Source organism: Alligator mississippiensis, chromosome 1 (genome assembly GCF_030867095.1).
Source record: "Alligator mississippiensis isolate rAllMis1 chromosome 1, rAllMis1, whole genome shotgun sequence".
In the NCBI taxonomy this organism is placed as follows: domain Eukaryota; kingdom Metazoa; phylum Chordata; order Crocodylia; family Alligatoridae; genus Alligator; species Alligator mississippiensis.
In genome coordinates, this window is record NC_081824.1 from 23,305,236 (window position 1) to 23,377,324 (window position 72,089).

At 44.8% G+C, this 72,089-nt stretch overlaps 1 long non-coding RNA gene across 1 annotated transcript; it reads right to left on the reverse strand.

Moving 5' to 3' along the window:
* Positions 1-34,714: 34,714 nt before the first annotated feature.
* Positions 34,715-53,802, reverse strand: LOC109281732 (uncharacterized). The gene is made up of 2 exons (XR_009462910.1): positions 53,678-53,802; positions 34,715-40,811 (listed from the first exon to the last, which is right to left on the reverse strand). It is a non-coding gene; the product is annotated as an uncharacterized LOC109281732 (long non-coding RNA).
* Between the last annotated feature and the right edge of the window lie 18,287 nt (positions 53,803-72,089).

Below are 72,089 nucleotides of genomic sequence, written 5' to 3' on the forward strand. Positions count from 1 at the left end.
TTACATGAAGGCTTCTGCTAAAGTAGTGACCTAGGCAGGCCTCACTGGAGCTGTGACTGATACCCAAACTGCTTATACAAGCTTAAGATAGAATATGTACCTTCAGGCTGATATTGTCTGCATCAGGACGACAAGATAACAGGAAATGTACAGGATATGCAATATTGGCAGGAAAAGAAATGATGAGAGCAGGCATAGCAAGCACTGGGTGGTGTAGTATCCATAGGATTAAGAAAGAACGGTATCAACATAGATAAGGATGTATGGCAGGTACAGGATGACCCAAGACAGCAATGGAATGTAATACACAGATTCTTCAAAACGTGTTTGCTGAAAGCAAGCATTTTTGTAATTAACATGTTTTGCTTAGTAATGTGGGTTGATCTCTATAAAAGGGGAGCTGGGAAACTTGGGACCTTGTATTGTTCTAGGCAATGCAGAATGCACTAGAATTTGAAGTCTATGTGTGCCAAGTCTTTGCCCTGCTGACAATAAACTTACCCAACTTTTGCTACTGAACCAAGCCTCTGGTCATCTTTTGGAGAGATGGGTTGTCTTGGGTAAGTCTGGAACAACTGCAACACTACTTGACCATAAATACCAAAATTCCTATTGACTTCAGTAGCAACGAGAAGAGGCCCAGTGGCTGTTGTTAAGTTCCATTAAAAAATCTCTTAAAAGGTCAGCTGGTACAATAAACAGGTCATTATTCTGATAAGGTTTCAGTCTTAAAGAAGCAGGAGGTCACTTCCCCATAGGAATAATTCTTATAATTTCTCTTTTGATGAGGAGCTGTTAGAGATGCATCAGGGTTCTTCAGACACTTGATATAAAGGCATCATTTCATGAAAAAAATACTTTCTCATGGGGTTCTGTATGGCAAGGTCATTGTAAACTGAAAATGTGGACATAAAAATTAAGTAAAATATGGCACCCTTCATGATAATTTAAATTAAAATTTATCTTTGATCTCTTTGCCTATGCCTTTGATAGTTTCCCCACAGAACAGATCATCGTATCACATACAGAGCATTCCTAATTAATAAATTAGTGTGAAAGATGAGCCGGCAGCATCAAACATATCTATGTCTTTGATGCTGGATTTGTGTTTGAGACCCTTGTCAGAGTTTTGTGAATTTCTTTTATTTTTAGCTTATTTTATCTTGTCCATTGCAAAGTGAGATGGCCATCACTCAAAACCATATGTCTTTGTGCAAGATGCTTTGTGGAAGCTCAAATTCTGAAATGAGGTCTAGGACTGCTGCAGATAGTAAATGAATATGTAGGAGTTACCAAACTAGCTCATACCAGTGCTTTATCTACCTCAGAATCCTGCCTCTATACAAGACAGGGATACAAGCCAATTTAGATTTGAAGGCACCTAAGTAGGATTTATGTGGGGCTGGGCACCTAAGTCAGCAAAAGAAATTCAGTTTTGCCATGGATGAATGTAGGATTTTGAAAAGTGGAAAGTGCACAGGGTGAGGTGCATCATCACGTATAACACAACACACATTTTTCACCAGGTAAAAAGAAACTAGAAACTTTACTAGCATGGTAGGGGCTTAGGACTATGTTATTCAGTATAAGATTGATGCAAAAATAAATCGAGCTTTCTTAGAATCCGTTAAAACAGTCTTAAAGTCTGTTAAATGGGAGCTACAATGCCAAAAGCAGCTAACAGACAGCAGAATTGCTGCCACTGCCAGGCAGTTGGTTTTAAACTTGAGGTGGAGCAGGAAAAATAGAGGGGTACAACTGCACCAGTGCACCCCCGCCACCCTCCCCCAGATCTGCCCATGAGTTTCACCCTCTTCCACCAGCCAAAAACCACAGTAGGTGCCTCTATTCGCTTAGAACATGTAATTGTGTTCTCTAAGATCACTAGGCTTTGAAACATGCCTCTTCACACCCTAAGTTCTCAGGCTTTGCCTAAGGTTCACTATCATCTGGCTGGAGGCCGGAGAGGTGGCTAACGTCCTAGAGGAGCCAGATCCGATAAGCTGGCCATATAGGGTAACTGCCCATCCCTAACTGGGTGGGACAGTCCCAGAATGGGAACATCAGGTTGTGGTCCCAGGCTGCATGGCTCCAGGAAATCATTTGTCCAATCATTCATGGTATCCTGCAGGGATCTGGGTTTTCTGTTCACTGCAGGAAACTACAGGAAACAGCATGTTTCCCTTTGCAGGCTGGCAGCATTCCCAGCAGCTGGGGGACAGCTCCCTGCTGTTACCAGTACCCCAAATGGGTATGGGGGGCACATTCCCCCCAAGATTTGTGAATGGGGACGGGGCAGATGTAGGCTGCTCAGTACAGGCTTGGAGATCCCCACCCTGCTGCCCTCACTCCAGGAAACCTGTGCAGGCCATGCTGCTTTGGAGAGTCACCCCCTGCCCACCCAGCAACAGTGAGGGTGGCAGTGATGGTGTGGAGTTGTGCCCCTTGCTGCTGCTGGGTGGGCAGGGGTACACAGATGACGCAGGGCTCCTGGGGGAAGGGCATCAGGGCAGGGAGCTCCAAGCCCACAGTAGGGAGCCCACATCCACTCCTGCTCTGTTTGGCTCTGCTCCACTCCAACCATGCTATGCGGAGGTGGGGGGGTGGAGGAGAGGCATGCATGTGTCCCACCTTTCCATTTTGAAAAGTTGGTCACCCTACTGCCATGCCTTACTCCTGTCGATAGTACTGAATCCAGTTCCAATTAGATGGTTCCTGCCACACACCTTTAGCTCAAGAACAAATCATTATAACATTAACCCAAGAAGTAGGATGCCTGTGACTGAGGCCCAGAGGAGGGAAGAATACTTGGTTCTGGTCCCTGCTACCAGGGCTTTTTTCTTTGTCTTTGTTTTAAAGTAATAACTGTCTAATGTGAATTGTATAAACCGTACTGGAAGCTGGGGCTAGAGCCATTGACTCTGATCTCCTGGGATGTGCCTTTCTCTCTCTGTATGATCTCCTGGTCCATGACTCCTGCATTTGTGGATGCCTAGCTTCAAGTGGAGCCCTGTAGAGCGCAAAAAAGCAGCAGCAGCAAGGTGTTTTCCTCAGACATAAAGGTAGGCGTATTGGATTGTGAGTAAAAGGCACATAAGCTCTGGAGCCAGGCATTTAGAAACACTCCTGGGCTTAACACTTGACATTGTCCACCTTTAGATTTTACAAATCACCCTTTAAATGTTCCTGTTTCATTCCATTCTGAGTATAGAGACCTAAATACCTCACGTCTGTCAAACTGGGTCATTCTTTCACAGAAACATAAGTACCCCTTTAAAAATATAGGGTACTAGGGACCCAAAATTAGTCAAACTGGGTCACTGTCCTGGGCACGGTATAGATTTTAAGCACGGAGGTACCTTAAAGTATCTCAGTACCTCTGGGTACATTTACACATGCACTTTACTGCAGAGTTGACTAATTCACTCTGCAGTAAAGCATCATCACTGTCTATACAAGTTCCAATATTAGGGCACAATAGATTAACTATGCTGTAAGTTAGTACAGTTGGGGACAGTATGATCTTACAGTGCAATAATTAACTTTGCCAAAACACTCACACAGACGGCAACCAAGGCTGCCTGGGGCATGAGGGTGCTGCCTCATGCTCCCGACAGCCTCTCCGCCACCTGATGACACCACCTAGTGCCCAGGTTTGAGCCCCCTGCCAGGCTAGGGCTGGTCTACCCCAGCTGTAGCTGCTGCAGTCCCAGATATACATGAAGCCACTGCACCCAGGAGAAGCTGACTCCAGTGCAAACTGCGTGAAAGTTTACTGTGTCTCACTATTTGCACCTGTAGATGCTACCTCTGAGACCAAAATGGATATAGCCTAAATCTTAGATGCAACATGCATCATAAGCATTAGCAAGAAATTGCAGGCAACATCAAAGGCTACTGCCCTTAAATACAAAGTTTTATATCCTTTACAATTGTTTTTTATTTTATCTGATTTAATTGTGAATATTCTCACTATTGTATTAAACTCCTTTCCAATGCTATCTAGTGGCAAAGTTACAAAGCTTCGTATGTGTTAGACAAACATTTTTCCCTTTTCATTAGTTGTAAAACACATTGCTTTTACTTTTATTCTCTGAAACATTATAAAAAGAAGCTCTTGGTTTACTTTCTCTATAGCATTGCTTCTTATTCATAGAATTATCATATTTCCTTTCATTAATTTAAACCCCTCTTTAAAGTGATCAACCCCAATCTTTTCCATGTTTCTCAACAGGGAAGCCTCTGTGTCTCCAGTAAATGTCTCTGCCTCTGTCCCTGAGCTATTTTTTATTATTACAAATTTGATTGGAGTTGAAATTTCTGTTTTTCTGGCAAACATCTATATTTACTGTCAGATATGCTGAAAATGTGCTGCGAATCAATTCACAAGTGCTAGAGGGTGGTCACAAAATATCTATTTTCAAGTGTGAATACTTCTAAAGTAAAATTTGGCAGTTTCACAGAGGGCCAATCTAACCTGAACAGCAGCTTCCAAGGAAAGTTGACCTTTCTGAGCATCCTGATAAAAAAGGCTACTAGTGAAAAAATATATTCAATAGGTTAGCCTCTGGGATCTGCAACTGCCAGGTCTAACTGCTGCAGCTGCTGTCAAAGACAAAAATGAAGAAGGTGAGAGCAATAAGGTAAGCTGTGCCAAATTAAGGATAGAAGAAGGCAGCAGGACTAATGGGAAGAAAAATATATTTGAGCTCTGGTTAAAGCCCAAGCATGAATTCAGTTTTTCACTCTACAACAATAAACCAAGTGCAAATGTTAATGGAATTGTGTGATGAGACATTTAATAAAGATGTGTACCTAAGCTTTCTAAAAGAAATCCTCTGCTCCTTGCTTATTTACACTTTCTCTTTTCCTTCAGTGCCTGCAGGCTCTTGCTTGCTTGCTAAACTAAAACAAACCAGAAGAAATCTAGAAATCAGCAGAAAGACTCCCATTAACTTCAGTGAGTTTTAGGTTACATTTCAGTTACTCTGGGTATGCGTACAAGGCACAGGGCTGTAGCAGAGGCATAACTAAATAATTATGTACCATGGACAAAACTCCTCTGTGTGGGAGGAGGGGATGCTGGGCACTGGAAAGTAGAGAGCAGTGAGGGGGAGGAGGATGATCAATCTTACCTGCCCCTGGGACTCCAAACCCCCAGACGCTACTGCTGCGTTCCTACACCTGACGCTTATGGCTGTAATGCTTCTGTCAAGTCAAAGTGCCTGGAGAGGAGGGCTATTCTGGCACCCGCTCTCTGGTGCCTGGGGCTGGTGCTTCCCTCACCCTCTCCTAGTTATGCTACTTTTGTGTAAAGATACTATGTCTGAAGGGTCAGATTCTGTGCCATCTATTAGACATCTAAGTGCAAAGCCTATCCTATTCCAGCTTGCCTGAGTCTCTGGAAACACTTAATGCACAAGGTAGATGAATCATTTTCCTCATTGCATTTCTGTGACTGTCTTAAACCTAAGGTGATGACACGTTTCAAAGGTAGGTATATTAATATTTCATTCCGTCCTTCCTTCTTGGGAGTCAGCCTTTTTTTTTCTCACCGAAATCTATACATTCACAAAAATGCATTATTATTCTACGATAAGTTGGCTAACTGTTTACACAATTCAATATTTTGATCACTTTTCTTTGGCTTAATTTTATATAAATCATCAGTTCAGGACAGCAGCAATTTGGACCAGGACAGAGCAGGCTGAGGCTGGCAGGGGGCATGGGTGGTGGTGTCGGGTGATGGAGGGGCTGCCTGGGCCATGAAGTGCAGAGCTGTGTGGCTAAGCAGCAGGCAGGAATCTGGCTTCCAGCTGGCTGGGCTGACCAGGCACAATTTATACCCACAGTCAGTATCCATACATGTGTTTAATCACAGTAAATTACCCCAGTGTAAGACAGTACTGTCCCAAACAGTGCTATCTTACTACAGTGTTAATTAGTTTACTACAGCTTAATATCATCACATGTGTAGATAGTGATACTTTGCTCTGCAGCTACTTATTATTAGTCTACTTCACAGTTAAGTGCACATGTAGATATGGCCAATCTGTACCATTTTAACCCCATTTTGATGTTTATATTGAATGAATGTGTAGATATTAAATCTGAAGAGATAAACGTGAGACTGCCATCTTGTTGCCCATATTCTGCTGACTGTATCTACTTCATGACCATTAACGACAGAAAAGAAATTGAACAGATATAAGTGGAGGCAGAATTTATAGACCAAATGGAAAAAAAAATTGCAATGACTTTTAAAAGGCCTGGTGTTAACCAGACTCAATGTCATTGAAGTATGTTTGTGTAGATGGGCAAGAACAGCACTGGGATACTGTGAGGCTGTGGTCTGCAAAGTCTTCCAGCTATAACATGTACAGGATTTTGATGATAGAATTTATGTATTCGTAGGGATCAGAACCGGTGTATCCAGGGGCAGATCTAAGGGGGGTGCGCTGGTACACTGGCACCCCATTGTGATTGCTGCTTTACTGAAAGTTTAAAAGTAACTGCCTGGCAGAGACAGCAGCATTTCTAGCTGGCAGTGCTGAGGGAGACAACTGACTACATGGTTCATTATAATCTACCTGACCCCTTCTTTTCATTCCCCAAGTGTTAACGACCCTCTCTTCTTTTTAATGATCTTGATGTTCCACCAATCAAGCTATCTCCTGTTCTGCAATTCTGCTGTCTGTTCACTGCTCCTGGTAGTGCAGCACTTATTTCATTGTCCTGCACAGTGTTTCTAACTCATTCCAATGAAGTTATATTTGTTTTTGCTTCAATCTTAAATAGAATCATCCAGTCTTAATAAAGATTCTAGTTTACTTTTAAATATGTGTTGTTTTAGATTGGATGGAGCATCTCACCATCTGCACTCCCCTTTTCTAAATTCTATATCCACCAATCCTTGTATCCAAGTCTAAATGGATACACTAGCTAAAAAAAAGCAGAGCAAAACAAAACAAAACAAAACAAAACAAAACCAGAGGGGAGAAGCTACTTCTATGCTTGGCAAGGGAGGATTTTGTGCCCTAGAGGACTTTTCCTGCATTTAATCAGGCATTTTATGCCTAATGGTTTTTCCACTCCAGTCCTAATGTAGCAAAACCTTCAAGAACATCAGCAATCCCACTGAACATGTATAAACTAAGTCCTTTAATTGAATAAGTACATTTATAAATCAATTTTTCAATCTCTTTTAACTTCCCCTATCCTTTTCCATTATTACCTTGGTTTAAAGTTTTAAATCTCTGCCTATTCATATTCTTGAAATGTTACTGTCTCCTTTTTTTTCTGATGCTACTCTTCTCTTCCTTTCTCTCTTTTCCCATTTCTGTCATATAGTTAGAAAACTGAACACCCTAAATTTTCCCTGCCATTTATTCTATGCTTTTTTTTCTGTATGGTAACCTGCTTATATTCCTTTTTTTTTAAAGCCATATTATGAATTTAAAAAGATATATATTCCTCCAGCCTGCTCATTTTGAATAGTCTACTTAATTTTACTACAGCTTAATGTTGCCTAGCAACCCATTTCAGCACTCCTTGTTCGCGCTGACTTGTCAAAGGATATATATTTCCCATGGAGGAAATGAAGCCCTCACTTGTGCTGTTCCAGTTTTTTTTTCTCCAAGAATAACACTCAGTCTCTATTCTCAGTTCATGACATTAAGTTAAAATTGTCTAGTTACCCGTTCACAGTATCTGTCAGAATCTGGACTGTCCACAGAGACATGGCTGATACGTGACTACATAATATGTCAAACTGAGATTAGTTAAGTGCTTGTTATTTCAAAGTCAAAGGGTTTAAGAACAGATATTGTAATACAATCAAGATTGATCTTGATTGCCTAACCCCAGGTGTGCCTTCTAGAAAATTCCTGCCCATGCCCAAAGGATGTGTAATTGTCCTGAAATTATTTCATAGATTTCATAAACATTAGGGCTGGAAGGGACCTCTGAATATCATCGAGTCCAGCCCCCTGCCCAAGGGGCAGGAAGTCAGCTGGGGTCATAGGATCCCAGCAAGATAACCATCCAAATTTCTCTTAAAGGCATTCAATGTGGGTGCTTGAACCACCTCTGATGGCAGGCTATTCCAGACCTTGGGGGTTCAGACAGTATAGAAATTCTTCCTTATGTCCAGCCTGAAATGGTCTTGCTGGAGTTTATAACTGTTCAACCTTGTCATCCCTTTGGGCGCTTCAGTGAACAATTGTTCCCCCAGATCTTGGTGAACACCCCTGGAAAAACATAGGTGGCCCCATAGCTCTCAGCCTGTCATCATAAGGTCTGTTTTCCTGACCTCTGATCATGCACATGGCTCTTCTCTGGACTATCTCAAGCTTCTCCACATCCTTTTTGAATTGTGGAGCCCAAAACTGGATTCAGTACTCCAGCTGCAGCCTCACCAAGCCCGAGTACAAGGGGAGAATGACGTCCCGGGATTTGCTTGAGAAGCAGCTATGGATACAAGTCAATGTTTTGCTCCCTTTACTAGCCACAACATCACATTGAAGACTTATGTTCATCTTGTGGTCAATCATGACCCGTAAGTCCTTTTCATCCATAGTGCTAGTCAGCATAGCACTGTTGAGCCTATAAGGATGCTGCAGGTTTTTCCTCCCAAGGTGGAGAACCTTGTGTTTTTCGGTGTTAAATACCATCAGGTTCTCATCCACCCATTTGCTGAGCCTGTCAAGGTCTGCCGGGATCGCCCTCTTGTCCTCAGTGTGGATGCTTTACCCCAGAGTTTGGTATCGTCGGCAAACTTGGCCAGTCCGCTTCTGACTCCAATGTCCACATCATTAATGAAGATGTTGAACAATATGGGTCCAAGGACAGAGCCTTGGGGGACCCCACTGGTCACAGGGCACCATGACAATTGACTTCCATCATCCACCATCCTCTGGGTCTGGTCATGGAGCCAATTCCCCAGCCAGTGGATCATGGTGGACCCGAGGCTGCAGTTGGCCAGTTTTGCCAAGAGGTGATCATGGGATACCAGATCAAAGGCTTTTTGGAAGACAAAATATATGACATCAATCTCCTCTCCCTTGCCTAAGTGGTAGGTCACCTGGTCGTAGAAAGAAATGAGATTGGTCAAGCAAGATCTACCTGCAATAAACCCATGCTGGGTATCCCTCAGGATATTGTCATCAGCTCATCTGTTAAGGATGACCTCCTTGATAATCTTTTCCAAGACCTTGCCCAGGATAGAGGTCAGGCTGATGGGCCTATAGTTTGATGAATCCACTTTCCTCCCTTTCTTGAAGATAGGCCCGACATTGGCCTTCTTCCAATCTTCAGGAACTTCACCAGAGCACCAGGAGTTCTTGAAGATCCATGCCAGGGGCTGGGTTATGATGCTAGCCAGCTCCCTGTGTACCCTGGGGTGTAGATAGTCAGGGCCGGCTGACTTGAAGGTGTACAGCCTCTCAAGGTATTCCTTCACAAGGTTAGCATTGATGGAGGGCAGGGAATCTCCCTCACCCAGGCCTCCCTGTCCCGTAATGGGCATGGGTATCCGGTGGGACTGATGAAAGACCGATGCAAAGTACCCATTTAATAGGCTGGCTTTTTCTTGGGCATCAGTTGTCAGTTGTCCCATCTGGTTTAGCAGGTGTCCAATGTTGCCCTTGCTTTTCCTCCGGCTCCCCACATATCTGAAAAAGGACTTTTCATTATCCTTAATACTTGTAGCTAGCTGGAGTTCCATTACAGCCTTGGCTTTCCTGGTTCCCTCCTTGCAGGACTGGACCAGTGCGGAATATTCCTCCGTGGAGGTGGATCCCATCCCCCATTCTTTGTAGGTCTTTCTTTTTAGCTGCAGCAGGTCTGCTAGTTCCCTGGAGAGCCAAGGGGGATGCTGTGCCCTCTTGCTGCCTTTCCCCTGAAACAGAATAGCCTTAGATTGCGCATCGAGGATTGCTCCCTTGAGGAGCAACCACTTTTCCTGATTTCCCCTCCCCTTAGGGTCATGGTCCTTTAGGGCCTCACCGACAAGCCTCCTGAGCTTGTCAAAGTCAGCTTTCCTAAAGTCAAGGACTTCTGTATTGCTGACTGACTTGCCAGCTTTACAGCGGATGGTGAAGGTGATCAGCTCGTGGTCGCTGTCACCCAGCTTCCCATCGATCGTTAGGTCACTGATTAGGTTGTCTCTGGTTGCCAGTACCAGGTCAAGCAGCATTTTACCTCTTGTTGGCCTGTAGACTTCTTGAGTCACATAGAGGTCATCCATGCATGAGAGGAAGCTTTGCGACTACTCAGATTTAGCTGAGCGCTCTTCCCACGAGATGTCTGGGTAGTTGAAGTCTCCCATGACAACCATGGACCGGGAGCATGCAACCTCAGCCAATTCCCTGATGAACTCCTGGTCAAGCTCTTGACTGGGTGGGAGGTCTGTAGTAGACTCCCACATTGTGTCCCCTGTGCTGTGTTCCCCATGGATTTTAACCCAGAAGGTCTCCAGCCATCCTCCCTGGTTGCCAATATTGGCTTTCAGGGACATGTAGCTCTCCTTGACATAGAGAGCTACACCCCCACACCTTTTGTTTATTCCATCTCTCCTGTACAGTGCATAGCCATCTATACCTGTGGTCTAGTCATGGGTGGAGTCCCACCAGGTCTCTATTATCCCTATGACATTGTAATTATTTGTATTAAGCAGGAGGACAAGTTCTCAAGGAGGACAGACCCCGAGGGGACCCCCAGGGTGCAGCGCATGCCCATCCATGGCATGCCACTAGTGGGCTGGCTATGGCCGGGACTGGATTCCCTAGGGCAGGGGTGCACAGGCAGGGCCTCAGACCCTCCCACTCACCTTCATGCACAAACTCCACACTAACTCATGCACCAGGCAGACAAGTGTGCCTGTTTGTGCAGCCTGTTCATGAGGCTCTGGTCACATGGCTCCCTGGGGGGCTGGGCAAAGTAGGGGCCAGGGTGGGGCGAGACCCTCCCCGGTTCCTAATCAGCTGCCTCCCTGCAGCTGAGCTGGGCTAGTCCCCTCCCACCATTGCCCCACTTACCTCCGGCTGCTGCTGGGAGTTGGCTGGGGGGGGGGCTCCATGGCAGTTGGGGGTCGCTGTGGGACTTTGGGGTCTGGGAGTACAACTGGCTTTCACCTGTGCATCTCGCATCACTCCCTAAGCCTCTCTGAAGCTTTTTTCCTTTGACAGGGCCCTTTAAACTACACGCATGCGTAGTGGGCCCACCTCCAGCACCTGTAGTACTCCCAGGCAAAGGGGGGCCCTTCCAAGGATTTGGGGGACCCTGCCTGCCTGGAGAGGGGTCAGTGAGTACCCCCTCCCCTCCTCTACTGTCCTCCTGGGGACCTGGGCCAAGTAGGGGCTGGGGCAAGACCCTCCCTGGTTCCTAATCAGCCGCCTCCTTGCAGCTGAGCTGGGCTAGTCCCCTCCCACCACAGCCCCACTTACCTCTGGCTGCTTTATGATAAAGCATTTCATACAATTCAGGGGGCATGTCTACATGAGATGCTATGTTGCTGTAGCGATGAGCTATGGTGATGTAGCTGCTCACTATGGTGACATAGCATTGATGGGCACAAACTGTGATGTCAACACTGTTGCACAGTAGCAACAAACTACTGCGCAATAGCTCATTGCTACTATACAGTAGGGTTGGAAACTACCTGTGTGCCTCAGGGACTGTGCAGTACCAGTGGTAACTGAGCAGTCATTTACTACGTGCTAACAACTGTGCAGTCAGACGCATGTGTAGATATGCCTGGGCAGTACTTTTTATCAGAAATGCTATTTGGTAATCAAATGAATGTGTGTTGCAGAACACACAGAACACACTTATTATGCATCTTTTATCTCAATATTTTTAGAGAATGTCAAATATTGTTTTAATTAAATTCTCTATAATTAAGTCACAATCCTCCATAATGAACACAAGCAAAAAAACAGGGCACACACATTAAACTCAGCTAACATTTCACTTTAATGCCTACTGGAGATAAGATGGATGATGTTTCTAGAAGTAAATGAAGAAAAATGCCTACTATTAAACATTTCTTTACAAATATATTTGGAGAAATGGTATATTTTTCAGCCAAATAAAAAGCTAGTGCTTCAGCTTCTTCCTTTAGCTCAAGTAGTAAAATCCTGTGTTTAGCCTTTGTTTGTTTAACTCTTTTCTTTCCTTGCTTCTTTTGCTCATTTTGTGTGTCTTCTTTTTATATAGCTAATTCATCAGAGTAGATATTGGTTAGTTTGTGCACCCTTACTTATATCAGTGAGAACGTATAGTCTCACAAGTCGTTCTGTTGACTGAAATTTAGCTCTAAGAGCAAGACCCAGTTACTTCATATTTCACTGGATGCATTTAAACATGCTATTAGCATGGAACAATACACTCTGGTGCATATCACACTGGAGTTTACGGCTACTGGGAGCGCCATTTTCACGTGTCGAGGACCTCAGCATGTTGAGCCAGGTTGGAGAAGCACCAGCTGGCAGGGGGCCCAGGGGTTCAGTCTGCCAGCCTGGGGCTTCTCCGACCTGGCTCATCATGCTGCGGAGGGGCTGGCTGGGGCACGAGCATGCAGAATCACTGTTGTGCCCCAACCAGCCTTGTCAGCATCTATATGTGTGTTGCTATGCAGTAAATGATGCCACCACAGGATAACCTACAACAGTGTTTATTAGCTTACTGCAGCCTAATAGCACCAAATGTGTAGACGCAGAGTCTTTACATGTAGATGCAGTCTCATCTGACCCCTGCAGTCTTTCCTGCCCAAGTGCAGGGAGGCTGGATCTGATGATATCAAGAGGTCCCTTCCAGCTCCAACCATCTATGAATCTACTGTGGAGTTAATTAGTCAGCTCCACAGTAAACATCTCGTGTAGACATGCCCACTGAGTGGTATCTTAATCCATGAGTGATCCATTAACTTCAGTGAAACTACTTGTGGAATAAGGTATTCCTAGACAATGATAAGGATCTGACCCTGAATGTTGATACAATATTTACTAGAGAAGCCTAATCCTGTAGTAAGCAACAATAAACAAAGCAGGCCTATATTTGTTTATAGCATTTCAATTGTGTTAACTTTTTGTCTGTTTTATTTTTAAATCAAAATTTCTCAGACCCGTATTGCTATTACAGGGTTATAAACCAGGGAATGTTTAGAGGGTATGAGATGCTACCCTCAAACAACTCTCACATCCATTAATGTGAGTCTTTCAGCTGGACTCTTTAAAGGTGTCCAAAGGAGCTATTTATCCAGCTTTCACCTGAATTTCAAGTAGTTGTCTGCCTGTCTCAACTGCCTTAGAAAATTACAGCCTTGGTATTCAGAGTGTCATGCTGTTCACTTCATTCACCAATATGTTTTTCACTGCATTGCAGCTCAGCATCAGATTATGATGATTAACTAGTATGGTAAAATTACTCTAGTACATTTAAAATTAAAGGCATGGTATCAAATACAGTATCCCTTTAAGCTTGGGTTTCAGCAAGCATCTTTTCTACCTCAACTTCCTTTCCCTAAGGTTGAAAGTCTTGTAAGTTTTTAAAACAAACCAAATTCAAGAAAATGTAATGAAAACGTATCCTTCATTTTTAGCATGAACTGAATGATCTCATCTGTTAGGGGCATAGCTGGGCAGCTGTACCCTGAGCAGCTATGCAACACCCAAGTCAGCACTGGCTGCCATGATGCCAGTCAAAGCAAGCATGCAGTTACATGAAGTCTTGGGTATTTTTGAACCTCCTCCCCTTCACCCTACCACAGACAGCACCTGGGGCTGCTGCCCTAGTCACTGCCCATTAGTTACTCAACTGGCAGTTTTGCATACAGATGCTGAGTTTGATTTAAAAATGGACACTCTGTTGGATCTACTGATCTGTTAGATTCACATCTTCCATGGCACTCTGCAGAGAAGCATATCCTGATCACCCAGTCACACTTCGTCCATACCAAATCTATAAGTGGGACAGTTGGAGTGTGAGTGAGTAGGCAGGCCATGCTTCTTGACAACATTTTCTGAGGACAAGTCATCATTGGAATTGGTTCTCTAGGGTAGCTGTGGGATTGCCATCACTGGCAAGTACTTGGCTCTGATGATTTGGATGGGGATAATCCTGCCTTGAACAGGGGGTCAGAGTAGGAGCAACTGTCTCAGAAGCACCACAGAAGCAGTACAGCAATATCCAACTCTAATGGATTCCCAATATTTCAGATTTACCCTTGATAATCCAAACAATATTATGGTGAAAAACATCACAGTGCATTTTGCATGGCATATATTTTACAGGGAGGAAAACATTTCAAAAAGCTTTTAACAATTTAATTAGGTCTCAAAGGGGGCAAAAAATGACAAGGATAAAATTTATCGGGGCTTTAGGCCAAGGGTTTCTTTGGTGGATGACAAGGATTATTTTTCAGGACCACAAACTAGCTTCTTAATCACATTGGAAGCTAGGTTGGATTGCATAAGAGACACTTCAAGCTATCAGCAAGAAGTTGAGGTTGGCTGAGTTACCTGCTGGTTTGATGAAGGAGGTCTGCTTCTCCTTGCAATAACACTGTTAGTTTTAGGGTATGCCTATTATAATTTAAATGTGGTCTTTGTTATGAGCCTCTTTTGATAAATAGTAAGTTTAAATGCTTTCATTTCCCCCCCTGTTCCAAAGCGAAGGATTATATCTGATTCAGCTCATTTAAAAATTTGTCTTCACTCTGTCCCAAAGAGCAAGAGACAAGTATAGTACAGACACATAAAGCCAGATCTTAATTTGCTTCTAAGACAAGCTGCTCACATGACCAGGGTTGGTAGGCTGGTTCTGTTTAGCCAATGGAGGCACATAGCTCATCTGTTCTTTCAATAGGGAGACTAGAGCACTACTGGAGATACATCCCTCTACTTCACCCTGCATAATCACAGGGCTCTCCCATGCTTTTCAATAGTCAGCATGTAAATTACAGAATTTATACTGGAGCAAGGAGGCCTGAGTGATGAGTCACTAAGCCAATTTTTGAAAAAGAAGGCTTGACAACATTACCTGCAATATCTTCTGTGATCCTGACAGATGAGTGGTCTGTGACTTTTGTCATTGTTGCCCCTTAAGCCTAGCACATTTTTCTCATAGATCAGTACTATATCAAGCTCAAAGGGGTCAGTGCCCTCTTTGAGAATCACAGGACAAGTGCAAAGCCCTGCGCTTAGGAAGAAACAATCCCATGTACTGATACAGGCTGGGGGCTGACTGGCTGGGCAGTAGCTCTGAACAAAAAGGACCTGGGGGTTAAAGTGGATAATAAGCTGGATATGAGCCAACAGTGTGCCATTGGTGCCAAGAAGCCTAATGGCATACTGGGCTGCATTGGTGGGATTGTTGCTAGCAGGTCAAGGTAAATGATTCTTCCTCTCTATTTCAGACTGGTGAGGCCACGTCTATAGTACTGTGTTCAGTGTTGGGCCCCCCACTACAGAAAGGATGTGTATACATTGGCAAGAGTCCAGTGGAGGGCAACAAAAACCGGTTCGGGAGCTGGGGCACATGACTTTTGAGAAGAGGCTGAGGGAACTGGGTTTATTTAATTTAGAGAAGAGAAAAGTGACATGGGATTTAATATCAGTCTTCACCTACCTGAAGAATGGTTTGAAAGATGAAGAAGCTAGGCTGTTCTCAGTGGTGGCAGATGACAGCACAAGGAGCAATGGTCTCAAGTTGCAGCAAGGGAAATTTAGGTTAGCTATTAAGAAACATTTTCTCATTAGGAGGGTAGTAAAACACTGGAACAGGTTACTCAGAGAGGTTGTGGACTCTCTATCCCTGGAGGTTTTTTAGACCTGGCTCGACAAAACCTTGGCTGGGATGATATACTTGGGGATGGTCCTGCTTGGAGTAGGGGGTTGGACTAGATGACCTCCTGATGTTCCTTCCAACGCTAATTTTCTATGATTCCATAATTTTATGCCATTGCTGGTGTGTCTACATGAGATGTGTTAATGTGCTTTAGTTTAAGTTACTGTGCAGTACGGATGCATGTCTACACATATGTGCCCTTATTGTGCAGTAACTTAGGCTAATTGCAGGTATCAAATTTAGTTGCAATTAGTTTATACACAATAATGCACATATAGGCATGACCAAGAGCTAACTTTAGTGCTGGGTCTGCCCAACCACTAGGGAGCTGGTCTGAGCCCAGCCCAGGGCTTCAGATTGGCTGCCTCTCCTACTCCAGAGCTATCTCTTGCTTCTGCAAGGAGAACATCTAGATGTGGGGTAGAGGCCACCAGCCCAAGCAGGGATGTGAGTCTGGGTTGTCACCACCCACCACTGGAGCCTTCTGGATGTGTGTGCTGTGCCAGCCGCACACGAGGGATTGAACTGTCCTGCTGTGGTAACTGGTGATGGTGGCAGAGGAATAAGAGGTGTAGGAGCAGGCCTGGTGAGTGGAGGATGTCACCCTGGTGGAAGCATAGGACTGGGTGCAGCTGGACCACTGGGTCCAAATGGAAGCCCTGGAGTGGGGATGCCTGCTCCAGCAGCAGGAGGATGCTGACCACCAGGCAATGGACACCCTCCTTGCCCTGGCAGCCACATTCATATCCCCCACTACACAGCCCCCACTCATGACCCCTGGGAAGAGGTTCCTGGATGCCTCCTTCCCACCAGACCCCCTGGCCTGTCCCCCGCCCTGGACCTGCTGCTACTTGCCTGGGCCCACACCTGCCACTCTTCCCTGCACCATGAAGCCAGAGACCTGGCCATGTGTGAGACCACCACCCACTGGGGTCACTTAAACCCTGGACCAAAAGGGAGGATTCAGGGGCTGGGGTGCTGGTCACTTGTGCCAGAGTTCTGCCCAATAGACCCCCCACTCTGGGCTTAAAGATCCAAAATATTGCAATTGTTTTCCCCATGTGTATAGTTTCATAATTTCATAGATGTTAGGGTCGGAAGGGACCTATTAGATCATCAAGTCCGACCCCCTGCCCTAAGCAGGAATGAGTACTGGGGTCAGATGACCCCAGACAGGTGCCTGTCTAATCTCCTTTTAAATACCTCCAAGGAAGGGGACAGCACCACTTCCCTTGGAAGTGTATTCCATATTTTGGCAAACCTCACTAAAGCATTTTCTCATGATGTCCAATCTGTATTTGCTCTCTTCTAGTTTGTGGCCATTATTTCTAGTTACACTGACAGGCACCCTCGTAAACATTGTATCCCCTATTTCTTGATGCCCCCCCTCCAATGAGTTTGTAGGTGACCCCAAAATCACCTCCTCTAAGAGAGGCTGAAGAGGTTAAGGTCTCCCAATTGGGCCACATAGGGTTTTTTCTATAGGCCTTTAACCAGATGAGTGGCCCTCCTCTGAACCTTCTCCAGGCCATCTACATCCCTCTTAAAGAGTAGTGTCCAAAACTGGATGCAGTACTCCAGCTGTGGCCTGACCAATGCTGCACAGAGGGGAAGTATCACCTCCCTAGACCTGTTTGTGATGTACCTACTTATGCAAGAACGGGTGTGTTTAGCTTTACTTATTACCTCATCACACTGGTGACTCGTGTTCATTTTGGAGTCAACTACAACTCTGAGATCCCTTTCCACAGTTGTGCTACTTAGAGTGGTACCTCTCAGGCTATAGTAGTGCTGATGATTCTTCCTCCCCAGGTGCAACACATGACACTTATCTTTGTTAAACTGCATCCTATTCTGTTCCACCCATTTCCCCAGCCTGTCAAAATCAGCCTGGATTTGCTCCCTGACCTATAGCATGTTTACCTCCCCGCATAGTTTTGTGTCATCTGCAAACTTGGACAGGGAGCTTACTACTCCCTCATCCAAGTCACTAATAAAGATATTGAACAGTACCAGTCTCCGGACAGAGCCTTGGGGGACTCCACTGCGTACAATTCTCCAGGTAGAAACTGACCCATCCACCACCACTCTCTGGGTGCATCCCAGAAGCACCGGACTGTGTAATGATCTACATTGCAACTGTTTAGTTTATTTATAAGAATTGGTTATGACACTGTGTCAAAGGCCTTTTAAAAATCTAAGTAAATAGCATCTACCTCTATTCCTTCATCCAAGCATTTTGTGACCCAGTTGTAAAATGAAACCAGGTTAGTCAGGCAGGATCTGCCTGTTATGAACCCCTGCTGATTGCCCCTTAGCATTATTTTACCTGCTGGTCCCCCACAAATGTGATCCTTAACAATTTTCTCAAAGGTCTTGCCAAGGATAGAGGTGAGATTAACCAACCTGTAGTTACCCGGTTCCTCCTTCCTCCCCTTCTTGAAAATACGGCATATAGTTCCCCACTTGTATATAGTTTCCTACTTGTATATAGTTTTCCACTTGTAATTGGGATTTATGTTGTTGGTGGGTGTGGAGGATGGTGGGTGGGGAAGCACTGTTTGTTGAGTGGGGAGGGATGGAGATGGATGTTGTGAGGGTAATAAAGTTGGAGGGGGGGGGGTTGTTTCATGTGTATGTCCTGAGAGAGGTGCTGGGGGTGGGCAGGGAGTAGGAGGTAGGTGGATGGCAGGGCAGGCAGGCTGGAGCAGGGAGTGAAAGAGGAGGGCCTCCTGGATGAGGCCTCCTGCAGCCAATGTCCTGGCTCCCGCTGGTGGGTGCATGGCTCTCCTGGGTGGGCAGGGGGCCTGCTGGGGCCACAAGGGCCAGCAACATGGTCAGCAGGAGCATGGGGCACTGGTCATTGCTCACAGCACCCAGGCTGGAGTAGCAGGGGCAGAGGCAGGGGCAGGACCTGGATTGGGCCTGATGTGGGGAGGCACAGTAGGCAAGGAGGGAGTTGCTGCATGCTGCCCCTGTGCTGGATATGTGGCTTCTGGGCAGGGAAGGGGCTGGCCAGGAATCACAGTTTCCAAGATGGCTGCCAAGTGCTGGAAGCCATGTGGCTGGAGGCTGGAGCTTCTAAAGTTATAAAACTTGTTTTTTGTAGAGACTTTGAATCTTTATTGCCTCTAGCACCACTTGGTCAAAATAATTTATTCCAGGTTCTATTTCTCAAATGAGACTAAAATCATTGACAATCTCACAATATGAAACAATAATGAACTATTTTAGGGGCTTAGTAAAATAACTACAATAATACTGAATTGTCAAAGATCTCACACTGTGCAAGGCTTTTCTATAAAGCGAATAACTTTTTTTTTTCCCCATGGGAAAAGTTAAAGGAAAATGATTTAGAAATGAGATTTAGATTGGCTTGTTTTCAAAAAAAGGTCATAAAAAATTTTAATCCAAAATTTAATCAAATTCAAGTTGAAATTTCTGTTGTCAGGTACTACTGAAAATAAGCACATTTAGAGAAAAGCAGACATATTCTGTGAAAAATGTATTTTTTTCTTAAAAATTGAATATTCTATCAAAAATGTTTCAACAGAAAATTTTCAACCAGTCCTACTTCTGTGGGTCATGCACAAGGAAGCAGGTGATCATTGCCTCCTCAGTAGGTACAATGGTTGCCCTATAATGATTTATATGGTGTCATGACTTCGCTGTACCATTGGAACACAACTGAGTTTGGCTTGGAGAACTAGAGCACAATTCATTTACACAGACCTAGATATTTGTCCAACCTTTCTCCTAGGGTTATCCTAGGGAAATCAGAAAATAATTATGACTATTACATTTCTTACTCAATTATTTTAAATTTCAGATATGAGACCAAATTCAGAAATAGAGCTGCAGATATGTCTAAATTAATTGTGTCCTCAAAATTCTCCTTTCAGAGGTGCTGATGCAGTAGGAGATACCACTATGACAGCAAAAGGTGAATCCGTGTGTGTGTGTGTGTGTGTGTGTGAATTAGCCATGATCATGGGAATAACTGCCTGTGGGAATTTGACAGTGCAAGAATGTTCAGGTAGGATGGATTTAAATCCCTAAGCAGGCCAGAACAATGGGTTTGACAAATTAGGACTGTTATATAACCTAATCTGCAAAAGCCAGTAGAAACATGGTGATATACAGCACTTGTGACAGCTTAAGCAGCAAGACCCAAAAGAGCTATAGGAGAATGAGTCGGGGGGGGGGGGGGAGGAGGGGGAATTTTGCTGTTTTCCATATCATTCTTCCATGGAATCCTTATACAGATAGTCCAAGGCCATTCAAGCCTCCCTATATAACAGGAATGTACATTTTCAATGCATATTATGGTTCTGATTTTCAAGGTGGGACTGTGTGCAGCTAAGCAGCAACATGCAGATCTTATTAACTTTCATATTCAGAAAATGAGATGAGTGAGATGAGCACCCAGTGTCTTGCAGATGCCCAGAGACATGCATGTAGGGTACTCTGCATTTCTAGAAATTGGGCCAGATTGAAATGCCTAAATAGAAACTATGGATAAGTTTTTCAAAGGAGATTGAATCAAGCCCCCAAATACAACTGAAATTCAACCACATTGAAGGGAAAATTCCAAATTAAATTGAAAATCCCAAATTGTGTATCTAGCTTTAGCTACCTATTTTGGAAAAAGTTGGCCTATACTTTTGTTTAATGTAATATTAAAAGCTGGCAGTTGTATAATATTTCATAGATAGTCCAATGCTAAAACATAGTTCAGTCTAAACGGTTGCCTTGGGCACTGGGGAACTATGTCAGGACTATGTAAAGGCTCATGCAAGTGCCATATGTACTTCATAGTTCATAGGTCCAAATTATATAAAAGGCTCAATAACTTGCCAAAGAAACAAAACATTACTATTCAGGGTGGAATGAACTATTTTGGTTGGACACAAAATGTTTGTTGTTGTCTTCCCTCTCACCCTCACACCTCCAATTCTTTCAGTTCAACTCCAATTTAAAATTTCCCCCCATTGTATTGGTTTGGCCACTGACCCAACAATAAATTAACTCAGCTCTAACATGAATGTCATGAAGACAGAAATGATCCTTAAAGTTGCTGTTCATCCAGTGCACTTCAGTATTAACACCTAGGGGAAGGAAATTTAGAATCACCCGAATCCCCAGCTTGTAGAATAGGTTGGGTTGAGGGTAGGTTGAGTTGAAGGGGTTTCCACTCCTTTTAAATCTGGGTCACTGAGCAGCAAGGGTGTAAGGTTCATAAAGTCTGGAGGATAACCAGCAGCTGAAGGTGGTCCAGGGATGAGGGCACTTATTTGAGACAGAGTAGACCTGGTGTCACCCTGTTTCTTTGTTTTTTTTTAAAACCAGTTATTGTCTAATGTAAATTGTAGAACGAATCCTAGCAGAAGGACTTCCCCAGATTTTTTTCAGTTCCAACAGAGTGCTTATATCTGTGAAATAATGAAATAATGCTCAACCCTGAGCTAAGTCTGAAAGCTTAGACCAGTGTTTCTTAACCAGGGTGCTAGGTGCCTTGAGCTCCTTTCAAGAGTGCCATGGGAAACCCTGAAGTGTTAGCACTGTTAGGTGTACAACCACACTTCACATGATAAACCCAGAGGTTTCAAAGAGCAATCCATAGTGTTAAAACACTGTGACCAGTTGTGGGCTTGCTGAGTTTTTTGCAACAGGAGAATTGCTCTATTGTTTTTCTATAGTAAAAAAAACCAAAACAAAACAAGTGAAAATAAGACCTAGCATTTTCAAAAGGATCCCTCAAGACTATCAAGGAATGCCTCAAGTCTAAAAAGAGTGAGAATTGTTGGCTTATACCAAAACCCTTATTAATATTTCTTTCTCCCTGATCAGCATCTCTGTGGTCTGAATTGCTCTTTAGAGGTGTCTAACTTGCTCCATGGACTTTATAAGTACTCTAGGCACCTACCTGTCCATTTTGGATTGTCCTGCAAGGGCAAAGCAACTATTTTTCCAATGGTGTCATGTCTAAGTAGAAGTGCCTACAATGCCAACCTAGATCTGACTCTTTGAGACTGATACATTTTCATGACACCTTGTCTAGGAATTTCAAAGGACTGCAAATATCAATTCATTTCTGCTGGGTTGATATCTAAATCCCTTTAGGTTCTTTGTAAAATATCCACTTTAATTACATTGTAAATATAATGCGAACTCTTGGGTAATCATAACGACAGGAACCTTAAACACCACAGAGGCCACTATCACTTCATGTAAAGGATGTTTTCTAGTTCAAAGTAAGCACTTGTTTAGATAGCACTGAAACCACACCACATTATATGCTCTGATCACATGATAAAATATGGTGAATTTTTCCTTACAGCACTCTGGTGACATAGAAGTGTTATGACATTTTACATGTAGGAATTTAAGTTTCTTATACAAGATCACACAGGAAATCGGTGAACCTAGCTGTCCTGGGTGAGTCCCAGTCAGTGAGTCTAATCACCTGACCATCCTTCCTCTTTATCAGGCTACATAGTTACTGGAGCCTGCCACTAGAGACAGTCATGATCACATGTGCTAGGTAGAGCTCACAGCTCTTCTGGAAAGGAATCTTGTGGCCTTGTTGCAGGCTAATTTTAGGCAGCTTCAGGAGTTCTTAACCCCTGATCTGGATGCACCTTAACACCTTTTAAGTGGCTTAAAGCACTTGTTATTTTGCTTAAAGTTACGCCACTCCAGAGCAGGATTGTCTCTAATCTGCCTAATTTTTCTCCTGTTCCATTAAGGTGTTGCCACTTCTCACATCTATTTCACCCAAATTGAAGTTCTCCAGTATCGCAGGATGCAGTAGCGCCTCCTGAGTCAGGTTGACAGGGGATTCCGAGGCATGGAGTGGCAACTTGCTCAGATCGAGATGCCAGGCATTAGGGCTGTGCGAAATTTCACTGGCTGTTTTGTTTTGATGCTGTTTTGGCTCATTTCAAGCTCAAAACAGTGAAATCAAAATGAAACAAAAGACTTTGAAATGGCCTCAAAATGAAATGAGGGCAATCAAAATGTTTCAAAAGTTTTGAACCATGTTGAGTTTCAAACCTCAAGCTGGGCTTGCTTGCAGGGAAATAGAAAGTAAGGAGAGGGAGGGGGAAGAGGAGGGAAATTGGGGGAAGGACTGCTCTGATATGGACTGTGTAGCTGGCCAGTGACAGTGATCCTTCCCTGAGGTCCCTTCCAATCCCAGTGCTCTGGGGGAGAGATGGAAAAACTGCATAAAAGGCAGCATTGTTTGAACTGCCCTGCTTTCTGCCTTGGGATCTGACAGTTACTGAGCTATCTTGATTTGAATGATTTCCTACTTGCTAGCCTAGCAGGTGGGATTCCACAATACCTTTTGCTTTCTTCTAGACCCTTTTATTTTATTATTATATTAATTGATTTATTCCTTTCAATGTTATAATTATATTGGATATTACACTATAGAATTGATATAGAAACACAGATACAGTTATACTTTGCAGCATATACATACATTATAGAATTTATATAGGAACACAGATACGTTTATACATTTTTATAAAAACAAAACACTATGAAACACACTATGAATCATGGTAGAAAGGCAGCTGGCAAGCCTTCAGAGAGGGGCAGAAGAGGGGGTAGAGGGAGAGGTGTAAGTTCTGCCCCCTCCCCCCCCAAAATGAGACACAGCTTCCTCCCTACAACCAGCAGGGATGAGGCTTCCATAATCAGCAAGGAGAGGGGAGCAGTGCCAGTGCCACTGCCTGTGCATGAGATGGCAACCCCTCCAAGAACAGCAGTCATAACCCCCACCCCCACTCATGACAGCAAGCAGCAGCACCAGCGCCGGCATGACAGTCTCCTCCACTCCCATTTCACTTCCTATGCTGAGCCTTCCAGTGCCAGAGGAAGAGCTGGATCTGGATCTGAGTGCCATAGCAAGGAAAATTTTGGGGAAGGATGGGAAATCAGGTCAGTTTGTCTTCCACACCCATCAAGTTTCCCCTAGAGCCAGGTCTCCTTCCCCAGAATGGACTCAGAGGAGGCTGAGGTAGAGGTTGTGAAGGCAAGTGGCTCAGCTGAGTCTGCTTCTCCTGTTGCTGTACCTCTGCCTGCTGAGGAGGGGAAAATTGCAGCATCCACACATGCACCTGCAACCCAGAAGCAAGCAGGTAGCATGGTCTGGAATCATTTTGAGCTGGCAGATGATCCCACACACACTATCTGCCTGCACCACTGAGCAAAAACCAGCTGGAGCAAGGGAACAAAACACATGAGCACCACGGGGATGCTGATGCATCTCTGCAGGCACCACCCCCTTGGCCTTGCTCATTCTCAGCCTTGCACCATCAGGAGCCCAAAAGGAAATTCCCATCTCATTCCAAAGCCTCTGCCCCCCCAAAGCAGAGGCAGGCCACCCTGGAACAGTAGGGGAAAGGAGGACAGAAAGTGGGGCATGTTGCAAGGGTGAGCAAGATCACCCAGAGCACTGGGGAGAGACTTTCTGTGGATGGCCAGCCTTTCTCCTTAGTTGAATGGCCAGGGTTCAGGCAGCTCATGGAGCTCATGGCCCCATCCTACCAAATGTCTGCATATACCATCTTCAGCAGAATGGTCCTGCCCTCCCTTTATGAGGCATGCAGGGAGTACTTGAGGGAGAAGCTGCGCAAGGCAGGTCCGCAGGTGGCTCTACACTTTACCTTAGACATCTGGAGCAGCCAGGGTGGAGATCACACCTACCTCTCCCTCACAGATCACTGGTGCAACCAGTCAGGCTGTCAGCAGGCTCTCCTTCAAGCTGAGGTGATAGATAAGCCCTACACAGCAACAGATATCATGGGGGCCATGAACTGCTTGATGCAGGGGTGGCTCATTGGGTAGGGCGAGCTCACCCATGGGTTTATGGTCACTGACAATGGGACCGATATGGTCAAGGCAGTTCATGATGCCAACTTCATTGGCACCTGCTGTGTGGTGCACAAGTTCCACCTCGTAGTCAGGGATGCCTTGGAGGGGGACAGGGCTGCTGGTGATGGCACCAGCACCACCAGCAAGCTCATTTCCAAATGCAGGAAGGTGGAAGGCTACTTCCACCAGAGCATCAAAGGAGGCTAGATGCTGCGGGACAAACAGGCAGAGCTGAACTTCTTGCAGCACAAAATCATGCAGGATGTGGAGACTCGGTGGAACTCCATATACCTGATGGTCAAAAGACTGGTGGAGCAACAGAAGGCCATCCATGAGATGGTCTTGCTTGGGGAGATCAGCAGCCCCCTTAAGAGAGCTGAGTGGGATACCATCTCCCAGAACTTGGTGGTCCTCAAGCCCTTCCTCGAGGCCACCGAGATCAAGCACTGACAATGTCCTCCTTAGCCAGGTGATCCCTAGAATGAGGGCACTTCAGAGCCAAATGGAGAGCTTCTGGGGGACCAATGTTCCTGGCTAGGGCAAGCCACTGTCACCAGATGTGCAGGCACTGGTGAGGTAGCTGAAGGAGGGCATCAGGAAATGGCTTGATCCCTTGCGGTCCAGTACAGTGCAATTCATAGGCTCATCTGTAAGAAGTGGCTTATAAATTCCCACTGAGGATCAGGCTTGAGAGATTGGGGACAGGTGGCATTCTGTTGTTGTTTTTGATAGACTTTTGGTGTGCACTCATTGTAGTGTGCACTTGGTGCTTGGTGTCTCCATGTATTTTCCACCAGGGCACTTGGTGCCCTGATGGAGATATGTATTGTATTGTGAATATATCTCCATACTAGAGATATTGTTGGCAGATTTTGCATGTCTTGTCATGGCATGGCCAGTATTTATTCAGTGTGTTTTGGGCTGTAGGAAGTTGGCTTCTGGTGATGAGTTTAGCAAGGTTCAGTGCTTGTTTGAATTTATAAAGCACTCTTCATGGATGAGCCTATGAATTACACTTCATCAGGCTCCTAAGTACAGAAAGTCATGGACTCAATATAGACATTGGATTTATGACACGCTACAACCTGCCACACATCTGACTCCCCAGGTACCTCTCCACTTTTACCTGCACTGCTACATTCCCCTTCCCTGCCTCAACCCCAGTCTGTCCCTGACCCCTTAAGCCTCCATTTCAATTTTCACTGACTGGCTTTCATACCTGCATTGCATGCCAGCCTCTGGATTCTTTACTATTCCTTCCATCCAAGAACAGCACACACAAACACATCAACTTCAGGTGCTTCCTCAGCCTGACAAAGGGTTTTCAACCGCAAAGCTTGCTAAGATATATTTCTGTAACTATTCAGTTGGTCTGCTAAAAGATACCAGATTAGATTGACCCAAAGGAAAGGACCTTGTCTGCCAGCACCATGTCCTTAGACCAGCACCCCTAGCATGTGACCGGAAGGATGCAGGGCCCTGGGCACATCTCAGCCCCAGGGCTGGGGCTGCCAAGGAGAGTTCTCTGGAAGCAGCTGGAAAAGAAGCTCCTGCAGGAGAAGAAAGAAAGGCTCTGTCACAATTTGGCTGCCTGAGATGCTGCTGTTGCTACTGTGCTGCTGTTCTCACTAAGTTATTATTTTACCTGTTGTTATTTAAAATTGTGGAATGAGATGAAGCTGTAGAGGAGGAGGAGGAGGCCTCATTGGGGCACACTACCATGTCATGTAGAAGCCCCAGCTCCACTGAGGGCATGCCTTAGCACACACACAGTGTCATCCGTGCCACGAGTTTTGCTTGTCAGCAGTCTGAGGTGCAGTTTCCCAGAAACCCCTGCACCTATCTCCTTGAAGCCTGGCAGACTTCATGGCCTCAGCAGGGTCTATCATCCCTGTAGTTTTCACTCTGCTGTGCCTTAACACACACATATAACATGAGTTTTGGTCTCAGGAGCTTGAGGTGCAGTTTCCCAGAAACCCCTGCACTTGTCTCCTTGAAACATTGCAGGCTTCCTGGCCTCAGAAGAGGCCACCAGTTCTGTAAGTTTTGTCCAAATCAGGAAAGAAATGACAAAATTATAGGCAGTTTTCCCCATTATAGCCTATGGGCAAAACATCAAAACAGTGTTGAAACAGTTTCAATGAAATGGAACAGTGGTTTCAAAATGAAATTAAACTTGAAAGGAAACACTTTCCCATTGAAACACTGAAACAGAAGTAGAAATGAAATGGTGCTGTTTTGCACAGCCCTACCAGGCATGGCATCTCTCCCCCCTGGACACATTGGGTGGAGTGCTCACCCCTGCCCTGGAGCACCCAGCAGCCACAGTGCCTCCTGCTGCTACCTGGTCCTGCTTTCTCCAGTTGGCACAAGACGAGTAAGTCCAAGTGGTGGCAGAAGGCACCACACCACACCTGCTGGGCATTCCAGGGTTGCAGGGCTTGCTCTGCCTGGTGGGAGCACTGACAGTCCTGCCCCTACGTCCTAGTCCTACCTCTGATCACTAAGTCTCTAATGTCACATCTGTATGGGTGATGGACAGTGACAAAATGGTTTTTTGCCTTAAGGTGTGACTGCTGCACTAAGCTGAACAACACTAAGCTGATTAACATTTGTTTGGCTTACTGCATAAATTGTAACAAGGTCCTTGGTAATGCTGTAATACTCATACCAATAATAGACTTACACATTTGAATCACAACTAGATTGCTACCGAATACTCTATGCAAAGAGGGAAATTTTCATTTTCTATGATTGTATTGACCTCTTCCCTAGTTTCTACATTAGAAACAGAAAATAATGATATATATTTGTACACTTGCTGGTTAAAATCCTAGCTAGAACTTCAAACCTCAAGTTTATGAAAGATATTTCATCTTTTAACAATAAAAGCCTCCCTTAAGGACTCTAATTCACTCGAGGCAGCCAGTGATTGCCATCATAAAAATCAGCCAATCAGTACTAGGCATCAGCATTGACAAATGTTAACTTTTTAAATGTTGACATTGAATAAATACATTTGAAAGGACACAATATATTGCCATATAAAACTATAAGCTTTAAACATGTGATGCCTGGCTGCTCTGCTATTTACTACGGGCATCCCTATGAAAAAAAAAATGTATTTCTCTGCTTTCATATTATTTTTATATAATACACTCAGAAAACCTTTCAGGTTGTTCTATTTAAATAATGACATACATAGGGCAGCTAAGCAAAAATTTCACACCTACAGCAAAACTGACAACTTCTCTTTCCTGCTTTTCTTGTTACTGTGAAGGGAACTTTCATTTTGTATACCTGGGGTGAATTTTGCCATTTGTTTAAAAACAAAAAATGCTGTGAAGCAAGAATTCCATTGTTTGCCACACAGATAAGTAAAGGCCACAGAAGGATAGCTGTAATAAAGTCCAATAGTTGCATTTTTTAGGAATTTAGAACTTTGAAGGAAACTGTGCTATAAGGACCCAATTCTTTTCTCAGTTAGTCAACTGTACCAGTGTTTTACAAGTAAACACTGAATTAATACTAAAGTTAAATGTCAGTGGAAGCAATACTAGGCCTGAAAGGAAATCGAAATGGCACCCACATCAAGGTCCATGTCATAGAAGGGCAACTATGTTATTTCAGCCAACAATAAAGATAGCTGATTAATCCATTAAATTTGACTGAAACTCGTGTTTCTATGGCACATTCTACATCAGTATTGGTTGGGAAATGGTGTTAATTTTTCAGTTTACCCTACATAAAATGTGACAAGGGATCCTTACATGTCTCATGAATGCAAAGGAGGAACAAACTAAGGTAAAAAGTGCTTTGATGCAGGACTAAGGGTGTGGAACAAGTTGCGGGGCTAACATAGAGGACATATATAATGAATGCCCACAGATTGTTGTTGCATAATCAAAGAGAAAGAATTGGTGGGCTACCATATATTTCCTTTTCATTTAATCAATTAAAATGGTAAATGTTCATACAAATGCATGGTTAAACATAGTAGAAATAGAGGCAAATTGCTCGGGTTGACATATTTCTGGATGCTATTTGGACTCTAAGATGACAGATATCAAGAGCAAACTATGCATTCGAAGGAACTGAAAGCATTTAAAGCCACTTTGTTCATAATACAAAAACAAACTATGCAGCCACCCATTCATTTTAATTTGCATATTAATTTGCCATGACCCTGCTGACAACTTGTCCATAATCATTCCCTCCAACTACTAAGGCACTTAAATTCTACTGGCATGAATGTAAATGGAATAGGACTTTCAAGCTCACACAGCTGAACATTGTGTTTGTACCCAAGGTTTCAGCATCAAGACCTTCTATGGCCATGTCTACATCATGCATTTAACAGTCCTGACAACAGTATCTTTAAATATGCTGCTCCCCTCTCCTCACCCGCAATTGGAAGCGCTGTAGCAGTATCCCTGCAGTGCCAAAGATGGGGTGGTTTGCAGAGCTGAGTGATAGTGACAAGTATCCCACACACTTGTGTTTCGTAGTTGTGCATGCATTGTCTTTGGCTGGGGATGAAGGAAGTGCAATTGAAGTAGCATGGCTTATTAAAGGTGCCACTTACAGGCACAGTAAATTTGAAGTCTATGTATGGTGCACATGGGATTAAATGGAACATAACTGTTAGGGCTGTGTGAAGCTTCGGTCCCTGATTTGATTTGGTGGAGATTTGGCCCAATTCAGCAGTCAAATCTCTGAATCTGAATCGAATCAGGAGACCCTTTAATCTCTCTGAATCAAATTGGATCCCTCTGAATTGATACATAGAAATTTGTAAAGGTTTGGAGATTCAGACATAGACACAGTTCTAAATGCTTTTTCTACATTCCTCAAGGCAGCAGGTGGCTCATGAATGCTGCGATGCTGGGGCAGATGGAGCATCCCACAGGAGCATGGGGGACACCCCAGAGTGCTTGGCAGCAGACCCAGAAGTAGACCAGAAGACCTTCTGGTCCACTTCTGGGTCCACTGGGGAGTACGCTGCCCCCCCCCCCCCCCCGCACTTCCCTGGCTTGGTGACTGGTGCCTCTGGGTCTGGGGAGGCACCTGGGGTCCCCCCATGGCTGATCACTGAGCTAGGAGAGCACAGGGGGTCCCCCAGAAGTAATTCTGGTCTGCTTCCAGGTTCACTGCCGAGCACCCGGGGGGCTTCCCACGCTCCTGTGAGATGCTTCATCCACCCCAGCATCACAGCATTCACAAGCCATGCCTGGTACGTCAAGGTATGTAGGACAAATATTTAAAGCTGTGTCTATGGCTGAATCACTGATTCTCCAAATGAGCATAAAATCTTCAGATTTGGATTTGGCTGAATTGATTTGGGGACAGTGATCTGACTCAATTAATCAAATCACTGTCCCTGATTTGGGCTGAATCCGGATTGAATACAACCCATTTCGCACACCCCTAATACCTGTTGCTGAAAGGTCTCACAGATTTCTTTGGAATCACCCTACAGGTAGTTGAAGGCTGCTATTAAATCCCCGCTTCTCTTTTTCAGACTAAATAAACCCAGTTCCTTCAGTCTGTCCTCAGAAGTCATGCGCCTCAGCTCTCTAACCATTTTCACTGCCCTCCACTGGACTCTCTCCAAATTTATCCACATCCTTTCTGTGTCCAAAACTGGACACAGGACTCCAGATGTGGCCTCACCAGTACTGAATAGAGGGGAAGAATCACTTCCCTTGATCTGCTGGCAACATTCCTACTAATGCAGCCCAGTATGTCATTAGCCTTCTTTGCAACAAGGGCACACTGTTGGCTTATATTCAGTTTATTATCCACTGTAACCACTCGGTCCTTTTCTGCAGAATTGCTGCTTGGTCAGTCAGTCCCTAGCCTGTAGCGGTGCATGGGATTGTTCCTTTTAAGCGTAGGACTTTGCACTTAACCTTTTTGAACCTCATGAGATTTCTTTTGGCACAATTTGTTGAAGTCTCTTTGAATCCTAGCCATACCCTTCAGTGTAATTACTATTCGCCCCACCTTTATGTCATCTGCAAACTTGCTGAGGGTGTACTTGCTGAGGGTGTACTTCCAGGTTGGTGATAAAGATACTGAACAAAACTAATCCCAAGACAAAATCCTGGGGCATTCCACTTGATACCAGCTGCTAACTAGACGTTGAACAGTTGATTACTTCCCTCTGAGCCCAATGATCCAGTCAGTTTTCTATTCACCTTACAGTCCAAACATCCAACCCTTAGCTTGCTTGTGAGAATGTCATGGGAGACCATATCAAAAGCTTCACTAAAGTCAAGGTATATTATGTCCACTGCTCTCCCCACATCCACAGAGCCAGTCATTTCATCATAGAAGGCAATCAGTTTGGTCAGGCATGAATTTCTCTTGCTGAATTCATGCTGACTGCTCCTGATCACCTTCTTCTTTTCCAAGAACTTAGAAATGGACTCCTTCAGGAAATAGTCCATGATTTCTCCAGGGACTGAGGTGTGGCTGACCAGTTATGTAGGTTCCAGTTCACCTCCAGCCTGCATACTGCTCCTTTACCTAGCTCAGTGCTTTCTGCTCTCTCCTGTGGGGTTCTAATAGCTAGTGGGATACTCCCTTATAGCTTAAACGCCCATAGCTGGGCTTCTATAGCTGGGCTGTCTGCTCCCTCTTAAAAGTGCCAGACCACCCTGTTACAGTCAGAAATGACTTTTTCATTTATTTTAAAATTTTGATTTTGGTTAATAATTTTAAAAGAAAGGTAGAATGGCCCTCTCCATTAGACCTGCTGGCTTTTGATGTTCTTTGCCTATGGTAAATATATTTTATTTTTCTATCATGTATTTTCTTCTGAGCTCCTGCTTGGACTGAGAATCTGCCTTATCCTCCGTGACAGCCTTCAAAGGATAAATGGATGCAACAGATCATTTTGTTTGAAAATAAGGTTTATGATACTTGAAGAAATCTATTGAAAAATAAGGGCAACCTTAAAGACAACATAAACCCAATCTTGCAAACATCATTAATCAAAGATTACCTATTAGAATAATCAAATTGAAAGTAAGAACTTTGTGCATGAACATAGACATTGGAATTTCTTAGTGTATTGTTTATTAATGCTAATATTTTCCCACATAGCAGTTGTTTATTTTACTATACAATACTGTGTCGAAATCAAGTAGCATCTTTTTATATATAGAAAATTTTATATCAATCCATTAAACAGAATGGAATATGCCCTCAAACTCAGAAAAATAGTGAGCAAAAACCCCTTTTATAAATGTGTCATTTCAAAATTTTCCATGCACTTAAATATAATGGTAATAGTTGCCTTAGGAATACCTATGAGAGATTGAGAGATTACATGGAAAAAGATGGACATTCATATACAATGAAATAGAATGCTTTGAAAATGCATTTCTCCACATGAACTGGAAAAATGTTTCAAGTGAATTCTTATTTCTTTTGAAGTTATATGTTTCTTTTAGCAACTTAACCAAAATAGGGTATGACAATAGCTATAACTTCATGAGATCATGAATTGCAAAATTGGTCTTCATTAGACATGAACAAATAGTTAACCATTTCACCTCAAATTGTGGCAAAACAGAACCAATTCTGCCTTCAGATGGAATGCTACCTTAGGAGTGGGTGGAATTGCTTTGCTAATTTTGAATTAATTCTAAATTGTGGATTCTGCTTAAGAACAACATGTAGTGTAAGAGTATAATTTACATTTTCTCCTTCCTCCTGAGGAAGGAGGGAAAGACAAATACAAGAACTGGGATCTAGAAAAGTACATACCGAAGAAAGTTGCAGTACATAGAAAACAAAATCTAGACAATTCCATAGCTGCATAAATCTAATTCTCCACTACTTTTAGGTGCCTGGCTCTTCTACATAGCCTCTCCTGAAGTAATGGCTCTCTTCCTCACATAGACTATACTCATAGCCTGTGTAATGGGCAAGGTGCCACACTTTGTCCTCTGTGTGGACAGTCCCAAGGACCTCCTGTATCTTAGACCTTGAAATAAACAAGAACTACAGTAGCTGTTACAGCATGTTTCATGGGCCTCCCCCCAAAAGGGAGTCAAGATCATACTCACTGGGCTCATTGTACCCATTTTATAGACCACTTGAGTGACCACGCAAAATGACAGCTTCTTTCTGATGTGCTCCATATGTGTATTCAGATTACTTCAAAGACCCTTGTTTAGGCACATGGGTAAACAGGCATGTCCAGTTGATTTTGTTTTCTGTGACTGCTGGGACTGTGTTCAAGGTGGCTATTGTAAATGGAGCTAGAGGATGTGCTTCCTCTACCTACCTTAAGCTGAACTACAAAGTCATTCAGACTGAAAGCATAAGCTTTGCTTTTTATATATGGAAGACTTGCAAAGCAAAAAAAAGTAATAAAAATGATAAATGCTCTAAGAAACTGAAGAAGTAGTGAAGAAATTTCTCTGTTAAAAATAATGAAAGTAGAAAACAATGAGATGGTCCCATGGCAGACTGCAAACAGTTTCACAGTTAAAGAAAAAGGAAAAAATGATTGTAATGTAAAATTATTTTCATATCCATGTTCAAGATCATGGCAAGGAAATTTGCAGTTTTGCTTCTTGAAAGCTCCCTTTTTATTGCTTAAAGGCTAAGTTAAACATTTTCCATTGACATCACTAGTCCAGGTGCAAACTTTTGGGTCCTGATTTTCAAAGGATTTGAACACCTCTTTCTCCACCTGTATATTCTAGAGCTTGAGCATAGCTGCTTCAGGAATGAAAGTACTCCCAATTAGTATCTCTTTTAACATTTTGGCCTTACATTTCCCTCTAGAATCAGGTGAGATGCAGTGCATTGATTCATAAAGGCATCTAAAAAATAGCTGGTTAAATATTGCTGTGGTGAAATTCACAGGAGAAAATAAGATATATATATTCAGATCTTATTTTCTCCTGTGAATTTCACCACAGCAATAGTTAACCAGCTATTTATATATACATAAACCAAAAACAACTGCTGAAGCTACATACTTCAGCATTCAGAAATACAGTAGTGTATTTCACTGAAGAAAACAAGCATATAAAGAGTAAATATGTAAGTTCTTTTAGCTATTTTTTCTGTTCCATGCTGTTTTGTTGCTGGATGCTCTTAGACTATTTGAGAAATGGGAGGATGGGGGGGAGCAAGGTAGACAGAAGAGGGACCAGATAAAGTGATTGCATAGTGCTGTGCATAGAAAGGAAAATGGAGCAGTGATAGACTTCGTAGAAGTGAAAGAAAAGATAATGAAAAACCATGTATTGACTAACATTATAAGAAAGATATTATTAAAAGTCTTTGGTATAGAAACTGAAGACAGCGCAAGCATGGGAAAAGAAAATTGACTATGCTTTTTCTATTGTCCCGAAGAAGTAAATAGAAATGTTACTGAAGGGGGAAAAGGGGGTGATTGTTACAATACAGCTGAGGTCTGGAATAAAGAGTCAGAGCATAATACTTTGGGTGACAAATACTTTCATTCATAGTGCAAACACAGAAAAATTAATGGATTTATTCCAACACTTTCAAAGTTTCCAAAGCTTGTAGGCCTAGTTTGAGATGCCTTATACAAGATGCTGACTGCACAGTAGCCTGGTACTACTGCACAGTAGTCTTGCATGACAAAAACAATGATGCGATGCTACTGCGCAGTAGTGTTGCTAAAAAGGATTTCACTAATACTACTGCTCAATAACTCAGGTTACTGAGCATTTATTTCATATTTGTTTATACCAGTACTAAATAAATGAGCAGTAACAACTGCTCAGTAGCATCTCATATAGATGCAGCCCTTGAGACTTAAGTGTGGTAAGCTTTTGTCTTGTGTTACCAGTGTCGTTGTTGCTATTGTCCTCATCAGGTATTATTGATGTGTTCTCAGTGCTGAAGTCTCAGGAACTGTGGTGTTGATAAAGTCTCAGTCAGGTGATTCCAACACCAATCTCATCTTAGAGAATGACCACAGGCTCAGTTCAGTTGCAAAGATTTAGCCAGGTTTATTGTCTACAAGAACAGCCCTAACATATTTTGGACTAACAAGTACATCAGACCAGGAATTACAGCATTTGTGCCTGTGACAAGGTAGTCACAACTACACCACACAGGATCCCCTAGGCCACTTCAAATTTCCCATACTTTCTATCCCTTTTTTATACGCTGATCAAATCAAATTAAGTATTTGCATTCCACCTGCATCTTGAATTTCTCAAACCATCCTGCACCATGGGTTTCTTCACATCCTGACCTAAGTGTTCCTGTTCTAGTCTTATCATACAGGCACTGGGATATCCTACACTTTGTGCAGCCATCTCCCCCTTCCACCTTCTGGCAAGAGTGCCCATCTGGCGCACATGCCAAGTTTTGCTTATGTAAAGAGCTCATGCATTGATCAGGTTTTCTGGCCAGGCCTACTTTGACCAAAGCTTTAGCAAAGTCTTTGTGATCACATTACCGGAAGGGTGAGTACATCTACCTCTATAAATTGGGAGAGATAATGATTCTGTGTAGCTCATCTTTAAATATAAGGCATGCTATAGGTGTGCAGAAGGGGCCTCTCAGCCATCAAGTCCAGTTTCCTGCACTTTCAGGCAAACATTTTTTCACAAGATCATCTACTCGAGGGTGTTAAACTAATTTAGCCCCGTGGGCTAGATGAGTGGTGCAGTGCCATCCCTGCAGGAAAAACCAGGCCCATAATCCAGTTGGCCTCCCCCCTACTGGATCCAGTGTACACAGTGTCCTCTCTGGCCAGTCACACTAGAGCAGCTGGTGGGGGGAAGAGGTGTTGTCATATGGAGCACAAGTCCTGGAACATCTAGAAAGGCTGGCGTCTACATGTCGAGCCATTACAGTGCAGTAACACTGTGTGTGGACTGACTTGGGACTAAAGTCAGTCCACACACATTGATCAGGTATTAGTCCTGGAAAGTCCTGGAACTTCCAGATGCATACCACATGCAGTGCATGTGGTACACATCCTGGACAGGCCGGGGCAGACATAGTGTACAGCGTGGGTCCCAGGCCAGCTCTAGCATGCTCTGCATGTGGCACATACCCCAGGACCTGCACATGGGCCTATCTGGCACATGGCACATGCTGCATGCTGTATGTGCGTCAACTCCAGACCCAGGGGCAGCACGGGGGGCCAGATAATGGGCCAAATCCATAGGCCATATCTCTGACACCTCTGATCTACTTTGTTCAGCCACAGAGAACCAGTTAAAAACCCTGTAACATACCAGGGTAGGGGAGCCAAGGATGTCACTAATTGCCATCCTACCGGCTGGGGGAAGCAATAAAGTTATAGATAATATATTAAATAGGGTGGCCAGCAGTGGTGTTAAACATTACACATTGTGGCTGCATACAAACATTCTGGGAGTTAGACTGTACAGATGTTCCTCCAGCCCCATAGCTGGAAAGCTTCATAGGCAATTTCTCTAGCCAAGGGGCACCAGATGGCTGCTCCCTGGGCCATGTCTGCCCTTAGGAGAGCTCATTAATCAACTGCCTGCCCTCTCTTCTGCCTGGGAAGGGGGTAGTTTATTAAGTGATATTTGGCAGTGACTGAAAAGCAGCAGCTGTCATAGACAGCCCTGGGATGACTCCAACCCTGGGAGAATGCACCCCCATCCCATCAATCAGGTGACTGACAGGAAGAAGCCATTCTCCCAGGGTGGGACCTCTCCCAGCTCTGCTCCTTGCACTTTTCTGAGATCCCCTGGAGGACTGCAGATAGGGAGGACCAATTAGCTACTGTTGCAAGGCTCTGGGAGCCTTGCTGAAGGGGCATAGCAGCCTATTTCACCCTGCCCTGCTCTGCTCCAGGCTAACAGCACAGTGAGGTGTGAGGCAAGGGCATTTTGCTGTGGCAGGAAGGCTCCTGAGCTTGCCATGTGGCACAGCAGCCTGCCTTGATCAAGTCTGCCCTGGGTCAGCTGGGCAGTAAGGGGAAGTCAGTGGGGATGGGAGCACATTTCAGGAAAGCCTCTGCAAGGTGGGCTTCTAGTCCCTCTAACCCTGCCCTCACCAATCATCTGAGTGGAATGGGGAATACAAGGGAAGCCAGTGCAGGTGAGAGCAAGGCTTGCAAGACCAATGTCTGGCTTTTCAATTACCACCCCTGCCACTCAGGTGAGGGAAGGCAAGAGGAAGCTGACAGGCCTGAGAGAAGGTGCCCAGAAGCCCCTACCTGCTTCTTACACCAAGACTCCTGAAGAAGAATTCCTAGTGTGAGAAGCAAGCAGGGAACAGCTTGAGGCCGCTTCCCATCCTGCCCCTCCTCCCCTTCTGTCTACAGCAGGGCAGAGCAGCAGTTTTCAGAAGGGATGGGGGCCTCCAGAAGGCCCTAGCCTCCAGAAAGCACGGGGGCCTTTCTCTGGGTTCCATTCCTCCTGGTTCTCAGGGGGTGCATCTACATGTGCATTTACTGCGCACTAACCGTTTTTTGGGCCAGTGTCTACACATGCAGCCATTAAAGTGCAGTAATACTGTATGTGGACTGACATAGGGCTAAAATTATTCCCAAGTTAGTCCATACAAACAGAGTTGCTGCACAGTAAGTCATCTACATGTGCATTATTGCACACTAATTAATCAGGCTCACATTTGATACCTGCATCCAAGTCGGTGTAAGTCACCATAGTTAATGCACAGTATGGGTGTGCATATGTAGACATACAGCTGTACTGTGTAGGTTATTGAGCAGTAAACTAAATTACTGCACATTAAATGTGCACGTGTAGGTGTGCTCAGGGGGAGTTAAGCTGGGAGAAGTGTGCAGACATTCTGTCTCCTGGGGGGAAACTATCCTGGGAACAATATAACCCTGGTTGTTCCTACTATACTAAACCCCACAACCCCAGAAACTGGTACAGGAAGCAAAAAAGGGAAACTCCCATTTTTATATAGAAAATGCTAGGGGTCAGGGTCACAAGCCAATGGGCTAAAGAGAAAGGAACAGGTAAATAAACATTAACATTAACATTAAGGTACAATTAGGGACTAGGTAACAGGCAATAAGTAGCAACACTGGTGAATTCACTCAAGTACAGGTAGCACTACCACTGGTATGTACACTCAAGAAACAAACCCTCCCATACTTCTGGAAGTGCTTCAAACCAGCCTCTAGTCTGGAGTCCTCAACTGCAGTCTTCACGTGCTTCCATGTCCAAGTCCCGCTGCTCCGGTCCGCGGTCCCAGATCTGCCGCTCCTCTAGGATCTCCAGCTATGCATTCCCTTCTGCCGCTGTGTCCTGCACTCTGCCACTGCTTTCTGCACCCTCTCCCTTTGTCTCCAGGGGGTTGTAGTCTACATGCACTCAGCACAGCTCTGCAGGACTGTTCCTCTTGGGGACTTTTGGAACTTCCAGTCCAAATCTAGTCATCTGGGCTGCTTTCCTGCTGTTGCACATGCACATTGCAGTGAATTATATTCAGTTCACACAGTATATTACACTAGGTTATTTCTCTCCTGGAATGGACATTTTTGCTCTCACAGAAAAAGCTTGAACATTTGCACACTTTTACTTTGACTTGGAGAACAGAGATTCCTCCAGTAGAAACTGAACGTTGGTACGTGGCCTATTAGTTTACAAAACACATAAAAGACATTCAAGAATTCTTCCATTTGATCTCAAACCAGATTGTTTCATCCAACAAACTATTCTTCTAGCATGACTCATGCATGCAGCACTAAAGTAGTACAAGCCCATGAATAAGGCTACATTCTTCCATTGCTCCCTTACCGTTTTCTCTTTGAGTAAACAAAAAGTAAGATTTTGATATCCAGCTATAAGGCTTTTAGTACTGGTAGACCGCAACTTAGTTTGATTACATTCCTGTCATGATATAGTTTTACTTTGGTAATAGATTTACAGAGTGTATTTATATGCTGATTCTGGTTCTAATTACTAGGACTGCATGAAATTTCACCAGCTGTTTCATTTTGATGCTGTTTTGACTTGTTTTGAACTCAAAACAGTGGAATTGAAATGAATTAAGGGCTTCAAAACAGCCTCAAAATGAAATGAGGGCATTCAAAACATTTTGAAAGTTTTAAAAAGTTTTGAATTCTGAAGCTGAGCTTGCCTGCAGGGAAACAGAAAGTAAGGAGAGGGAGGGGCAAGTGGGGGAAAAAGGAGGGAAGGACTGCTCTGATATGGACTGTGTAGCTGGCCAGTGACTGTCATCCTTCCTCGTTGTCCCTTCCAAATCAAGTGCTCTGGAGGAGGGATGGAAAACACACGCAGCCACACATGTCATGAGTTTTGCTTGTCAGCAGTCTGAGGTTCAGTTTCCCAGAAACTCCTGCACCTATCTCCTTGAAACTTGGCAGGTTTCGTGGCCTTAGAAGAGGCTACCATCCCTTCAAGAAAAGACAAAATTGTAGGCAGTTTTGTGCTTCCCCATTATAGTCCATGGGCAAAACATCAAAACAGTGAAACAGTTTTGATGAAACAAAACAGAACAGTGGTTTCAAAACAAAATGAAACTCAAAATGAAATGCTGTCCCATTGAAATGTCAAACGGAAGTAGAAATGAAATGGTGCTGTTTCACACAGCCCTAGTAATTACTGTTTCCCTTAGTATTCCTCATTTTATTCAAAATAGTTTTTTAATATTTAGGAATACTTGATATCTCAAAGCAGAAGGGCCTTTTTAACTGGTGCAATATAAATACTGTCAATAGTTAAAATGTTGCAGTTTCCATCTTCAGTATGACCTGACAGTGTATCTAAGAGGATATGTAAGCCATGAGGTTTTATGAAGCTTGGCTGTGCTGTCCTTGAAATATATGCAGCATTGCCTTTTCTTTTTCCTAACGGAAATAATCTTTGAGCAAGCATTTAGCAGTGAAATTTTTCTGAAAACAAACATTTGAGTTAGTTGTGAGCCAAAGCCTTCTGGGGCCTTATTTAGCAAGGTAATGAGTGCCTTTAGTTTCTATTTTACCTTGCATAGGAGATGAGGATAAGTGGTTCATTGCAAGAAATACTACGAGCTCTGCAGGACTGGGACACAGGCTTTATATCTGTTGCGCATGAACTTTCCTGTCAACCCATTTTTTCCCTTACTGTTGAGCACATGATCTCATACAGTATTTGAGATTAAAAGAGGTAGAGATATTTCATTTTTTGTCTGTCTTACCATATCACATGCTGTTAAAATTGAGAGAGAGATCATTATAAGTAGGGTGACCATACATCTGGCTTTGGCCAGGACAGTCCCAGATTTCGGAGGTCTTTCTTCAGTCTTTCCCTCCCTACTAACGTGCCCACCTCACCCCAAATTTTGGTATCATCTGCAAATTTGAACAGGTTGCTTTTCACCCCATCGTCCAAATTGCTGATAAAGAAATTGAAGGGTGCAGGCCAAAGGACTGAGCCCTGGGGGACTCTGCTGCCCACTTCCCCCAGGTCAAATATGCCCCGTCCACCACCACCCTCTGAGTACGACCCTTCAGCCAATTTGCAATCCATCTGACTGTGCAGGCATCGATGCCACAGTTGCCTAGTTTTTTAATGAGGATGGGGTGGTTGACAGTGTCAAAGGCCTTGCTGAAATCCAGAAAGACTACATCCATGGCGACATCTGCATCCAATGCTTTTGTGACCTGATCGTAAAAGGCAATCAGGTTGGTCTGACATGACCTGCCTGTAATGAAACCGTGCTGGTTGCCCGTGAGCATCATCCCCGATACCAGCTCATCACAGATGTGCTCCTTGATGATCTTCTCAAAGAGTTTCCCCAGGATTGAGGTAAGACTGACAGGCCTATAGTTGCCTGGGTCCTCCCTCCTCCCTTTTTTAAAGATGGGGACCACATCGGTCATCTTCCAATCATCTGGAACCTGACCCAAGCACCACGAGCACTCATAAAGCTGTGCCAACGGCCCTGCAATAACCCCTGCTAGCTCCCTCAACACCATGGGGTGGAGAGCATCTGGACCTGCTGACTTGAACACGGCCAGCCCCTCTGGAAGCTGTCTAACCCGGTCCTCCTCAACCTTAGGTCTTGAGGCGTTCCCCTCGAGTCTGTCTTGAATCATGGTGGGGGAGTCCTGGTCCCTGCACAAGAAAATGGAGGTGAAGAATTTGTTAAAGAGGTCTGCTTTCTCCTCTTGCAGGGGCCCCGCATTTCCTGGTGCCTTCTTCATCCTCCCTATATATTTGAAAAAGGACTTTTTATTATCTTTGATCTTGGATGCTAGTCCTAGCTCTATGTCCACCTTAGCTTTCCTAACAGCCCCCCTACAGGCCTGAGCAGTGGAGGTATACTTCTTTTTGGAGATAGCCCCCCCCCCCCCTTCCACCAGGTGTACGCTGCCTTTTTGGCAACCAGGTATTCCCGGATGTCCTTGGTGAGCCAGGGAGGCTTTTGGGCGCTCTTGCCCCCCTTGCTTCTTGTTGGGATCATCACCCCTTGGGCCCTGAGTATTGTCTCCTTAAGGAATGACCACTCATCTTGGGCACAGAGTTCCCTTGCCCTCAAGAACCCCAGCGCCTCTCCCACTAATCTCCTCAACTTGTTGAAGTTGGCATTCTTGAAGTCTAGGGCTACCGCCTGGCTGCAGGCCCTTGACACCCTGCGCTGGATGAAGAATTCCAGCAAGCGATGATCACTATCACCCAGGTGGTCAAGGACCTGGAGCCCCTTTACCAGATCATTGCCTGTGGCCAGGACCGGGTCCAACAGGGCATTTCCTCTGGTGGGACTGTGCACCTCCTGGGTTAAGTGAAGGTCCTGTATCTCGGCCAGGAACCTCCTAGAATGGTCCGACCTGGCTGACTGCTCCACCCAACAGATGTCCAGGTAATTTAGATCACCCATGACAACTACATCCCTTGTCTTAAGTGCCTCTGCAAGCTGCCTCGAAAATTCCCGGTCCAGCTCCTCCCCTTGGTTGGGGGGTCTGTAGTAGACCTCCACCATTAAATCCCTCTCCCCATGACCCCCTTGTATCTTCACCCAAAGCACTTCAGCTTGCCCCTTCTCTGACCCCATTTTGCTGGCAGAGGATGTGTATTGCTCTTTGACATAGAGCGCCACACCCCCTCCCTTCCTTCTTTCTCTATCCCTCCTGTACAGCCTAATGCTAACTGCCCAGCTGTGGGATGAATCCCGCCACATTTTGGTAATCCCTACAGAAATTCCCTATTAGGGGATTCCTAATAATTCCCTATTAAGAATAAACAACCCGTCAAGTACAATATAAAACCTTGAACCCATTATCAAGTATTTTTGCACGCTGAGAACACAGTTTAAATTCACACTTTCTTATATAAATTAGAAGTGTTTGACATTGGTTTTTACTAGAAGTGCTAAATATTTGTAATAGATCCATAGCAACATTCAAGTTTCCTCAAATCTTCAGGATGGATTCTGATATTCATATTGAAAAACCATAGTACACTTTTGTTGTAACTAAAGATAAGTAACCACTGGTTGATAGCATTATAGAGTTTTGAAGCTATTTCATTTCCTCACAGAAAAGGACAATCACATTTATGCAGACTGAGTGTCCATTTTTCACAAGAAAATCCTATTGCAATATTTTTTTTACTGTAACCAGAAATTGAAATTCTGGAATTCTTACAAGGAGGATTGGTGCTCTGAGATTTCTAGCACAATTTTACACATCAATGAAGGTGTTTCGGTAGTCTCTATAAGCACCTATACTTTAAGTTACTTACGTCAAACTTACCCTCCCACAGATGCCCACGGTAGTTTAATTACCCCTCCTCCATGAGTACATTTTATCCAGAACTTGCAACTGTGTAAGGAACTCACAAGAGAGGCAAGTGCAGACAGCAGTTATTAGGTATGGAAATTCAGTTCCCTTGAGTGTGATTCTTAGACTTAAATAGTTTAATCACAGATGCTGTGAAACTGCAGAGAAGCCAGTTTCCAGATATGCCCTTTGCTGCAGATGGTGAGCTACCAAATCATTTCAAAAGGGAATTACAGTAGCTGTAAGAATAAACTGCAGAGTCATGCAGGCTGTTAACCTGGGCACAATACTTTGTGATAGAAGTAGACTGTTACATAATAAAAATGCAGTAGGAAAGAATGAGCAGCAAATGAAACTGCTCCCTACTATCACAACACTGTGGGTGTTTTCTCTTATCAAAACTGCCAAGGTAACAGAATTCAGGAGTCCATTCCTTATTTCATTCATTGCTTTGAAAGCAACTGTCACCAAAGCATTTTGTGTATTAGCTATGACGTTAAAAACATGAAAACTCTCACAGTTTAGCACAGTTCCCAATAAAAAGCAAGGCAAATGTTAAAAGAGATAGCCCTAATACCAGGCTGAAGCTCATTACCAATGTGTAAAGGAGAAAAAAAATTAAGTGGAAGGGAGAAGATAATGTAGGTTGGAGTAGATTAATTAACTCAGCAGCAGGATAGTACTTGTAAATACAAAAATTAAAAAATCTGCAGCAGGATAGTACTTGTAAATACAAGTACTATCCTGCTGCACAGTTTTTTACTCCTCAGCAGTGCACATGTAGACACTCACTCCTCAGCAGTGCACATGTAGACATGTTGACTGGCTGGGGCATCAGGGTGCTTAAGTGTGGGGGCTGCCTGCCGGCTAGCCTCACACTGAAGTACCCTCATGTGTCACTCAGCTCTTCTGCAGAAAGTTGAGTTTGGGGGAGCAGCCCCAGGCTGGCAGGCTGACTCTCTGGGCCCCCTGCCAGCTGGGGCTGCTCCAACCCAGCTCAATATGCTGCGGTCCTGGGTGCACATGCAGATGTGATGCCTGGGAGCAATAAACTCTGGAGCAATAAGCCCCAGAGTTTATTCATGTGCACTAATAACAGGTGTAGATGTGCCCAAAGACTGTTTGAACTCCTGAGGCCTATGCTAAGAACCACCCAGCTGACTGGAACAAGGTTTACAAGGTTACAGCTCAAATAGCTGTTGTCTCAGACTTCAAAGCTCTAGAAAGTCTTCTAAAATCCTGAATGTCAGACACAAAGGAAGACAAAGCTGCTGTTAAAAGGTGACCTCAGAGACTCTGAGCAGGTGACCTCAGAGACTGACTCAGACAAAGGTAGCTCCAGTTGACTTTGAGGATAGTTCTAAGTAGTATTGTATTGCATTGACCTTAAATGGAGCCAGTAAAATCAGTACAGATTTTTTATAAGGGAATGGGGCTAGGGAGTAATCATATTTCAGCTGTCCTCCTGTGTGTCACAATCATTACATTTTTAAAACTTGAATATGATAAAACATATGGGTTCATGTTGTAAATTCTGAACTGAAGAGGAGTTTGTTGTCTTTCTTCAGGCCAGTTACAGTTAATTAGAGAAGCAACACCAACACTCATTGCAGCCATCTTCAAAATCAGGAACACTGATACTTTGACATAGCCCCAAGGTTTAAAACTATATCAGTGAAATGCTGGCGCACATTTTTTCAACTGGGATCCCAACCCATTGCATTACTTCTTCTCCCTACCACTAAGCTTCAGTACTATCTTATCTGCTTTGTTTTGCTCCAGCATCTTATCTTTGCCTGATCCCTAGAAAGTAATGAGCCTATAGAATTGAGGCTTGAATAAAATAGACTGAGATAATAGTAAACAGTTTACAGATGATATTGCAGCTCATACAGCCCACAATCTCTCTGACTGGCTACACAGATCAGTTGAACAAGATGATAAGATGGAACCTGCATGTAAAAGCCTTTCGGGAACACAAGCAATCGGCCTTCATTATCCTCAGTGTGTCTTGTGGATGTATGGCATGCAATAGCCCTGATTATGAGAGGACAGGGAAAAAGAAAGCAAACCCATATATTCAAACCATGGTCTCCACTAGCAAGTCTTTTGTTGTATATGAAATATGCAAATGCAAAACATAATTAGCACCATTTTCCTAGAGGTGTTGAAGTAGGGGCAGTACCAGCCTCTTCCTGGTGGGGGGCTGAAGTGGGCTAGACAGAAAATTGGGGGGTTGCACTATACATCTTCTGGCCAAATATACTTATTTGGCCAGGTCAGGAGCACTGCACCTCTGTGGGCTGCGGGCAGGAGCAGGGAGAGCTCACTTGTGTGGGGTGAGTGGCAGTAGCCTGAGGGGGACGTGGGGGACTTGGATAGGAGCAGCTATGGGGGGGTCTAAGGTAAATTTTGAGGTGGCTATATCCCCCTCAAGCTACCACTGTTTGCTGCCCCTGATCTGAAGTCAGGCAGAAGGTAAGGCAGGGTGGCACCTTAGGCCATGTACAGACGACCAGGGGTGTGCAGCTTGTGGTGCCGTAAACCTCTTTGTGGTGCCACAAACTGCATGCATAGAACACTAAAACGTGCCCTGCTCTGCAAGTTTGCCACATGGGGACAAAATTTGCTTTTGGGATTTCCTGCTGCTCCACCATGCCAGGAGCCGGAGGATCTGGGAAAGGCCAGTTTGCTCACAGTGGGACAATGTGTACTGCTATAAAGCATGCATACAGGGGTGTGCACTGTGGCATAATGTAGCAGCAAAAATTTATGCCACTACTCTTTGTGCCATTGCAAGTGCATGCCTGTGTACATCTAGATGTGGCCTTAAAAACTGACTGGTTCAGAGGCATGAGCTTTCATAGACAGCAGCCTGGGTATGAAAATACATACTATAAGGAAAGGGAGAAAGAAAGGGCATGCTACTAAGAAAGTTAATCAGTGGGTTGTTTAGATCAATTGAGATGAACAAGACAGTGAACACCTGGAGTATCACTGGGGTCAACAGCCTAATCCCTTTAAAATCCATATTGTGAATTCAATAATGTCCATGGATGATTTCTTGTTCTGCCCCATTTCGCAATAATGCTTCTGTCCTGGGTGCAACTTTGCAATCCTGTGTTTTGAATATCAATCAAAGATTTGCATATGAAATATTTTTTTTAAAGGGTATGGTTACATAATTGTGTCTATATAGCAAAGGTAGTGTGCCAGGCAGTGGTACCAACAAATATGCCCTGCTCTGATCCTCTTGGGTTGCCTCTTAAATGTGAAGCAGTATAGCTAGTGACTTAGCTCACAGCTAGACAAAGGAATTTTTTTGCAGCTTGGTTGTGGCATGGAGAGTTAATTTCATGGGCATTTCCCAGTGGCCCCACCCCTCACTGCTGATTGGCAGAGAGACCCTGGTGGGGAGGAAAGATAAGGCGGTGGCCTAGATGCTGGCTGCCCTTAATGCCTCCCTGACAGCTTGTGCCTTCTCCTCCCAGAAGGGCTGCAAGGTAGCGAGGAATGCTAGCTCCCACTGGAGAGCCAGAATTTTATTTTTATTATAATTTTTTTAATTGATTTCACAGACAATTGTGGATTTTGTGGTTCCTGCAAAATCCATGAAATCAAGAATTAAGTAGGTCCCCAAGTACAGTTACATCTATGCAGTGATACAGCCTGGCTAATCAGCATGGGGTGAGCAAATTTGCACTTGATTAACTAACTAACCCAAAAGACCATACAGATACGGCTATGCCAGTTTCAATTTAAAGAGTGGCCCATACAGAGCAACACAGTATGTTTGAAGGTGCTGTGGCCTGGCATAGTGTGAGCCTGGCTTAAGTCTCTTTTTTACTGAAGACACACACAGAGAAAAAAAATCACCTGTATGACCCTTCTTTTAATGTGTCTCCGGTGGGGTTTCATTCAGTAGCTAATATGTCTCACTTAATAACAGTCACTTATCATGTAAAGTGGAGGTAGCAGTGTAAAGGCTACTGACCTACCAGCACACCCATCTGAACAAGAGTACAATGAGGTCAAATAGTGCCACTTGCATCCGTGTTCTTCAATTCCCTAACCTCATAACAAGGCACTTCTTGTATAGCAGTGTGAATGCTGCTGCTGTTTGCTCTTTTCCTCCCACCTCCTCAACAATGTATTGTGTTGTATTTTTAGCAGGGATTTGAGTGGTGAATAGTATCCATCCCTCTGTGAATGTCAGCCTGCCTGTGTGATGATATCTTCTAGGAGGCAAAGACTATCATTTGTATCTTACTGAAGCATATGCTCTCTCTCTGCTCTGTGCATTTCTTTTTTTTTTAATTTTGTTTATCTAACCATTGGAGGAAGCATTTTCACACTCATTATATACATACATACATACATAACATGCACACACATGCATGCACACACACACACACACACACACATACTCATTTTATACTAATTAATTTATTAACACTAACCAGAAGTGTTTTTTTGTTAATCTTTTTATAAACACCACTAACCAGATTTAGCAGCACTCAAAGACAATTATATTTTATCCCTAATCCATACAGCTAGGGACAGACATTACAAATAAACCAGTTTAGGTGATCAGAAATTGGTTCAAACCTGTAACAGAACAGATGTTCAGTGCACATAAAGTTTAAATCAGTCTGAAAATGGCGGAAACTGGTTTGAGATAAACCTGGTTGAATGTTGTATCAGAATGAACTGATTTGGGTCCAACCAGTTTATGAAATGTCTGTCCCAGACCTGTTCCTGGTTTAACTTAAACCAGCGTCCCCCATCATCCCAGATACATTGCAACCCTGAGCTGGGCTCTGTGCTCCAGAGTGGGGTTGGCCCAGCCCCTCTGCTCCCTAGCTAAAGCTCCAGTGGGGGCTGCAGGAACAGCAGCATATGTTTGGCTTTCCCTTGCCCCCCACCAAATCACTCCCTGCTCAAGCAGGGATTTCTCCCTCCCCTCTCCCACAGCCTGGACCGGACCACAGCCAGCATGTGGTATGCTAACTAATGCTGAGTTGTGTCCGTGTAAGGCAGACAGGACAAAGGCAGACAGGACAATGTCTGCTTAGGGTTTTTTGGAGCTAATCAGCAGGTCAGCTGGTAATGTCCCTCTGCTCCTTCCTTGGGAAAAGCTGCTGAAGAAGAGCTTGAACTAATGAGAGAATCTTTTGTTTTCTAGATGGGGTGCTAGATACTGTGTTATCAACTCCCTGCTGGGTCCCTCTCTGGTCCCTAATCAGAGCATCCTACCAGGGCCTGGCCATGCCCCCCCTCCCTTATCTCAGTGCTGTAGAAGGGAAGGGAGGGCTGCTCAAGTGTCCCCTGGCTTCTAGCTTAAGTCACTGCTGGCATGTGCCTACATTTTCTCAGTCCAGAGGGAATGGCTGTGTAGTTGCAAACTGATTTAGTTTAGCCAGGTTAGACTAACCTGCAAAGATTGAATCAATTCAGGCTAAATCTTTTTGAATGTCTGTCCCTAGTCTACTCTGGAATGGGAGGGAGTAAGCAGCATTTCACCACAGAGAAGCAGCATGACTTATGACATTTCTGGATCATATAGATCTCCAACCAAAACCCCACAATGGTTAATTCTGGTAAGAGGTCTTCGTCATTCTGGTTTTATAATTGACCTTTTGTGGTGAAATAGGGTGGGCATCTATTGACATTCAGAAAAGGACTCAGACCATCACAGAAAAGAGGCTGATTCTCTCTAGAGTTAACTTCTGATTTCTTAGTGGATCCTGAGACTGACTGACCCTGTTAGAATGTGACTTTGGCCTGATACACAAAGCTAATAATCTCTGTCTCAAGGGGAGAATAGCTACATGGATTCTTATCTTTATGATGTGAATATTTTCTGCTCAAATTTTCTCCCTTCATGAGCTTTTCTTTAAAAAATTAGAAGAGCCTTACTTTCTTCATGGGAAACAATCATTAGTTTGTAACCTGCATATGAATGTCACAGTAACCTGAAAGCCATTCTGAAGGCAGTCCATTTTCCTAATTAATGAGCATCCATATAAGGAGAATCCACCCAAAAGATAGCACTGCTTGGCACCCTGGTTAGCCATTTTAGCAGTTAATTCAAGAAACTAGCCTCTCAAAGCTGGAGGTGGCACATTGGCACAGGTAGAAGCCAATCAGATGGACAAAGTAGGGAAGCCTGTGTGCTACTTCTTTATGACTGCAAAAGAAAACATATACAAGGGATCCAAGTAAAAGTATTTTTAAAAAAATCAGGTTTTAATTTTCTTAGTTGTAGTCTTTAAAGTGATTCAGCTAGCTCAAATTATTTCAGCAAGACCTGGCTTTGGCTATGACATTCAAGGATAGAGATTTAATTATGGACAAACATTTTAAATCTGTGAAAAGCTATACTATATAGTTTCAATATTTGAAATAATTATTTTTACATAATTAATGGTCCTGCTTATATGTAAGGAGACATAGTAGACATTTTAGATTTTTTTGATAACTTGTTTAAGAGTTTCTTTTAATTTTGCTTACTAGATGATCTAATTATAAGCACCTCTCTGAAAGCACAGGAACTAACCATCCTGATGTGCAAGAAGAATAGCAAATGTGGCAAGTGACCAGTTGGACTTAGCATTTTTTATTAATATATGTTTTACTGTATATATATATAACTGTTCTGACAGGCCTTGCCTTGCTGCTAGGACCCAGTTACAGAGACAGATGACTAGGGAACAATATTGCTCAGGCATGCAGAGATGAAATTCAGAAGGCCAAAGCGCAATTGGAGTTGCAGCTAGCAAGTGCTCTGAAGGGTAACAAGAAAGGTTTCTACAAGTATGTTAGCAACAAGAAGAAGGTCAGGGAAAAATGTGTTTTTTTTATTGAATGGGGGAGGCAACTGAGTGATAGATGATGAGGAGGAAAAAGCTGAAGTACTCAATGTCTGTTTTATCATGGTCTTCACAGGCAAGATCAGCTCCCAGACTACTGCACTGGGCAGCATATTTTGAGGGTAAGGTGAGTAGCCCTCAGTGGTGAAAGAACAGGTTATGAAATATTTAGAAAATCTGGATGTGTGCAAGTCCATGGGGCCAGATGCAGTGCATCCAAGAGTGCTTAGAGAGTTGGCTGATGTGATTGCAGAGCTCCTGGTCATCATCTTTGAAAATTTATGGTGATATGGGGTGGTCCCAGATGATTGGAAAAGGCCAGATATAGTGTCCATCTTTAAGAAAGGGAAGAAGGAGGATCCAGGAAACTATAGACTAGTCAGCCTCACCTCAGTCCCTGGAAAAATCATGGAGTGGGTCCTCAAAAAATCCATTTCTAAGCACTTGAGGGAGAAGAAAGTGATCAGAAATAGTCAGCATGGATTCATCAAAGGTAACTCATGCCTGAAAAACCCGATTCTCTTCTATGATGAGATAACAGTCTCTGTGGATGCAGGAAAAGCAGTGGATGTGATATGCCTTGACTTTAGCAAGTCTTTTGATACTGTCTACCACAGCATTCTTGCAAAACAGCTGAGGAAGTATGGGTTGGATGAATGGACTATAAGGTGGGTAGAAAGCTGGCCAGATTGTCAGGCACAACAGGTGGTAATCAATGGCTCAATGTCTATTTGGTAGCCAGTATCAAGTGGAGTGCCCCAGGGGTCAATGCTGGGGCCAGTTTTGTTCAATATCTTCATTAACGATCTGGAAGACAGGATGGAGTGCACCCTCAGCAAGTTTGCAGATGACACCAAGGTGGGGAGTGTAGTAGATATCCTGGAGGGCAGCACTAGGATTCAGAGTGACCTAAACAAATTGGAGGATTGGGTCAAAAGAAAAGTTATGAAGTTCAATAAGGAGAACTGTAAAGTCCTGCAGTTAGGACAGAAGAATCCTATGCACCACTACAGGCTTGGGACCAAGTGGCTAAGCAGCATCTCTGCAGAAAAGGACCTGGGGGTTACAGTGGACAATACCTGGAAATCAATCAGCAGTGGGCCCTTGTTGCCAACAGCATACTGGGCTGCATGGGTAGGAGTGTTACCAATAGATTGAGCAAAGGATTTATTCCCCTCTATTCTGCACTGGTGAGACCACATCTGGAGTACTGTGTCTAATTTTGGGTCCCCCACTACAGAAAGGATGTGGACAAATTAGAGAGAGTCCATCAGAGGGTAATGAAATGGTTCAGGGGCTGGGGCACTTGAATTCTCAGGAGAGGCTAAGGGAACTGGGCTTATTTAGTCTGAAGAAGAGAAGACTGAATGGGATATTGATAGCAGTCTTTAACTATCTGTAGTCTGGTTCCAAAGAGGATGGAGCTAGACTGACTCAGTGGTTGCAGAACAAGGAGCAATGGCCTCAAGTTGTAGCAAAGGAGGCTTAAGTTGGATATTAAGAAAAAAAACTTTATTATTAGAAGGGAGGTGAAGCACTAGAACAGGTTACCTAGAGAGATGATTGAATCTCCATCTTGGAGGTTTTTAAGGCCTGGCTTGACAAAGCTTTGGCTGGAATGATCTAGTTGGGAACGGTCCTGCTTTGAGCAGGGGTTTGGTCTAGATGACGTCCTGAGGTCCATTCTAGCCCTAATTTTCTATGATTTAAGAATATTTCTTAAAGGTGAGAGGAAAGCATTTTATTACAAAGGATGATTTTTTTTCTGCAGATAAAAGCACCGAAGAAAAATAGGAAAATGAGATGGCCTTAGTTTTAGAATTATTTTATACCTTCCTTACCATATTTCAACAGTTGAATATGGTATTTTTAAAAGGTGACAATTGACAGTGCTACTGGTGGATATCAATTGTCCACAGAAAAAGTAAAGAAGAGGCTATGGCAGAGCAAGCTGTTCTGTTATGTCACAATGGGTGTGTCTACATGAGATGCTATGGTGACGTAGCATCAGTAGGCATGAACCATGAAGCTGATGCTACTGTGCAGTAGCAAAGTTGCTACTGTGCAGTAGGGTCAGAAATGACCCATGTGCCACTGGGACTGTGCAGTAATGGCAGTTTTTATGCAGTCATTTGTGCATAGTTGTGTGCACATTTAGACACACCTGCTGTGTCTTTTCTCAAACAAGCTCTAGCCAATTTTATTGATAATTTTCTGTTACCTATATTGAATATACTAATCTTGGGGGAAGCACAAAATTCTGGGAAGAAGCAAAAGCCACTTTAAGCAAGAAACCATCAAGGCTTTTGAGTTCTCTAATAGATGAGCATGTTTGCTTTGCTGATCTAAGTCACTGATAAATGTGTAATACTTTCAGATCATCCCTATCTGGATCTATATGAATTTGAAGTGGAGCTAAATTACCAAATGGATGGAAAGCTGTTTAATCTCAGTGAATTCTTAGCCAAAACCAAGGCTATCTTGACCTCAGTCATTAAGCTCCAGTACTCTGATGATACTATAGTATGTGCTCGCTTGGAAGCAGGTCTTAAGGCAATCATTGACATCTTTACCGAGGCACACAAGAAAAAATGGGACTGATGCTTAACATTCAAAAGATTAGGATTCTCCATCAACAAGTTTTTAATGAGCAGTCCCTAGGTCTAGAAATTCAAATTTAGGGTGAGAGTCTGGAGAACTTTGAGTTTTTCCTGTACTTGGGAAGCCACCTCTCACAGAAGCCTCAGATCAGCAAAGAAATCCAACATCTTCTCAAATGTCCAAGTGCAGCCTTTGGGTGCCTGAGGAAATGAACGTTTGAAGATTGCAACATCAGATTCGAACCCAAGCTTATGGTTTACCTAGCAGTTGTGATCCCTACCTTACTGTACAGAGCTGAGACATGGACAACACACAGGAGACACCTCAAGTCACTGGCAAAGTATTATGAATGCTGCCTGCAGAAGATCTTTTAAATCCAATGAGAAGACAAACCCACCAAAATTAGTTTCCTCTTGCAAGAAAACACCATGAGCCTTGAGGTGATAATCATCCAATGCCAACTTTTCTGGGCTGGCCACATCATCCAGATGTCCAACTCCTGAAGCAAGTTCTATTCTCCCAGTTTAGTCAAGGTGTACTTTCAAGAGGAGGGGAGAGAAAGCACTTCACAGATGTCCTCAAGGCCAACTTCAAAAACTGCAATATTGACATCAATTCATGGGAGACTATCACCCAGGACCAGTCCAAATGGAGGAAGAGTATGCTGCAAGGATCTCTGTACTTTGAAACAACATAATGTCAACAGGAGATAGAAAAGCAGGAGTGGCAGAAAAAGTGTGATGGACCAAACCAAGAATCCAGTCACCCACTCTGCACGGAAACACATGCCCAAGTTGTAATAGAACCTCTCAATCCAGATTGGCCTTGTCAGCTACCTTTGGACCCAAAGATAAGGCAGCTCAATCATCCTTAACTGCAATGGGTTGCAGGTGATGTGGATCTACAGAAGAAATAAGTCTGTCATAGTCATGCTTAAGAAGCTGTAGCTCAAGCTGCTACAGCTCATGTTTTTAGCTTGTAAAGTCTCTGGTTCCATCTGCAGTGGTGTTGGGCAAGTTAGCACCTGGATCACCACTTGGATAGATCTGGAAATTGTATTATTTTTTTTCTAGATTACTTGTTTATAGTTATTTTTTCACAGGTTTGATTTCTGTTATGGACAAATATTACGTTCAATTGGAAGATGACGTTGACTTTAATGACATCAAAGCATGAGAAGCTGAAATGGACCAAGGCTTTAATTTCTGGTGAAGAACAATAAAACGAATGTAGCCTGGGTACATCCAGGGATGTTCCCTGTCTGCCAGTGGAAGGGATGGGGTGGTCAGGCAAGAGTGCTGAGAGATGGCCCTGCCACCTGGGAGCAGTTCCCTCTCCTCTCTACAGAGCCAGGCCAAGACCAAGCACTTAACTACAGTAAAATTTCCAGTAACTGGCACCTTACAAGCTGGTGGAAGGGTCAGTGATGTTGCAGGAGGGGCGGTGATGCCCCAGATGCAGTGGAAGATGCAGCAGCCCAAACAGGTAAAGGGGCACCTGTTCAGGCCACTCAATTAACCAGCATATTTTGTTGTCCGGCATCCCTCATTCCCGGGGGGTGCCAGATAACAGAGCTTTTACTGTATATACAAATGTATTGCTACAATAAATAAATATGAATAAGAAACATTAAATATTTACAGTAACATTAGTATTTGACTGTGTGACGGGGCACCAAGTCTGCCCCTTCACAGAAGTTTGGGGGAGTGAAGGAAAGCAGAAAACTTACCTTAGCAGCCTCTCCCAGGAGAAAAGTCGCGGGGCTACCCAGATGGGGGAGAGAGAGATCAGGAGGAAAACAGAAACAAAGAGAGCAGCACATGTGAAGGGAGAGGGGAGAGAGTGCCTGCTGTGAGAGAGACAGCAGATGGCAGGAAGGATTTAAAGGGGAAGTAACCCAGATTTAGCTGGAAAAAGAGAAGAAAACAACCCAGAAGAAACAGGGAGAAACTACAAGAAAGAGAAAAGGGAATTTAAACATCAAGTAACATCCCAGAGACTTAAAATTAAGAGAAAGGAATGAGAATGAATGAAAACTAACAAAGAGAAGAGAACCCCACAATTTTGATATCAGTAATAAATACAAGGAGACCTAGGATTGCTATTTGCTTGGGACCCATGCGGAGGAGAATGGGGCAAGCAACCAAGAAATTGAGAGTTCTCAAAGAGAGAGGGAACTGAATATATATAAGATGTTATTTATCTAAGAGGGACATAATAGTTTTGCAGAAGAGTTATTTTTGTTGAACCACAGACACGGTATCTTCCTCATCTCTCAGGACTGTGTTTATTTCTGTACCTTATTCCATCAGAGTTGTGGCAGGTGAGAAATAAAGGAAATTAACCAGTTCATATTAAAAAAAGATATAGTGGTTTATTTTGTGGGTGTAACTTAACTCTCACAGACACCATAACAATAACCTGCGATCAACATACTGTACCACTTCGAGGGAATGCAAAAACATGAGCTGGGTGATCCACAACATATGCAATAATTAACCCCTCTGCGCAGAATAAGCATTAACACTTTGGAACAGGTAAGTCAAGGCATCAACATAATAAACACATATGAGCATCAATTTAGATAACCCAGGTAAGCTGAGGTAGCAATACCATGGATGTACACAGGCAACAATACAGGTATGTTCCGATAATAGGTAATAAACACATATAGGCAATGAAGAAGGATAAACGCATATAAACTCCCTTAAGGAGTACCCATAACTATATTAACCTCTACAGTATGAAACAACAACAATCACAAAATAAGGGGGTGCACTCAGTACAGCCATGGGGTGTTCCCTGGAGCCCCTCCCTTTTAGCCCCCTGGGATTTGGACATGCCCCCTCCCACAAAGGAGGAGGGTGGAGGTGACAGACCCTCCTCTCCCAAGTCCACCTCCCCTGTGGGACCTGCTTCCCCAGCAACTCATGCTCCCATTCTGAAGCAGCCAAGGCTCGTCCCCTGGTGGCCAGTCACATGATGACCTCTCTCTGGTGGCGACTCTGGCTCCTTTCAATGGCCTGGGGCCCCACACTGGGCACCCCGGGTGCTCCCATGGGAGCCGAGCCCTTACTGGCTCCAGTTCCCCATCCTCACACCAGGGGTCCTTCTTTTTCCCGGGCCCTGCTCTGGGCACTGGGGCTGTTTTAGTTTAAGATGGAGCCACACTGCGGGGCTCCGGTTACTTGGCCAAGAGCCAGGGCTAACTTGAGCAGCCTCAAGCTGCTCCCAGGGCCAGCTCTCCATGTGTGAACTTGCGCACCTGGCAGGGCCCAAGCAGCCTCGAGCTGCTCCCAAGGCCGGCTCTCCATGTGTCGATCCATGCACCATCTACCCAGCTCCTTGCTGGGTTTGCAGGGTCAAGCTGCCTTGAGTGGCTCCTACAGTCTGATCACCTTGCGCTCATCCATGCACCGTCAAGGCTCAGGTGGGGTCCTGAGGATGGTCATCTCTGGAGCGCCTCTCTCCTCGCCATCCCTTGCTGCATTTCTCTCTCCAGTGTACCAAGCATGCTCTCCTTTTGTACGCTTTCAGGAGCTCCACCCCCAAAGTTCTCTGGACCTGGCAAAACAGTTTCAAACCAGGTCCAGACTCCTTCTTGCCCCCTCCCTTCAGGGAAAGGGCATGGCATTGTTTACTCTGGCTTGCTTCTGACTGGTGGATGGGCTCTGCCAATCAGAATGGCAGAATCTTGAGCCCAGGCCTCATCAGGAGCTCAAAAAGGTAAGTTTGCTACACTACCTTCACTTCTTAATAACCAAAACAAAAAATATTAATCTTCTAAAAATTTGAGCAGTTATTTGTGGCTAGTTTGTGATATTAGGACTCACATTGGGTAGTCTAGCAATTTGTAATTTCCCACCAAGTCCAGTGGAACTTTTCCTAGTGTAACTTATTAATTGTAAATAAGGGTATCGCAGTCAGGCACTTTGTCCATGGTAGAAATTAAAAAAAAAAATAAATCGAGCTATGAAATTCTAGTATAGGTTTACAGTATAGCTAGGGCCTTGTTGCATGTTGCACTTTGAGCTGATCAGATGTTGATCAGGGTTAGTGCTAGCTCGAGTTTGTAGCAGTCACACCTTAAGACTGAAAACCTTCTCTGACTGTCCCCCACCTGCACAGCTGTAACTTGACACTAGAGAACTGGCAGTCAGGACCCTGAATTGCCACAGCAAGGCTGGTGAGCCAGGACAGGCATCTACCTCTGCTCCAGGTAGAGGTGTGTGAGAAATCAGTTGGGGATACAATAAGTTTCAGGTTCCTGAGGTAACATACCATTATGTACATTGCCCCGAGATATGGATTTCATTCCCCCCACTACCCTCCACACTCTGATTTAAAATCTTAAACACTGGGGGAAGCTTATTCTACTTTTTATGAGTGTATTTGGACAAGCTTCCTTCATCATCATACAAATAATCTACCTGCCAGTTCATGAAGAATTATTGCTCAGTAAAATAAAAGGCTATGTTCAATCAAGGATCCCATCACCTATTTTCAATGTACCTTATTTGTTAAAAAAATGTAAAGGGGTTACATATGAAAAGGTACAATTGTATTTTTGCAGAAAATGCCAGTGAAATATTTGGGGTCTGACTCCAGGCCCTGTTATACTATTGAAATTGTAATTAGAGAGGTCTTTTCTGCCTTTTTTTTTTGTCAGGCTGATCCTGGCATGAGTTGGTTTTTTAGTTTTATTAGGACTGCTGCTGGCTTATGATAATCATGTGACTCAAGCATTTGCTGGGCCTCTCTGGCACCATGTTAATACTTATTTGCTTTAAAAAGGCCAGTTAGCTTTATATACCTGAACCTATTCTAGTACGTTTTCACCAATAATGCTCCTCAAGGTTCTGTTCTGCTCCCTATATTTTGCATTGATGAATATGTTTAAAGTAATGTTTGTTGCCACTGTTTAGCTAACAACATTTTGCTTACTTCATCTTTGTGAAGGACAGGATGAATTATTGCATGGGATAAGCAGAACTGCTTTACCCACACAGTCTAATGTAATTCTCAGGTGAGGCTTAAACCAAAATGAATCCATATTTTCTAAATTTGCATTAGTTTGATTGATGTGTGCTTTGAAGAGGGAAGTCATCTTCCTCTCAGTTTTCTCCTTTTCTTGCAGAGGTACTAAGAGGATGGTATTGGAGTTATGCTTCTTGGGAGAATGGTTTGTGGAGGTTCAGAATACACTTCAAGCTCATGGGGTTATAGCCTTTTTCAAGAATCCTTCTTATCATGTTTGGTCTGTTTTCCATGTTTGATCATGTATGCATTTATTTTGTTATAAATGCCCCTTTGTTTCACTCTTTTTTTGTATTGCTCAGAATCAAGTTAAGGAAATGTTAACTGAGAATCAGAGTGATATTTTTCTTTATGTTGAATAATATCCAGCTCCACAAGCTGTCCCATTGCAGTCAGTTTGGCTAAAGAGTGGTGTGGCTTTGTTGTTAACTCTTTTCTTCCTTTATCTTCAGAACCATTCTACCATCTTATATATAGTTAATGTCAGCCATGATCGCTCCGTCCTTAACTGTTACACTTGTTGAACTCTGATATCATAACTCTTTTCTGGGTTCATATATCTTGGGATGTGTTCGTGCTGTTGCTGTTATTCACTAAGTACTCTGTGTATAAAGTATATAAGACCAATTCAGTAGTGTAACTGTGGGGTGGGTGGGGAGAAAAGGGGCATGAACCCTGGGTACTGACTTAGAGGGAGCAACAGAATGGCACTCCCTCTTTTGGAGTCTTTCAGACTCTGGAGTCAGGAACAGCCAGTCATAAAGGGGTGGCACCTAAGTCTTGGTGGAGTTTCAGCTGGTTTCACAAAGGCACAGACATCAGGTCTCCCTATAGTCATTTAATTGCTGCTTACCTGTGGGAAAGAGGTTTGAGATACACCTTTTTTCTCTCTTCCTATATCCTGGCTTATTGGTCTCCTCTGCTTAGCATTCTGAGTGCTGTGAATTCCAGTCCTAATCACAGAAGTCTCTTCATTTCGAGTTTGTGGAGCTTAGGTGCATAACTTGGCTTTGTGGAGTACATGTCTGGAGGTGGGAACCTAATTATTTGGTGCTTAGATGCTCAGTGGTGCCAGTCTAAAGTCCTTTTTTGGATTTGGGCCTTAGTTCTTCCTACTGAAAAAACACAAACCTTGAGCTTTGAAGCCTTAAAAGAGTAAAGAACTGACTATTAACACCAGCTAGTGAACAAGAAGATAGGTATGCGGGCTGGGGGAGATCCGGGCCCTTTTTTGCGCCGTGTGGGCTGTGGCCAGCAGCCCGGGCACATTGGGTCGGAGAAAACAGGCGGCACGCTAGAATTAGTCATGGATGTGTAATGGTTGATTCAAGATTGTTTACTTACACCAAAGATGGTCGCGAAGTAGGCTGGACAGTTTCCCAGGCACAGCTCTGATTAAATCCTCGTTTGAGGACTACGACAAGCTTGGGTCTTTCCCACAGAATTATTGAGGCTCCGTGGGTCCTTTTGTGCGCAGGGAAAGGGATACGTCAAGGATTGCGAATGGCAACGGGGAGAGGCTAGAGGCTGATCAGACCTCTGTTGCCTGCTTGAAATGCACTGGGTCCGATAGGCTCTGCAGCGCTTAGAGATCTTCACACAGCGTGAAGTCTCCTCCTTCTGGTGTTCATGGAGTCCTCCAACTTGGGCGGAAACCACTCAAGCTTTTTATACGGCTAGCAAGCCAATCGCTAGCCGCCACGTGTGAATAATTTCACGCAAGCCAATAATGGGGCTCGAATTATCATACAAATGGTGGGAACTCTTTGCAACGAGCATTTCTTAACTGCAAAGAAGAAATGCACACTGCAAAGAAAGCTACAAATTGGTGGGAAAATAATTCAGTGGTGCCAAAGCACACACAAAACAAAAATCACACCTCTGGGTTGTGACTTCCCCCCTTGCTGAAGGCACAACTGAATTATGCCGCATGCTTGTCATTCGAGTGATCCAGAGCTTATCACGAGTTGTCAAACGAACAAACAAACAAACAAACAAACAAACAAACAAACATAAAATTCCCCAACATAAAATTCGCTCTCCTGGGATTAAGTTGCACAATAACCAACACAAATACACATAACCAAATTCATAACAAAACTACACGATCAGGGCTTCAGTGGGCGTCATGGCGAAGTCGTACGTCAGGCCCTCACTTTTTTTGATGATGTTATCCTTCTCAGGGCTTTTCTTCACCACGCATTCTGAATTCCAGATCTGTAAACAAAAAAACCTCAAAAAAAAAATAGGTTAGCGCATCTCAACATATTTACAAAGTTTCCATGGAACTCTACTATAATACAAGTGTTCACCACTCTAAACTACCCTCTCTTGTACACTCAACTAGATGAAATTGTCGAGGAGCCGTCATCTAGCTCTTCTAGATAATGGAAACCTAACTCATAGGCCAGTTGCCATTGACCTGTGTCCCCTAAAATCCGAAGCTGCCACTTATAGAGTCCAGAATGCTGTAGGAGAAATCCAAACATGTATCGCTCTTCTGGTGTTCTCTGTGGCAATGATGGAAGATCGGATTCATGATGTCTTGTGCCTTGAATCTCAGTCGGGTGTCGACAGTCCCGATCAATAGATAATCTTGGCTTCATCAGGATACGCAGTCGTGACAATTGACGAAGGAGAGGCCAATTAGTCATGCTTAAACTCCATGGACATGAGTTCCAGCCATGAGACTATAGCCTCGTCAGACTCCATTTCAGATTCTTTGTATAACTGTTGTAATTCCATCCAAGCACAAATGCGACTGGTGACGACATCTCGCTCATCTGTTACTTGATTGATCGTGGCTATAGGACACGCTGCTCTTTCGGGAGTTGATGTTGTTATAGGCTGAACTGCCGCTGCAGGAGTCACTATTGCTGTTACTTCTTAAGGCAGGAGGGGCGGATGCACTCCTCCGCTTGACTCTGTCTTTCATTGGCAGGAAGGTGTGGTTGGCAGAGGCGGCGCTGCGTCGCTAGGCAGGGTTGCTGGAGACGACACTGCGTCGATGGGCGGAGTCGCTGATCAAACTCTCGCGGATTCCTCCGAAGCTCCACCCATCTTTTCCGGTTCTTCCATGCGGTCTCCCTCTTGCTCGGCACCATCTTGGGCTGGCGTTTCAGGATCCCTTCTCTCAGCCGCTTCTTTGACCGCTTGAACAGCCATATGCAGCTGGGCCTTCAAACTTAAATCCTTATTCATTAAATCAGCAATTGTACAGAAATTTGCACTTAATTCTCCCACCTTGTCGTACCGCGGGGCCACCCTCTCATCTGCGGCGCGTTCCTCCATCTCCAGATTTTCGCGGAGCTCAGATGGAAGCTCGCGACCCCTTAATCTAGACGCCATGAGGGGAGGGAACCGGCTGATTGGCACCGGCTCCTCACTCTCCCAAGCATATCGTAGGCATCGGGTACACTCCCGGGTGAGGGTTGGGTTCACTGCACCCTCCGGGTTGATTCTGGTGAGGGACACAGTATCGAGGAGCCTGAACAGGACCCGCTCGTCACTCATTATACACCCGAACACCAGGGAGCAAATACACTTCTCTCTCTCTCAGGGCTCCGTCTTCGGAGGCTCCCTCTTCGCCCTTCAGCGAAAGGCATCCGCTGATATATCTCTCACCCGTTCAGCCCGCCTGGTGGTAAGCGATATGCGCCTCCAGTTCCTCAAAACTTTTCACTTGGCGTTTGTTATTGCGCCAAGGGCAGTTCTTAACTAATTCTAGCTCTAATGTGTTCTCTCCTGATCCCATGCTCGTCTCCATGTCTCAGACAGCCGGAGCTGACTCGAGGTGATTTTAGAAATTACTCGTTCGCTGCATGGGCTGGTGAATGGAGAGGCAGACAAAGCTTAGTGGTTGCAAAAACGTTACTTACGCCGCTTGTAGCCGCGACACAGGTGGTCCGGTTGCTTGAACAACTATGTGAGTTGCTCCAGCTGGCAAGGCTCAGGCCAGCTAATCCGTCCACAAATTAAGCCGGCGGGGAAAGGGTACGTCGAGGATTGCGAACGGCAATGGGGAGAGGCTAGAGGCTGATCAGACCTCTGTTGCCTGCTTGAAATGCGCTGGGTCCGATAGGCTCCGCAGCGCTTAGAGATCTTCACACAGCGTGAAGTCTCCTCCTCCTGGTGTTCGTGGAGTCCTCCAACTTGGGCGGAAACCACTCAAGCTTTTTATACGGCTAGCAAACCAATCACTAGCCGCCACGTGTGAACAATTTCACGCAAGCCAATAATGGGGCTCGAATTATCATACAAATGGCGGGAACTCTTTGCAACGAGCATTTCTTAACTGCAAAGAAGAAATGCACCCTGCAAAGAAAGCTACAAATTGGCGGGAAAATAATTCAGTGGTGCCAAAGCACACACAAAACAAAAAATCACACCCTTGGGTTGTGACAATAGGCAGCTCACAACAGCCTGAGAATTACAAATCGATAAAGGCTCCATGGGGACCATATGTAACAGGTAGGGAGTGCATGGGAGGAGGGGTATGTACCCCCCCCATCCCGACAGGGCTGTCCCCACTACCAATGCCACTGGCGGCTTCTGCAGGTGCTCACCAGTCCCGGTCCTGCCACTGCCAGTAGCTTCTGCAGATGCCCCCCCCAGACTCAGGGCACCAGTTGCCCATGATAGGGACCTCTCTGAAGTTCTGAGCTGATACAGCAGCTGCTTTGAGGCCATATAGTCTGGACCTGAGATAAATTGTATGCAAGAATCTTTGAAGAGCTAAGACCACTTGACTGAAGCCTCTAAGAGCAGCAGCCTATTTGATAGCCTGCCAACCAAATACCAATGCTGTAATCACTTCAGCTGGGACAGGTGGTAAAACTAGGAGAGAAATGATTGACTCTTCCATGCTTGGGCAATGAACTGTGATTGGATTATAATAGTTAAGGAGGGTAGTAGGAAAAAGATTGGGTTCATGGCTATTACTAAGGCACTTGGGGACACCAGTAACAAGTAAGGATACAGGGTATTATTACCTTTGTACTGGGTTCCCATAACACTAGTTTCAACATCAGGATCCTAACTGTACAGCCAATTATAAAGAGAATTTTCTGTTCTTTAGCATATTTTTAGTGGGTTAGGTTACATCTCAGTGGTACACTTAAGCAGACACCATATATCTGAAAGTCTGTGGAGAACCATGGAGTGAAGAAGGCCCTTGGCTTCAGAGAAAATGACAGAATATGTTCCCTGTTGAGACAAAGTAGGCTCAAAGCAGTGCTAGAGCAGTCCATATTTCACATGCAACATATGCACATGTGAAGATTTTCTATTTCTTCTCAGGACTGTAAGTTTTGGACCTCAGATTAACACCAGTGATCAACCTAGTCCAGTCTCAGATAGTGGCTGGTATCAGGAACTTCAAATACTTCAAGAAACCTGATACTCATACTTTCTAAGCTCTGAGTTACATTTTGCCTTGCAACCTAAAATCTGAGTATTTATATTGCTTCCAAAATGTAAAGATATGCCTATTTTTATTCATTTTTTTCTATGCATGTGCAAGTGGCACTTGACATATGTAAAGAAAAGTCCAGATTTGACTTGCTGCCTATCACATGGTTGACTGTGATTGGGGGACTGGATTTGATGAGCCTGGTAGTTCCTTCAGTTCCTATGTTTCTAACACACCTTCTAGTAATCTCCAGAGTTGATCATCTAGTTGTTTTTTTTTCATATCCAAATGTAGAACGCCTATGGTGGCTAGGGACAACTAAAACACCTATGGTGGCTGGGGACTTTTGGGGTTTTTTTTGTTTTTTTGGGGGGGAAGGACTTGGTTCAAAGTATCTTTATTTCACCTGTGAAAACAATGTTAGAAAGAGCCATAGAAATAGTGATAATGAAACTTTATTTCCCCTCAAAAAAAATGCCATGCATTCTCAGAAGAAAATATGGGCTCAGTCTATGAAAGTGAAAGCAGATGCCTACAGCCACGCCAAGAACATTTCTAACAACACTGAATTCTTGGCAATTCCATCCTGCAGCAGCTTCCTACCTAAGCAACAAAGAGATGCTTTGAGACTGTAAAAAGAAACAAAATATGATAGCACCATTTTATTTGTCTACATTTCCTGATACTTCTTCTAAAGTGCTATTAATAATTCATTGGAATCATCATCCCCTGAGTGGCGGGCCAGTAGGGGGTGCTCCTGCATTGAGCCGCCCACCTCACTGCGCCTGACCACCTTCCAAGCTCCGAGTGTCTCCCTGGGGCGCCTCACGTCTGGCCAACCCCTTTCCTGGAGCACACCCGCTGGCCTGGGGGTTCCACTGCCACCACCCAGGGCTCTGGACTGATTCTGGCTCTGCACACTCTGGGAAACACAGGCCTAGTAGTCCACAAGGGTACTTGATTCACTTCCAGAAGTTGGGATGCTTCCCTCAGTCAGAAGCACAAGTAGTGGTCTCCCTTAGTCAGCCGAACCAAAGAGCCAAACCCAAGGCATAATCTAGACCCACTCCCAATAAGTCTCCCACGCTAGGTACAAAGGAGAACTTTATTGGTTACAAAGGGTAGGGTTAGAATAGGGTACAGGGTAGAGCAATCTCAGAGAAATCCCATCAAGCAAACTCCTGTGGCTGGGTAGCCTTTGATCTCGCATCTGAGTTACTGCAAGCTATATATCTAGTTAGATCTCTGGTAGCTTACTCACAAGTATCATCCAGAGGCAGGTGGAGATTCCCTCTGGAGGCAGGCAGTTCCTTGATCATGAGTTTTGAGAGAGAGGGCAAGTTTCAGATGGTGCAGCTCTTCTCTGTCTCTGAGTCTCCCTCATGGCTGCTGCCCCCTTCTCCTGGCAGTACTTAACTTATATAGTCCTTGTGACCTCATTTACCTGGTCCAATGGAGGTCAGCACCTGTTGGCTATCATCCAACCAATTTGAAATACATCACTAGTTGTCGGGCAGTCTCTAGCCCACCAGGAAGGAAGCCCCTCACTCAGGTATGTGATATTAGTCATGTAGGCAGAGAGAGCAGGTTTCCCCTCTCCCTCAGGAATGTGTCCAGCTCAGGTTACCTAAAGAGATAGGGTAAGGATGTCTCTCTCTGCTGGGCCCATCCTTATCAAATTGTCACAGAGCAGAGACTTTGGGGAGAGACAACGTGGCTTTCTGCCACACTTCCCCCCACTCCTTTAACAGCTTGGACACCTTAGCTTTACAGAGCTATGGGTATGAGCATGTTTCATTTGGAAGGGTCACCTTTCACACCTAAAGAGAGATTACACAACGCATAATATGGGTCATAGCAATAATACACATAAAACATGAAAGCACATTAAGGAACTTCCACACCAGAGCTCGGTCAGCTGGGTCTGAGTCCGTCCGACTCACTACCCAGAGTTTTTTTCGTGAGAGGGCATCTGCTATCACATTCTGGCTTCCCTTGATGTGTTTGACATTGAAGTTGAACTCCTGAAGCTGCTAGGCCCATCATTGAAGCTTGGCATTGGTATTTTGCATTGTCTGCAACCACTGCAGTGGGGCATGGTCTGATAGGATGGTGAACTGCTGCCCCCACAAATAGGGCCTCAGCTTGCTCAGTGCCCAGACAATGCCAAACACTTCTTCTCGATAGATGACAGGTTCTATTCCCGAGGGATTAACTTCCGGCTTGAGTACACCAGGGGGTGCCGTGTCTCTTGGTGCTTTTGTAGGAGTACAGCTCCTAGTCCTGAGTCAGAGGCATCAGTGGCTACGTAGAAGGGTTTATCATGGAGTGGTGCCTTCAAGATCGGTTGTTTGATCAGGGCAGCCTTTAGGGTGTCAAATGCTTCTTGGCACCTCTGCTTCCAGACGACTGGATCAGGGCTCCCCTTCTTGGTCAACTCATGTGGGGGAGCTGCTGTTGTTCCAAATCCAGGGACAAACCACCTGCAATATCCAGCCAGGCCAAGGAAGGCTCTGACTTGCTTCTTGGTTTGTGGAGGCAGCCAGTCTATGACCTTCACCCACACAATGTCTCAAATATGCCACTTCAGATAGTGCCTACTGGCACTTTTTGGCTTTCACAGTAAGACCAGCTTGCGTGATCTTGCCTAACACGGTGGTCAGATGAAACAGGTGCGATTCAAAGTCCTGACTGAAGATGGCAATGTCATCGATGTAAGCCAAGGCAAACTGCTCATATCCTTCTAACAAGTTATTAATCAGTCTTTGAATAGATGCAGGAGAGTTGCGCATACTGAAAGGTAAAACTGTAAAGTCATATAGTCCCACAGGTGTGGTAAAGGCAGACTTAGCTATGGCATCCGGATACAGTGCCATTTTTGGGAATCCTTTGGATAGATCGAGAGTAGAGAGAACCTTGGCCGGGCCCAGGTGATCAAGTAAAGTGTCCATTCTGGGCATAGGGTAAGCATCAGGGGTGGTAATAGCATTCAGCTTCCGGGAGTCCACACAGAACTGCATGTACGCATCCTGCTTCCAGACAAGTACCACTGGACTGGCCCAGGGACTCAATGAAGGCTGGATTACCCCTAACCCTTTCATCTCTGTGACCTCTCACATTATTTCTTGCTTCACCTTCTCGTTAACTGGGTAAGGCCTGGATTGGATAGGGTGTTGGCTGCCAGTGTCTATAGAGTGCACTGCCAGGTCCATTTTACCTGGTTAGTTGGAGAACGCTGTCCCAAAGTCTTTGAGTGCTGCAAGCAGCTTGTTCTTGTCCTGGGAGGGCAGATGGTCTGGCAAGCAGAGTTCCTCTACTCCTGCCTCTCCATCCCAGTCACCGTACATGACCGGCTCCTCTGGATCCTCAGGTGATCCTTCTACCGAGGAAATCCAGAACACCACATCATTTCTATTAAAGTGTGGTTTAAGCATGTTCACATGAACTGTCTTAGGCCTTTTCCCACTCCTGGCCACTACATAGGTCACATTGTCCAGCTTGTCCAGGATGATATGAGGACCTTCCCAAGCTGCTTGCAGCTTGTCTCTCTTTAGTGGCAGGAAAACCATGACCTTATCACCTTGTTCAAAGGTATGTAAGTGAGCCTTTTCATCATACCAGGCACTTTGCTTCTCCTGGGCCTGTCCCAGGGAGTCTCGTGCCACCTTCATCATGTCAGTTAGCTTCTGATGAAAGCTGAGCATGTATTCTACCATGGAGGTCTTGGTGGAAGAGATTTTCCCTTCCCACTCTTCTCTCACCAAATTGAAAGGACCCCTAACTTGCCTCCCGAACATCAACTCAAAGGGCGAGAACCCAGTGGACTCCTGGGGCGCCTCCCAGTAGGCAAAGAGCAAATGCGGAAGTTTCTCATCCCAGTCATTGGGGTTAGAGTCCACATAGGACTTTAGCATACCTTTCAAGGTCCCATTGAACCTTTCTATGAGCCCATTTGTCTGAGGGTGGTAGGCTGTGGTCTTGAGGTGTTTCACCCCACAGCACTCCCACAGGCACTTCATCACCTTCACCAGGAAGTTCCCACCCCTTTCAGTCAGGATCTCCAAGGGAAAACCCAGCTGAAAGATCTTGGTTAGGGTATCAGCAAGTACAAGTGCCTCGGTGGAGGTCAAGGCAATTGCCTCCGGGTATCAAGTTGCAAAATCCACTAGAGTCAAGATGTATTTCTTTCCTGTATGAGTCTGATGCCTCAGAGGGCCCACAATGTCTATACCCACTCTTTGGAAGGGTTGATCGATGATGGGGAGGGGCTGTACGGGAGCCTTTCTCTTGTCCCCATTTTTGCCCATCTGCTGGCATGTCGCGCAAGATCTGCAGTAGTAGTAGTCTGTCACATTCTGGGAAATTCTGGCCAATAAAAGTTCACCTGCAGCTGCTGGCGTGTCCATTCCCTGCCCATGTGACCAGCACATGATAAATCGTGAGCCATGGAAAGCAAATGTTGTCTGAACTTCCAAGGTACTGTGAGCTGGCGACAGGGTTCCCAGGTCTCGGCATGGTTCTTTGGTACCCACAACCAATAGAGAAGTCCCTTATCCCAGACCACCTGTTCCCTCTTATCTGGAGTGAACTCTGTCTCTTGCTCCTGAGCCATCTGCTGGAGTTCTTCCAAGCTGGGGTCCTCCCGAACCTCCTGCTTGAGCTCCTCTTGCCCAGCTAAGCAACCGGCAGAGAGTTCTGGTGCTCCTGTAAGGAGTGCTTCTGCACCCTCAGGGATGTCCTTTAATTGCTCCCCAAGAGTCTCAGTTTCCTCTGCCAGTGACTGACCAGACTCCTCCCTGGGACTGTCACTTAACCCAACCTCGAGGTTGCTGGTTTCCTCAATGGCCAGGGGCTGATTGCAGTTAGAGGGAGTCTGAGTCTCTCCTTCCTCCCCCTCTGCCTCCGTAGCCAATTGGGTGACCAGGTCCTGGGAAGTTTCCACTCCTCCCACCTTAGCCTTTCTGCTCTGTTGACAAGTCACCACATTAACACAGTAGGGCTCTAGCTCTAGGAGGTGGCCCTCCTCCCTGTGTAGGTATTCTAGCTCCATAATATCACGTCCCACCAGGATGGGGACAGGAGCCCCTTCCAGCACGCCCAGTTATATGTACATCCTGTAGCCTCTCCACTCAATGGGGGGACGTGTTACTGGTACCACAAATGGCGGGGACCCCACCCCTTGAATGGTAAGGGTCCTCCCTGGGACTATTTCTGCAGGTGAAACAAGGTTACCTTTAATTAATGACACACTGGACCCTGTGTCCAGTTCCCCAACAAGGGTTCTCCCGTTTACCATTATCTTATTCTGGTGGAAGGACTAAATATGTTTTGCTTAAGGAGTTGGTGAACAATGAAAAATTGCATTGCTTCTTACAATGTGACCAGGGTGCCAGTGAACAGGGACTGCCAACAGGGGAGCAGTTTGCAGGCAGTTGCTGGAAGCAACAGGAGGGAGGAAGGAGGAGAGAAGCCAGGCCAGGCACTAGATCCTGCCCAGAAAAGGTAAGTGATCCAGCTGCCTGTACCTTTGGTTTAGCTGACTATCTGTATTTTTGGTGGGTGTGTGCTCTGAGAAGCTAGGAGTGAGTGCTGAGTGACTGTTGATTTTTGATTGCTGTGGGATTGCTGACTCTGTGATTGCTGCCTGGGCCTGAGTTAGCTCAGGCTCAGAAGGGTATAAAAGGAGACTCCCCAGGCAACCAGGGACTGCCAACAGGGGAGCAGTTTGCAGGCAGTTCACAGGCCAGTTGTGGGCAGGAATACACAGGAACTTCTGACAAAGACTCCAGGTAAGTGAATGAGGAGGGGGGCTACTATGGGGGTGGTGACACAGAGCGCAGCCAGGGCCCCTGCCCTGCTGCTGCCTCTGGGTTGGAGCTTCTGTGAGGCCTCCACCCACACAGATCCCAGTGCCCTGGTCCTGTGTCTATGGGGGTTGCCTGGCTGGACATCTGAGTCCTGGAAGTAGTGTGGGGTCTGGGGGTTCCCTTGCCTGTCCCACATATGCCCGGACTGAGGCCCTGGAGGGGCAGGTAAAGAAACTCCAGGAAGAGGTGAGCAGCCTGTGGGGGATCAGGGCAATTGATGAAGAGATTGATGGACTTTCATTCTTTGCAGGACAAGATGCCTGGTGGAGAAGCTGTAAGGGAATGCCCTGAAGCAGATGCTGGTGAGTGGAGGACAGTCATCTCAGGGGCCAGACCTTTCACCGCAGAGACAGTTCCCCTGGTGCAGTTGGGGAACAAATATGAGGCCCTGGCTGCACTACAGGAGTGTGCGGTGGGGGAAAGTGCACTGGAGGGGCCTGCCTCCATCACTAATTGAGCTGAGGGCTGGCCAGGTAAGCAGAAGAAGAGATGCTGTGTCATTGTGGGTGACTCCTTGCTGAGAGGAACAGAGGAAACAATCTTTCATCTGGATCCCATGGCATGCAAGGTCTGCTGCCTGTCTGTAGCCAGGATCTGGGATGTCACGACAATAATTCCTGATCTCATCCGGCCCTCTGACAACTATCCCATGGTCCTCATCCATGTGGGAACATATGATGCAGCCAGGAGTAGTCCAGACTGTATCATGAGTGACTGCAGAGCTCTGGGGACCAGGCTTAGGAAGACATGGGTGCAGGTGGTCTTCTCATCGATCCTTCTGGTCAGTGGTCACAGTAGGCATCATGTCACCTGTGTCAGAGAAGTCAACCTGCGGCTCTGGAGTTGGTGCTATCATATGGGTTTTGGCTTCCTGGACCACGATCTGCACTTCCATGCAAGGGACCTCCTGGGACGTGATGGGCTTCATTTCTCTTTTTTTATGAGTTGGCTGACCTCCTACATCAGGCTTTAAACTAAGTACGATGGTGAATGAGAAGGCAGGAGATAGAGAGAGTCTAGAACCTACAAACTGTGAGACATGCAGCAGTATACCCCAGGAAGGTACCAAGGGGCCCTTTGGGCATCAGAACAGGGGGGCACCAAAGGGACTATTTGGAGGGTTCAAGTGCCTCTATACTAATGCTGGGAGCATGGGGAACAAGCAGGAAGAACTCACATTTCTTCTTGCAGACAATAACTTTGATTTAGTGGGGCTAACGGAAACCTGGTAGTACCCTACTCATGACTGGGTGGTTCACATTGAGGGCTACAGGTTGTACAGAAGGGACAGAGTAGGTAGGAAAGGGGTGGGGTGGCTCTCCATGTAAAGGAGCATTATACATCTACCCTAATCAAAATGGGATCAGAGGAGGAGAAAGTTGAGGCATTGTGGGTTAGGATACATGGAGGTTGAGGGGAAAGGGACTTGGTGGTGGGGGTCTGCTACAGACCACCACATCAAGAGGAAAAGCTAGACTTGGAATTTTTGAGACAGCTCTCAGAGGCCGTACGGTCTAGGGACGTGGTTGTCATGGGGGACGTAAACTACCCTGACATCTGCTGGGAGGATCAGTCAGCCAAATCCAGCCATTCGTGTAGGTTCTTAACGTGTGTGCAGGACCTTTACCTAACACAGGAGGTATAAGGTCCCACTAGGAGGAATGCCTTACTGGACTTGCTGTTGGCTACAGGGAAGGACCTGGTAGGGGAGCTGCAGATTCATGGTCACCTCGGGGACAGTGACCACCAAACAACTTAATTCACCATATGGTGTACGGTGGGTAAGATAAGTAGTAGGGTGGAAGTGCTTGCTTTTAGGAAGGCTAACTTCAGTGTGCTCAGGAGTCTAGTCAATGACACACTGCAGGAGAAGAGTATTGGTGAGATGGGAGTCCAGGAAGGGTGGTTGTTTCTAAAGGAAGCGATCCTCGTGCACAGAGGGAGACAATCCTAGTACAAGGGAAAAGGGAGAAAGGAGCCAAAAAACTTCCTTGGCTAAACAGGGAAATCCAGGGGAGCCTAAGGGAAAAAAGAAGGCATATAGGCAGTGGAAGCAGGGGGAAGCTACCAAGGAGGAGTATACCTATTTGGCCTGCACTTACAGGGAAGCAGAAAAGCCAAAGCAACTACAGAGCTGAGGCTGGCAACATATATTAGAGACAACAAAAAGTCTTTCTTTAGGTATGTAGGGGGTAAAAGGAAGGCACAGGGAAGCATAAGACCCTTACTGAACAAGAAGGAGTGATTAGTGACAGACAGGGGGGACAAGGTTGAGCTATTAAATGAGTTTTTTGCTTCGGTGTTCCTGAACTTGAGGCAAGATAAGTCTCCTAATGGGTTCTTAGATCAGCATCAGAGGGACACCAGCCTACCAACTGTTGATGCTGACTTGGTACAGAGTCACATGGATGGACTGGATGTGTTCAGGTCAGCAGGCCTGGATAAGCTGCATCTGAGAGTACTGAAGGAATTGCCCGGTGTCATAGCAGAACTACTGGCACGGCTGCTTGAATGTTCATGGCACTTGGGTCAGGTCTCAGAGGACTGGAAAAGGGCCAATGTGGTCCCTATTTTAAAGAAGGGGAGGAAGGAGGATCCAAGTAATTATAGGCCAGTCAGTCTCACCTCCATCCTTGCAAAGGTCTTTGAAAAGATTATGAAGGATCATATTTGTGGGAGCCCAGCATGAAAAATAATGAAGCACGGAAACCAGCATGGATTTGTAGCAAGTAGATCATACCTGACCAATCTTGTTTCATTTTATGACAGGGTCACAAAATGCTTAAATGCAGGAGTAGAGGTAGATGTAATTTTCTTGGATTTCAGCAAGGCCTTCGATACAGTATCTCATCCCATTCTCATAAATAAATTAAGAGGTTATTACATAGATGTTTACCCTATCCAGTGGGTGGCAAATTAGCTTAGCGGTTGCAACCAGAGAGTGGTAGTAGATGGGTCGGTATTTCCTTGGCAGGATGTGGGTAGTGGGGTCCCACAGAGTTCAGTCCTTGGACCTGTGCTCTTCAATATCTTCATCAGTGACTTGGATGTGGGTGTGAGGTGTACTTTGTCTAAGTTTGTGGATGATACTAAATTATGGGGTGAAGTGCACACTCTAGAGGGTAGGGAACAATTGCAAGCAGACCTGGACAGGTTAGAAAAGTGGGCAGTACACAATTGGATGCAGTACAACAAGGACAAGTGCAGAGTGCTGTACCTAGGGTACAAAAATATCCAGCACACCTACTGGCTGGGAAGCGACTCTCTGAGCAGCACAGAAGTGGGAAGCGATTTCAGAGTCCTAGTGGACTCCAAGATGAACATGAGTCATCAGTGTGACGAAATCGTCAGCAAAGCTAACTGCACTTTATCATGCATCAGCAGATGCATGACGAATAGATCCAAGGAGGTGATACTTCCCCTATATCGGGCACTGGTCAGACCGCAGTTGGAGTACTGGGTCCAGTTTTGGGCGCTGTACTTCAAAAAGGATTTTGATAGATTCAAGAGAGTCGGGGGGGGGGGGGCACTCATATGTTTAGGGGCTTATAGGATAAGTCCTATGAAGAGAAACTGAGGGACCTGGACCTCTTCAGCCTCCACAAGAGAAGGCTGAGAGGAGATCTTGTGGCTGCCTACAGATTCATTAGGGGAGTACAGCAAGGGATCAGAGATGCTCTGTTCACCAGGGCACCTCCTGGGGTAACAAGGAACAATGGTCACAAACTGAGAGAGCAGCTTTAGGTTGGATACCAGGAAAAACTTCTTCACAGAAAGGGTGGCCAAAATTTGGAATGGGCTCCCAAGGGAGGCGGTGCTCTCCCCTA